Source organism: Gopherus flavomarginatus, chromosome 7, assembly GCF_025201925.1.
Source record: "Gopherus flavomarginatus isolate rGopFla2 chromosome 7, rGopFla2.mat.asm, whole genome shotgun sequence".
NCBI classification, from domain to species: domain Eukaryota; kingdom Metazoa; phylum Chordata; order Testudines; family Testudinidae; genus Gopherus; species Gopherus flavomarginatus.
Window position 1 is genome coordinate 12,264,952 of NC_066623.1, and position 60,590 is coordinate 12,325,541.

A 60,590-nucleotide genomic window follows, 5' to 3' on the forward strand; every position below is an offset into this window, starting at 1 on the left:
CCCATTTTACAGATGAGAAACTGAGGCAGTGGTTAAGTGACTTGCCCTAAGCAACAGAAGGCCTCTGTGTTAGAGCTAGGATTAGAATTCAGGTGTTCCTGATGCCTGCTTCTATGCTCAGACCATTACACCATGTCTCCTGGTGGAAAACAATAAAAAGCATAGCATAAAGCCAACTTCGGCATCAAGACAAAAATCTGTTATCTTGACAGTGACTTCATAAGAGCCATACTTTTTTTTTTATTTTAATATATACACTTGCAATGGGCTTTAAGAAGCTCAATGACTCCCCTCTACCACCATACTGACTTCCACAGGTGCGTATGACACTTTCCAAAATACAAAATATACATTAAAACCCAGCAATAAAGAGTTTATAAAAATTGTAGCAGATGTTGTACAGACAATTGAAGAATGTAGTCTAAGTGTCAGCACAGCACAGTCACTCAGCAATGTAAAGTAAAAGCACTGGGTTTGAGGAGAGATTTGAAGAATGACATCTGGAACACAGGAAGCAAGGGGTTATTTCAAGCAAAGGGAGCAGTGTAAAAGAAACATAGAATACAGAGTAAGTGAAGCAGACAGAAGGACCATTAAGAACCATACGCAACCTAGAAGGCATGGAAGGAAAGAAGCCAAGATGCAGTCAATTGTGGAGCTGCAGAGTGCTAAATGAGGACAATGACCTTTCATTTGGTGGGCAAAGAGAAAATGCAATAAAAGGATATTCCAGTCATGGGTATTAAACCAGAAAAAAAACCTTTAAGAGTAGTATTTTTCATAATCAAAATTTAGCTTATTAATTAGAATGATTTATGAAAGTCAGCAAAAGTTGGAGACAAATACAAACTGGATTGTTTAAGTGAAGCAAACTGCAATAAGAGCTCTTCAAGGCTCCCGCTAAAGTCCTAGGGTGGCAAAACAACAGGTGGAAAGGTTCCAAACAAGGACTGTGACTCTCTGCCTGTGCTGACACTTGGGCCGCATTCTTCAATTGTCTGTAAAACATCTGCTATCTTCTTTAATGTCAATGTCAAGAAGGGGTTACTCCTTATAAAAGGCAAAGGGAATAAAGAATACTGTTAAAATGAAAGCCTTACTTACAACTATACATTTCTAATGCTTTAACTGTTTTTGTTTTTCTGTGTCTTTAATAAAATATTAAAGAGATTGAGATGGTGGCTACTATAATGGGAATAAACCAGTGATAATTTCACACAAAACCCCAAACACAACATTAAACAGATTAAGTGTGAACAGTGAAGAAGAGTTTTATCAGCATTCCTTCGTTGGGCCCAAGGAGTCCCCTAATCAACACAACAGGACACAATCCTGCCTACTCCTGTACAAGCAGAAAAATCCATTAAAGTCAATGGCAATTCTGTGCATAGAGTGCTTGCAAGATCAGACCCTTCAATTGTAAATTATTTTTAGGTGGCAGGAGGAGGACACAGACACACACACACACACACATTATTTTATGTGTATACAGAGTTATATACATCTATGGTGCTTTATAGATAATAACAACCCTAATACACTAAAGGGCCATGAAAAGAAGTTTAATGTGATTCCAAATATAAGAAACACAGAAGAAAAGAATATGGCCACAAGCAGCAAATCTCAGTAACACAGTAAGTTGCAGGGTGCAGAAGTCCCTAAACTATTTTACAGAGGGCAGACAATGCCGAGGCCAGTGAAAAGATCTCCAGATACCATCCCTCACCCACTGAAGGAAATCACACAGGCATCTGCATGCCGCACTGAGGTGTGTTCCTGCACAGCAAAGTGGACTCCTCCAACCCCTGCAGTATTTACGGGTGCGAGTTAGCTAGTATCATGTAAAAGCATGGGCAGAAGAGGAGTGAGGATGTAACTGCCACAAAAATACCCCATCGCCGATAGCAGAGTCATGCTCCCACCCATCTTGGTGGGGAAGTGTTTTCCCTGCTCCCGGAAAGCAGGAAGATGCCATCACTATACAGCCCGGAGCCCCTCGCCCTGCCTAGAAGCAGGGTAACAAGAGCACGGCTGCTGTGTCATACACCCCCAAAGCTGAGGGGCTAGCCACTGCCCCGCCTGCCCCTTTAACGGGAGGCGTATCCCCAGCAACCTCCAGCCCAGACTGGCTCCCTTCAGTGGCAGCGGTCCCCCCAGCCCCTTCCTCAGTGTCTTCCTGGAGGCCGCAGCCCCTCACCGTTGGCCTCCTGCCGGGCTAGGGCACCCGCCCCCCAGTGCCTCCCCGCCTCTTACCCTTCACCCCGCCCGGCCGGTGGAAGCCCATGATGCGGTTGAGCCTCTCCTCCGAGTTCATCAGCAGCTTCCTCCGCCGGAGCTCGGCCCGGCGCTGCGACACTGAGAGCACTGGGGGGACGCCCACGGGGCCAGGAGCCGACCCGGCCCCGCCGCCATCCACCACGGCCAGCGCCTCCGGCTCCATCCGCAGCAGAACCAGCACAAGCGCCTCCGCCCCCCACAAAACAATGGGACCTGCCAGGCCTCTCCACCTCCCTCACGCCTAGTGCGCCGGCGTGACCCCCGCCGCCATCCTAGAACCGCCTCCAACTGCTGAAGCAATAAGCGCCATCTTGGATGAGGGCAGAGGCCAAGGGAACTGGGAGTGACGTCCCGCCCCTAAACCGCCCCAACTCCGCGCCTTTGCGGACTTGATGCCCATAGTAAAGATGGCGTCTCCGGCCTCGGGATTCCCACACAAAGAGGGAGCGTGAGGGGAGGCGTGTCGCAGCAGCTCTCACCAGCTAGGTGGCAGGAGGGCCGGGTGACGCTGCCCGAGTGCACCACGCGGCTGAGGGGAAGGCCCTGGGTGGTTAGAGCCGGAGCAGCCACCTGCCTGCCGCGGAGGAAACGGCTCCCCAGGGGGAGGGGTCAGACACCGCGAACGCCCCCCACCGGCCGGGGGGACAGGCGCTTTCATACCACAGGCCCGTTGCGCCCCGGTCAGCGAGCCAACAGCCTGGCCGCGCGACCTGCCGCGGGCTCTGCCTAGCGGTGCGCGGCGCGGCCAGCGGGGGGTGAAGGCAGAGCGGCCCGGCCTGGGCAAAGGCTCCCAGGATTGTCCCGCGGCTGAGGTGTCTGCCTAGGGGCCAAGGTCATCGCCACGGCCCGGTCTGTGTGCCTCGGAGGTGGCACCTGTAGAGTCCCCCCCCCCCCCCCCCGCCAGACACAGGGCGCCTGCAGGGCCGGCGTGAGGAAGTGCGGGGCGCAAGTCGAACATTTTCGGGGGGGCCCTGGCAGGGATGACTAAAAAAAAAAAGTGTAAAAAAAAGCGTTTCATTTCTTCCATGTAATATTCACTTTCCGTAACTATATAAATAATAACATTGTATATTATGTACATTGCATCATATGTGCTGTTGATTGGTTATTAAAGATTGCTATTTCACATGTAGGTCCCACCACTCCCTGGGGGCGTGCACATGTGTGGGTCCCCGCTGCCCCCTGCCCCCCTCATTGAAGCAGGTGTGCAGGTTACTGGCCTGGGAACTGCAGGGCAGCAGTGGACATGGGGCTGGCTGGAGGCAGGGCAGGCGCTGACTGGAGGTAGGGTCTGGCTGCAGGCAGGGAAAGGGGCGCGGGGCTGGCTGGAGACGCGGGTGTGGGGTGGGCTGGCTTCAGGCAGGGCCGCAGGGGGATGCAGCAGGGATTGGCAGGGCTGGAGACAGAGAAGTGCAGAACTGGCTGGCTTCAGGCAGGGGAGTGCAGCGGGGTTGGCTGGAGACAGGACAGGGGGTTTGGGGCTGGGTGTGGGCAGGGTGTGCAGGGCTGGTGCAGGCAGGGGTGTGTGGGGGCTGGCTGGCTGGCTTTGGGCAGGGCCACGAGTGTATGGCAGGGGGTGGCTGGAGACAGGGCAGGGGGTGTGGCAGGGGCTGGCTGGGGGCACGGAGTGAAGACCTGGCTGGGGGCAGGGCAGGGGGTGCCTCAGAGGCAGCTGGAGCCCCGGCCCTTTAAATAGCCCCCAAGCCTCCTGCTATCCCAGGGCTCTGGGGGTTATTTAAAGGGCCGGGACTCCCCTGCTTCTGCCCCACCCCGGACCTTTTAAATAGCGGCGAGAGCCCTGGAGAATACAAGGGGGTGGCGAGGCTCTGGCAGCTATTTAAAGGATGGGGTGGCAGAGGCAGCTGGAGCCCCGGCCCTTTAAATAGCCCCCGGAGCCCCCCTGCTATCCCAGGGCTTTGGGAGCTATTTAAAGGGCCCGGAGCTCCAGCAGGGAGAGCGGGGCTGCGGGGCAGCTTGCCGCGCTCCGGCCGCGGCTCCAGCTGGGAGAGTGGGGCTGCTTGCCGCGCTCCGGCCGCGGCTCCAGCGGGGAGAGTGGGGCTGCTTGCTGTGCTCCAGCCGTGGCTCCAGCCCAAGAGCGGGGCGGGTTGCCGCGTTCCGGCCGGGGCTCCAGCCGGGAGAGCGGGGCGGCTTGCCGCACTCCGGCTGGGAGAGCAGGGCTGTGGGGCGGCTTGCCGCTCTCCGGCCGGGGCTCCGGCTCTCAGCACGGGGCCCGATTCCTGGGAATCGGCTGAATCAGCCTAAAGCCGGCCCTGCCTACCTGTGCATGCCCCCCCCATCAGACACAGAGCACCTAGCTGTGCCCGCCCCCCCCAATCAGACACAGGGCACCTAGCTGTGCCCGCTCCCGCCTCGGTCAGACACAGGGCACCTAGCTGTGCCCGCTCCCCCCCAAATCAGACACAGGGCATCTAGCTGTACCCGCTCCCCCCCCCAGTCAGACACAGGGCACCTAGCTGTGCCTGACCCCTGCCCCCCAAATCAGACACAGGGCACCTAGCTGTGCCCACTCCCCCCTCATCAGACACGGGGCACCTAGCTGTGCCTGGTCCCCATATAAGAAAAAGCCCCCAAAAGCAAGACTGGCCCTATACAATCAGGACAACTGGTCACCCTACCCTCATCAGACACTAGGCACAGCTGGCTGCCTTGTCCCAGCACTCCCCCCCTCATCAGACACAGGGCAGTTAGCTGTGCTTGGTCTGCTCCCCTCATCAGACACAGGGCAGCTCTCTCATTTGACCACCACCAATTCTTTACAAACGGGATCTCACACGCACTCCCATCCTTAATTGTTTGAGGCTCCAGCAGCAATAGCAAGTGACTATCACTATGATAACAAGTACAGAATTGACTTGCACAGGGGAAATCCTCAGACAAGGTTCATTGTTACAAAAACCAAAAGTCAATCGTTCCTGATCTGTCACTGTAAGTCCATGGCTACACTGGCGCTTTGCAGCGCTGCAACTTTCTCCCTCAGGGATGTGAAAAAAACACCCCCCTGAGCGCTGCAAGATACAGCGCTGTAAAGCGTCAGCCTAAACAGTGCCACAGCGCTGGGAGCGCGGCTCCCAGCGCTACAAGCTAAACCCCATCAGGATATGGAGTACGTGCAGCGCTGGGAGAGCAGCGCTGGCGCTGCGACCACTCCCGCGGCAGCGCTTTGAAGTTTCGAGTGTAGCCATACCCACTGTGTGTGCTCGCCTCTGTCCTTCGGGTATGCAATAATTACTGCCCAGGGGCTGGAAAATTACTGAAAAAAGCAAATATCTCTGACTAATAGCTTTCTCTTGTTAATATACCTCACTATATTCTCAGCATCCAACCATAAAGGGCTGATTGTAGCCCAGGGACCTTTGTGTAGGATAGAGGTACTAAATGGCAAAATGCCAATTTAGGTAATTCCACACGGTTTAATTTTCTCCTGTAGATTCAGCTGAAGCAAGCGTTTGTTTGGATTTACTACCCAAAACTCTTGCACAGGGCTACTGTTGAACAATTGCTGTTTCATGCAGATACATCATCAGTTGTTTAGATCATGAAGCACTTTTAGATCCTTTGGCAATAAAAGGCAAGCTACTATTTTACAGTGTTCTGAAAAATGTATTTTTAAAGGAATAGTAAACAAATAAGGAAAATATTGTATGTACCACAGCTTACATTTGAGACATTTCAATTTAACTTGTGTGTGGTTGAGACTTCCGTAATGGAGAATAGTTCTTCCAAGGGTTCATTTCTAACTTCACCATCCAGCAGAAACATTTGCATCCCACTAAAACATGACTATGGGAATCTTACATCTGACTTTAGGATGCACATTCAGAGAGGAACATCTATTTATGGCAATAGTGTAAAGATGGCATACAAAGAAAAATGGTCTTTTACTTACTTGTGTATAGATATCCAGAACACAGCTCCGTGCAGTCTTAGAGCAAATGACCTTGGTAAGTATCTTAAGTATTTCTGGCCAGAAGAAAAAAAAAAACAAACTTAAAATCCAGAGTTAAAATGAGACTGCTGCTGGAAATTGTTGATCATACAAAATCCTAAACCTCCAGAATTTAGCCCGCTGAAATGTCTCAATTAGCTCATTGCTATTCCTATTTTTGGGTCATTTTCTATGGAAAATAGCTACAGCTATTGATAATTTCTATCTGTTAATGTACTTCCCCATTGTACCTTCATATTCAGAAATGAGTTTTTCCTAAGTGCCCCCTATAGGAAGGAGAATGAGATGCTGTTCATTAGAGAGATGACAAAATGAACTTTTTAAAAGTGTAGTAAAATCTAGTCTGGTAAACTATGTATAGCCAGGTGTCCCAAAGTATATTGCAAGAGAGTGAGTTTGTATACAGTTACTGCACTGCTGGTGTTCATACAGACCTCAAAAGGCTGAGTACTTAGAAAACAGCTCTTAGAGAAAAATGCTGACAAGAATTCCAGAGTTACAGCTCTTCTCAAAGTGCCATGGGAGCTTTAGTTCCACCACAGATGTTCAGTATCTCCTGTGAAAGATTGTATCTTATTGCTGTGGCAATTTCCTGTGTTTGCAAAAAGCAGTGGGAACATTAAATATGACCAAGTCCCAGGAAAGAGCTGAAAATCCACCCTACTTTTAACCCCAAAGCAAGAGGGCTAACTAGACCATAGTATTTACACAGTACACTTGACCTAGTTCAAAACTCACACACGTACACGTGGAGATGGGCTTGAAAACTCATGCAGCTAACTCACTAGAGACGGGCCTGAATTGCAAACCTCTCAACTCCCCAGAACTTTAAAAAAAGTCACATCTAGACTTCACAGTGCAGTCCTATCTCTAGTAAATACCTAGCTGAAATACTGCTTTAACCTCATGTTAATGCCCCAAGATGAGAATCTTAATACCAGACTAGGGCATTAGTTGAAGGAAAGAGATCCACATGCAGCTAAAGATTTCATGCAGCAGATAGGAGTAAAATACAGGTCCTGACCATTCTGGAACATGGCAATTCCCATACCAGATCAACCATCTATTTAGTCCAGTATCTTCTCCCTCAGACAGTGACCGGTACCAGATACCTCAGAGGAAGATGTAGTAGATTATGGAATAGACTAGCTTATAGGCAACATTTTTTCCTACTCCTTTGTCGGTTGTAATTATTTCCTTTCGTTACTTTTAAATCTGTTGCCTTTCACACTGAGCATTCCTTTTTCTTCTATTATGAGACAGGAAGATCAGTAGTGTCCCATTTATCTTCTCTACCACCCAAACAGCTGTGTATGTTCTATTTGTGCTATTTTTTTCTCAATAGCCTGACCACATTTGAATACAGCATTCCAAGTGAGAATACCTTTGATTTATATTATGGCTTACTTTCAATGTTACTTTCTACCCTGTTCTTTATACATCCTAAAAGTGGAAACAGCTGCTCAATCCACAGTGAATTGAGTTGTCCAGGACTTGCAACTATTTTTTCTGAATGGTTACAAGTAACTAAGAACTCAGCTGTGTGTATGAGCAATTAAATTTATCCCTTCCTATGTATGTTATCTTTGCATTTGTAAATACTTAAATTTTTCTGCCACCATGCTGCACACTGGAGATGGAGCTACTAATTATGTCCCAAAAACACCTGATTGTCACTCAAATTTTTCTTTGAGTAAAGCATCAAATGCCTGGGTGCAGAAGCCTGTACATCTGATTTTAACTTGTTTGAAGTTTATTATAAATACTGTGCAGTACCAAAGTGGAATTTTGTCAGTGATCACAATTACATAACAGAAATGCTTCCATTTTTTCCTCTTGAAATATGAAGTCTCCCAGTCTTTGTACCATTTACAGATTGACAATTTTAGCAAGTTACAATTTTTTCCTTTAGCTATGCAATTACTGTTACTGAAGTTATTAATGCAACCAATGGAAAAGAAATCACTCAGTGATTGGTCAAATACAGAATCCCACTTCTGTTTATTAAAGGACTGATGGACTTTTGTGAGCACTTTCAATTAGTTTTATTGAGTAGCCAAATCTTTTAAATTAGCACAGATAAAATAAGCATTTGCATGTGTTACAAATGACTTTTTACAGGAATAAAACAGTGAAAATTACAAACTGTAAAAAGAAGGACAAGTAAATCCTGTCTCATATTCAGAAGGGGCAAGATTTATAACTTCATGCTGAAGATCTGTGTCCGAGTTTCAGAAAACAAGGATTTAATATTACAATATTATACACTACTTTACAAAATTAAATTCATAAGGATTACATCCCTAATAGTGAACAAAAGCTTAAAATCACATTTGATGGTCCCTTATATAACAGCCATTCTGCATCTTTGATTATAAATTGTTAAGAAATTAACTCTGAATAAAAGAAATGTAAATCTTATTCTAGTTATTGCAAAATAGTCTATTTAGACTGAGACTCAAATATATTAAATTATAAAAGAAAATGTATACAAATTAAAATGGATGGTACTGATGTTGACTGAATTAAAAAAATTAATGTGTCAAACAAATAGTTAAACCTCAGAAACTAGAAAAAATAGAGTATATGCGCTGTGGTAGGGTTGTCGCACTAAGACAGAACAACCAGGACCACCCTTGCCTGTTTAAGATCTTTAAACAAACAAGTTATCCTTGACATTTCTAATACAGTGAGAAGTGTGGCATAGGCAGTTTACACACTGGTGTGCTCTGCAATGATGTAAGAGTAATACAAATTGAAGCAGCATGTTTTGTTCACCCCTGCATGGAATTAAACTACACATTCAATATTGCAGAATATTTCTTAAATACAATCTGGACATTCCAAAAGCATTCTACTTCAAATGGGTTCATTTGCTCGCTCGTTCATAAGTTTTCACAGAGAAAACTATTAGAGATCCTAACTTGAAATGTTGTTAGTTACTGTATTGGCATGTAGACTGACATTCATAACTGTTATCCTGGTGTACATAAAGCAAGTGATGCTCTCTCTGAAACAAACACTATATTTAAAAATGTAAGTTTATGGAATATAAATGGTGAAGTATACGGTAATAGTAAGAAAAAACAAAGGCTTTGGGTCTGTTGTGAGATGCATGGATGATTTCCAACATCCTAGTGGGTACATTTTATCATCACGTGCCTGGAGTGAGATACTGATTGACTGATTCTCATTTAAGAAATAAAAAAAATTAGGATTTAAATGTGAGTGAAGCCAGAAATAAAGTAATTGAGTAAATTTTAAAACATAATTTTTCCCTCTGTGCTTACTATATTTTCATGTTGACTGAAGATAATGCACAATCTTATAAAAAAACTTTTGGGAAATAGATTTCCACTAGTTATAGAGACACAGCAGGGAGGGTGTTTAAATAATCTTTGGGAGAAGTAAATCTGTTCCAAAATGCTCCTTTGAAAAAATCACAAAAATCAGCACAAATGTTACTGGCTTTTTTGTGCTCAAATTGCACAAGATGTTTCTATGAAGAAACAGCTGCTTCTCCCCTGCATTGAGGTAACTCCTGTCCGTCAATTATACTGTAACTGGAGCAGGAGCAGAAGCAGACAAATGGCTGCAGAAACTGTGATCCTACCGGATCCTGTTAAACCTTCTTTGCAAAACCTTCACAAGTTTACTAGTCTAGGCACAATATCTACTTGCCTACCTTTATAGTAAACATTTCACTCAATGAAAAGTTACTTGACCCCAACAAGGAGATTTTTGCAAGTCTGCTATAAATGTATGAGCATTAATATGAACTAAAAGCAGAATAAAAGTAGAAAACATTTTTTCCACATCACACTTCTTCCATGAGCATATAAGGGGCAGAAATTGACTAGTAACATAAAGAGAAACAGCCTGTCATCTACTGATTGTTCCCAACTGAGGTACTTTAATTCCTATGTACTTCACACATCTTACACTTAAGAATACCAGCTTTCTAGAAATCCAATTTCCATGTTTCATTTGTAGCACTTGCAGGTCTGTCAGTTAAATTAAAACATGTATATTGTGTGCACACATGGCCCTGGAATTAGGCTTGTTACATAGCTTCAATAAAAACGGTTTAGGAGAACTTTAAATATATTCACTGAACTATAAAACACTTCCTACCAATACGTTTTTTCTATTTATTTCAAGAGCAAAATTATTACTTCTGCTTGGATTCAGTTTTAGATGTCAAACAAAATATTCAGCGCTGTCTCAAAAATATATTGATAAATTAAGGATGAAATGCTACCACAGCCTCATTTCACAAAAAATTTTTTTATGGGCCTAACATTTAGTTAACCTATATTAGAGCAGAAATCTATCTAATGTAACGCACAGAAAGGATCAGGTGGTTTTATGCTTTGCCTTCTTCTCCCCACTTTCCTGCCATTTAATGAACTATTAAGACAAGATCAACTCATTATTTTTAACTACAAACACAAGGCTCAGTGTCAGTCTTAGCCCATTTTTGCTGCCAGACCACTTGATTATAGTTTTCAGTTTACACAGTATGCTATGCCAACCTTGTCTTTCAGGTACAAGAATATTGATACATTTAAAAGCTTTTTAACAAATTACTTCAGTCTATCTCAATCTAGCTAGGCCAGTTTAAGCTACCTTTAGACCTATCCAACATAACCATTTCTAGAACATTACATCCTAAAATTTTCATAATTTTTTTTTCAAAATATTTGTTCATTTCACAATGAATTATTTCATTGCTACTTTAAGTGTACCAGATAGCTCTCTTTTTAAAAGAAATGTTCAATCTTTAATCAGTGGATATACTGTATCATAAGGACAATATAATTTCCCTGCAACTCAATCATATTGAGGTTTTAAATCTAGCAGCAACCCTCACCTCCCCCAAAAAGCAAAACTAAAAGTTACAGAAATATACATTTTGAACAAAACTCCATTTTACAAAATGTATTTCACCCCTTCAATATTGCCTTTGCAAATGTACTTCATGCTGCAACTGCTTGCAGTAAAAGCATAATTTGCAGCAAATTAAAGATCCCCAACCTCTTCAAATATATTTTGATTTTAAAAGTACAATATTATGTTGTTGCACATATGATTCTCAGTTGTGGTCCTTTATTTGCTTTACACTTTGTTGAAATCACAGTGAGAACTTCTCATCAACTGCACCAGGCCACAAACTTAACAAAAGATATTACAAGCACAAGTGTTCTTTACTGCAGAAATTTTCGCTAAGCAAGCGAGCCATACAACCCAGTGGTTCATTTATTCACGTGCTGCTGTATATGCAGGAGGAACTCATAGTATGATAAAGCAGATTCTGTTCTGTCTTCTATCATGTTCTGTAGGAAACTTGATTTCAGTGGACTTTCATCCCTTAGAAACAGAAATAGAAATAAAATGACTGAGTGAAATGAAATATTCACTAACCTCTACAGTACAGTATTTTTAAAGTTATAGAATGAACTAGCGTTTTGAAAGCTATTTAAAAATAAGTCCATCAACTGGTGAAGTGTAAATGAAAAGCCAGTACTGTAGGCCTCACAATCATTCATACCACAATATTGCTGGATAACGTTCACATTTAGTTCACTAAAATGAATGATGTTAAACACGGTCAAGCTGGTTACATTTATAATGTAAGAGCCCCTCAATATCAACTGGCACAGGGCTTACTCTTCTGTAAACTCCCATCAGGTCTGACACTTTATACATTATTATCATAGTATTTATCTGTAAACGGTGTCATGTGTAGTATCAAATGAGAGTTGGTGACATGGTAGTCAATCTCACTGTGATGTTTGTACAGATGGTGTGTAAAGAGTCGTGTGCTGGAAATACGATCCTAAAATGTTTTGGGGCAGACTTGACAAACAAATTGTCCTAGACAAAGGCAGAGGAAGTTACTTGTCTGTAATTGGAGGTTCTTCGAGCTGTGTGGTCCCTATCTGTATTGCACACATGGGTAGGCAGGTGTGCAATGCACCTGAATCCTGCAGTGTTTCTTAGCAGTGTCCACTGACCAGCACGTGTATGGTGCATCCCCATATGCACCCAGCAGAAGGTATAATAGGCAGTGCCTCTCCAGTCTTCCTCTTATTGTCTTGGAATGTAGTCCGAAGCAGAGGGGAGAGAGGGCAGGTAGTGGAATACAAATAGGGACCATATATCTTGAAGAAGTTACAGGCAAGTAACCTCTCTTCTTCGAGTGATGGTCCCTATGTATATTCCACACATGGGTAACTCGCGAGCGGTGATCAGTGCAGAGGTGGGTGAGAGGATGCCAATGGAAACGTGGTCTGCATTACAGCCTAGCCCGCTGCCACTTGTACAGTAGTGTATTGTATAGTGAATGTGTGGACAGAGCGCCAGGCAGCTGCATGACTTAGGTCTTGCCAGGTCACATCCACCAGTGAAGCCAACGTGGTGGCTTCCACTCACGTAGAGTGAGCTGTGACTCCATCAGGCGGGGGTACACCAGATTGTTTGTAGCATTCACAGATCCTTCCTGAGACCCGTTTGGAGGAGAGGGCTTGACCCTTGGACTGTTCAGCAATGTGAGAAAGAACTGAGTCCTGTGAAGGTAGAAAACCAGTGCATAGTAGACATCAAGGGATTGTAGGACCCTGTTAGTCGGGGAGGTGTGCGGTTTGCGGCAGAAAACAGATAGGTAGATGCACTGGTTTAGGTGGAATTCTGACACTACCTTTGGGAGGAATTTAGGGTGGAGCCATAGGGACACATTGTCCTTGTGGAATATAGTATGAGAAGGAGGATGATCTGTCATCATGGCTCCTAGTTCACTGACCTACCTGGCTGAGGTTCTGGCTACCATGAATGTCACTTTCATCAAAAGATGGCAGAGTAAACATGTTGCAAGTAGTTCATAGGATGGCTTTGGGAGGGCAGAAAAGATGAGATTAAGGTCCCATGGGGGTGTGGGCTTCAGAACTGGTGGAAAAAAGTGTTAAGTAAACCCTTAATGAAGTGGACAGTGGTGGGGTACGTAAACACTAAGGTGCAGTCCAGTTGGTGGGGGGGGGGAAGGGTAGAAAAAGACACTGACTGCTGCCAGGTGCAGCCCTATAGAGTTGATGACTAGACCAGACGTTTGAGGGCGAGAAGGTAGCCTAGGTCGACTGGTATAGATACCACACTCAGTGAGTGACTGTCACATTGAGCCCATACTGTGAAGAATCTCCATTTTGCTCAGTAGCATGCCCTGGTGGATTCTCTCAGGCACTCTGGGTAAAGATTTGCCACACTGAGGTGGAGCATGCCTGGTCTACCCTCGACCCTCATCCAAATACCAGGCTGTGAGGTGAATCAGGCCGGGATTGGGATGACAGATTCTCCCAATTTTATGAGACTAGATCCAGGGGTGTGAAGGCGGAGCAGCGTTCAGGTGGAGAATCTGAGGAGATCCGTGAACCAGAACTGACTGAGCCAGAATGGGGCTACGAGCATCACAGTGGCTCTGTCTCAACAAATCTTGCGTAGTACTTGCAGCAGGAGGGGAATGGGAGGAAAGGAGCAACAGAGATGGTCTTCCAGGGGAGAAGGAGCACCGCCCCGCAAATTCTTCCCTATTTCTCCTATGGAGCAACAGAGGGACAGCTTCTGGTTCTTCAGGGTGGCAAATACGTCCCATTGAGGGGTGCCCTGGTTCTCGAAGAGGTACTGTAGCATGTTGTCATGTAGTTCTCACTCGTGATTTGAAGTAGAGAGTCCTGTTCAGCGCATTAGCCAGGGAATTCTGGGCGCATAGGAAGTATGTGGCTTGAAGCATTACGTTGTTTTTGATGCACCTGTTACAAAGGCGGACGGGCTTGGGGCAGAGGGAGGAAGACTTGATGCTGCCCCGCTTGTTTCTACACACCACTGCTGCAATGTTGTTTGAGAGCAGTTGAACGTGGAAGGGCTGAATGAGCAGGAGAATGGTCTGACACACTGAACAGACTGCATGGAGCTTTAGAACGTTTATATAAATCCTGCAAGGCAAAGTTTGGAGTGGCAGAGTCCTGAGGAGTCTGTTTGGCTAGCTAGCAGACAGGGGTGGCAGGAAGCTGTCACACAGAATAGCATTAATAAATCTCTTGCTGAGACAGAAGTGTAACAAGGTGACTTACAGTTCTGGATGCCCTGAGAAAGCACTAAACCTCCACAAATTAAAATATGACAAAACATGAAAAGTTAAAATCACATGCCAGGTTTTCAAGCATTTAAAATTCACACTATGCACACAACTCTTACAAATCTTGTGAGAGGGCAATGCAGTACAAAATATGTCACTACAGTGGCTGACATGACTATGTATGCATGTATACAAGTATGATCATGCATACTTGTGTATTAGAGTTGTCAAAAAGAACTTACCTTATTATATGCAGTATAGGGAAGAATGGCCTTTGCTCTCTCAGCCAAGAGATAAAAGCTATTGTTCTGGTAGATTCAGCTGTTTCAAGTTCTGGAAGATGCGTCTATTAGACAAAAGTTACCATTAACACATAATATAACACACTGTCTTTAGGAAACAGAGTTAATTTAGTGTTAATGAAAAGGGCCAAGAATCGTAATCGAGCATAAAGCAGGCTCAGTTAGTATGAAGCTGTTCCACATACCACTGCAATTTCAGTCTCAGATCATCCTTGAACAAATTACACTGCTCTACAGCCAAAATGCTTCTGAAATAAATGTAGTCCAACTTCACTAATTCTGGGTCACTGAGAACGAAAATGATGCTTAAAATTGTTGACTGGCTCTAGTTTTCAAGATATGCAATTGGGTCAGTATATACGACCCTTGACTTGGGAATGGCAGAGGATAAGTGAGTTATAAAGGGAAGGGATCTCAATTTAAACCAGAAATGACTAAAATACATCTTTGACTGGATCTATGAATAAATCTGACTGGGTTTGGACAGTACTTGCTTTTTAGGCAAAACAATGAATGATGCAATCTGAAGCTGGTATTGTGTCATACATGATATGAATTGCATCATGTTATTCCTAGAAGTCATGGATGATGCAATCATAACGAAGCTTACATCACTCTGCTGAACAAATTGCCCAAATCAGCTCTAGAAATCATACAGTGTCGTGCTCTCTTCTTTGTCAGTGTTTGATTTTGCAAAGGGACACATTTGTGTTCAGCCAAAGTGAGCAGAGATGCCTCGTACTTGTGTGAACAGTGCAGATAACTTCTGCTATGTTTGTGGTAAAGTGACTTTTGCATCACAAAAGCGCAGTATAACCACTATGGTTAAGAAAGCCTATCACCTTTATTTTGGCTGCAAAATTGGAGATCAGGACAAGAGGTGGGCCCCACACATAGGCTGCAACACTTGTGCAACAAATCTTCGCCAGTGGTTGAACAGGAAAAGGAAATCTATGCCTTTTGCAGTGCCAATGATTTGGAGAGAGCCAACAGATCATACCAGCAATTGTTACTTCTGCATGGTGCCTCCAGTTGGGAAAGGTGTGTCAAAGAAGAAAAAGTGGACTGTGCATTATCCAAACATTCCATCAGCTATATGCCCAGTACCCCATGGAGAAGGACTGCCAGTTCCTGATGCACCAGAATAACTCTCACTTGAGTCAGACGAGGAAGAGGATGAAACTTCTGGTCCTGAACCATCAGTGTCACAGGACCCACATTTTCTCCCATCCTCCTCCTCTGAACCACACCTCATAACACAAGGTGAACTGAATGACCTTGTCAGGGATTTGGAACTACCTAAGAGTAAGGCAGAGCTGCTGGGCTGCAGACTACAGCAGTGGAATCTCCTGGCAGGCTATCAGGGCAAATGGAGCCTATCAATGCTTGCAGACTATTGCTGGACAGTGACAAGAGATGCTCTGTTTAATGAATACAAGAGACAAGCCAAGAAGCGCCGAGTAGACACTGAATAGGACTAAACTATGTACATAATGGATTTTGCCTTTTGTTTCATAATAAATTTTATTTATATAACCCTTTTGCTGATTTTTAAAGTGTTACATAAACAGGACAGGTGAAATATTATCATGTAAAGCAACCATAAACACATGAAAAGACCTAGGTTTACAATTTATGATTAAAACTCTATCATCTACACAATATACATAGACATAAAATGTAAAAACTTAAATATCTTAGAAACAGTAGCCAATCAGTTGTTTTAATTGTCATATTTGAATTCAGCAACATCAAAATACATAATAAATATCACATTTTATCTCTGAAGCAGACGACTTCTCAAAAATTGTAGACCAGTGTTATCAATTGTGCCAAACTGAATAGTGGCTTTTGGCTGTCATAACTGGGACTACATTAACAGATTCATTTTCACTTGTGACCTAAACTAGGATTTGAATTTTCCAGCAACTGAGGGCTGGTGAACTAACGCACTCTCCTTTCTGGTCCCAATGTTCTCAATCTGCCCAGACTTTTACTGGATTTAACTGATGGTTATCAAATTCTACTCATTGTGGTTTCATGGTGCGAGAGCTTGATTAAGATTATTTTAAGTGGGGAACCTAAGGAAGAGTGGCATATGATGGGAGAAGTGAGCTTTTCCTGAAACAGGAATTAATTACAGTCAGCTACAATTCTACAAGGCTCTTTAGCTTATACAGGTCACATATTATATTTTAAAAAGTTATTTCTCTTATTTAAGACCAAAGCAAGCACTTACCATATTCTGTGGTATTGATACATAACTTGGGACTCCAAGGACTTGGCTGATAAAATTCTGTCCACAGTTCTTTCCAACCCACATAAACATTACCTAAAAGACAGTCCGATAATGACAGCATTAATCTATGCAATACATACACCCTTCTACTCATCTGTATATCTGAAGTGCTCAGCAGTCTTCAGAAAAACCCACAAGTTCATATAAAATTTTAACTTACAGAGCCAGCATCCATAAGATAAGCACCATCCCTACTCAACTTCTCCACAGACAGCTGGAGAATGGGTGGCTGAGGTATTGTTCTATCATTGATGTTGAGGGCTCCCTAAAGAGAAAAATTGCTACAATGTAAGTATGCCTCTAGATATATACAGAAAAAAGGCAGACAGGAATGAAAAAATATTTGAGTGGACTACATTTTTATTAGTAAAAACAATTAAGGACAAATTATACCCCCTGCACCCAAGTGCATCATCATCGTCGTCGTCATCTGTTGAGGTCTGACTTTTATATTCTTAAAATTCAGATAACATACTTATTATAAAAAAATCAGTCTTTATTTTGTCTTATTGAAATTGATTCTCTTCTGAAAACTTCATGCAGTTATGTTAGCTTCAAAAATCTGCAGGCTTTGAAGTCTGAATGTTCAGATTTAGTCTACCTGCACTTAGTAATTCCTGCACATACTTGTTCACGAAACTAATGACAGGACTTATTTTAAAAAGGAAGTTGTACAACAGTATGAGAAACATCATTCCTGCTGCAGCATATCTCCTTTTAAGGGGATGTGCTTTGGAGCGTAATAGACTGTTTTCAAATCAGAATGCTAGCTATATTTTTCAAAATGATTGTCTAAAGAATTCAATCCACATTGTGTCTGGAGTGGGTTGTTAGCCACATGTTCCCTCCAGAGCCCATCTATACTACCCCTAACAGACAACCTGGAAAATAATGGAGCTACATCTTATATGTACATATGGTTTACAGTATTTGTAAATTTCTACACATTTCAGCTTGGTCTGAAATGCAATCCAAAACTGGAACTACGTGGAGTGGCAATTTAGTGCAGCCATCTTCATGATAATTTCTTAATAGTCACACACACATGCATGATTCATGTCATATGACAATTAAAATGCCATGGAATTGTCCTATCAGTTTGCCTTTAATGGATAAGTTGCTTTGATCTATCTTTAAAACTTTTAACCTTGCGACTGCCTGTGAGCTCTCAGACTACATACCTTGAAGAATACAGTTCTTATTTAAAGGGTTTTCTATGCAATACATATTCGTCACTACAAATAAAGGTGTTTGGAACCAAGAAACCATAGAACAAGTGTAATAAATAAAAAAAATCATACCTCATCTGTGAGATTGTCAACTCTGTACAGATTGGGATGGGTCATAAGCATGAGGAAAATTAGGGGCTGGTTTTTCACTTGACACATAGTAAAAATACGCTCATCTAAACGGATATTTGTCCCAGTCTGGAATGCTTTCTGTGAATAAAACCAATATTTGTTATTAATTCAAAGTCAACAAGTGAAAAGCACTAGACTACATTAAGAAATATTCTGAGTTCCACATAAAATTTAGCCTTAAGTATTATGATCTCAAAATATAATAAAAAAAGTCTTCATTACTACAGTGACCTCCCCTACTTAATTTATCATCATTTCTTAATTGATTATCTGTACTCAAAGCAAGTTTTGTATATTACTTCTATGCAAACAACTTTGTGACTAATCACTCAAGCAGTGTATCTTTGGACTCTGGAACCGCTGATATAACACACTGTAATGTATGTTGGTCCTATGTCTGTAGAACACTTTCTGAAAAGGGGAGCTGGAATGATGACATATTAAGCATAATTTTATTAAAAATCCATCTTACTACTTTGTCTCAAGAAGCTACATAACAATACTTTAAAATCGCAATCCAAAAACATGTTAAGCTTAATCCTTCGGCTCTAATGCACATCTCTGTCAGAGGTGTTCTGACTTAATGGTAAATGCACTCCATTGGCTTACAGACACAAAGCAGCTGATCTGCTGCTGAAGCAGTATCCCATCCCAAACAAGTACTGAAAACCATTCAAGTGTTGACTTTGTCTATATTAAAGAGATCAGATCTCCTCCAGCATAAACACAGCCATAGTATAGACATGACAAGGGTTTTTAGTACCATCTGAGAAAGTGTGAACAAGATGATTCCACCAGGTCTTGATCATGCTGCATTCTGAAAGAGTAAACCATCTAAGGCTAACCATTTTCTATACTAGTTCACGGGGGACCCACAGCTGAAAGACATTTTCAGAAATTGTTCGGTTTTATAGTGTTGACAGGACTCAGGAATGCTGCAAACCCCTTTGTTAGAAAAGGGAAAGAAGAGTTATTTAAAGTTAGAAAAGGGAAAGATGAGCACTTAGCTCTTGCCCTACACCCAGTGGTGAGCTGGAGCCGGTTCGCAGGAACCGGTTGTTAAATTTAGAAGCCCTTTTAGAACCGGTTGTCCTGCGTGGGACAACCATTTCTAAAAGGGCTTCTAAATTTAACAACCAGTAAGTTGAAGTGACCCAGGAGGCCGCCCTTCCCCCCGAGCACGTTATCCAAAAGTGGTGCCTTAGGTGCCAACCCTATAGGTGCTCCAGCTCACCTCCGCTCTGCCTCCACCTCCTCCCCTGAATGCTCCGCCCCGCTTCTCTTCCTTCCCCACCGCTTCCCGTGAATCAGCTGTTCGCACAGGAAGCCTGGGAGGGCAGAGAAGCAGAGCAGAGGCTTCGCACTCAGGCCCAGTGAGGCGGAGATGGAGCAGAGGTGAGCTGGGGAAGGCACGCAGGGGAACCACTCCCCACCCCAGCTCACCTCCACTCCACTCCGCCTCCCTGGGCCTCAGTGCGAAGCCACTGCTTGCTTCTCATCCCTCCCTGGCTTCCTGTGCGAACAGCTGATTTGCGGGAAGCTCAGCCTGACCCGGTGCTCCAGGCGCTACGCAGTGGCATCATGGTCCGGCTCCAGCTGAGCGACACAGCTGTAGCACTGCCAGCCACCTCCAGGCAGTGTGGTAATGAGGTGGGGGAGGGTTGGATAGGGGTTGGGGCAGTCAGAGGGCAGGGAATGGGGGTTGAATGGGGGCAAGGGTCCCGGGGGAGCAGTCAGGAAGGAGTAGGGGTTGGATGGGGTGGTGGGAGGCAGTCAGGGGCAGATGTTCCAGGTGCGGTCAGGGGATAGGGAAAAGGGGTGGTTGGATGGGGCAGGAGTCCCGGGGGGCCACCAGGAATGAGAGAAGGAGTTGGATGGGGTGGCAGGGGGCAGTCAGGGGCAGGGGTTCCAGGGGCAGTCAGGGGACAGGGCAAGGGGATGGATGGGGTAGGGGGCACATCAAGGAATGTAGGGGGTTGGATGGGGCAGGAGTCCCAGGGGATGGGGGCAGGCCACAATCCCCTTGTGGGGTGAGGAGGGAACTGGTTGTTAAGATTTTGGCAGCTCATCACTGCCTACACACCACATTAAGCTGGTGTATAGATTTGCCGTGTCAGCAGCACACAGAGCGAAGCTCCTCAAAGCCACACTGAACAGTAATGGCTGCACGTTCCCCAGGTTAGAAGTCAGGAGTACCAGGCCATCATGGCAAGTCTCCTCATATTACTCCCTGCTCCCACTTTCCTTTGCTTCCTCTCTTGGCTGCCCACTTCTGCCTCAATACCAATGCACTCTCAGGCACTCAAACTTCTTGCCCTCTAGCTCCACCTCCCTGGTGCTATTCTTCACCATGCTCCCCATCCTACACTGCTGCAGCTCTATACATGGAACAGAGGGCCCTTCGTTCTGCCATGACACACTCCATGCCACAACTATACCACCTCCCTACATTATTCATAAAAATTTAAGCTTTATGAGAAATGCATCTGACATAAGCTCCAGATGCAGTACATAAACACAGCCTATACATATGTAACTTGTCACATTCAGATATTATGATAACTTTAAAAAAAAACCCTTGTTGGTGGCTGATATAGACACCCAAGCCATCTTCTACTACAGTTGGCCCCAATAAAGCCTAGGTGAACAAGCAAGTCTTGCTTTGCAGTGGTAAGGGGGTGGGGGGGCATGAGAAAAAAAAAATCACCAAATCCAGGGCCTGGAGAAGTGAGACAAGAAGTTGGTTCCATTTATACCAGAGGAGGCTATTATCTTAAATGCCGAACAACCTCAATTACTGTGATAGTATATGGAGAGAAGGCTGGTTTTAATTAAACTGGATCTAAACCAAAGAAATCACCCCCCTTCAAATGCTGGCAAAACCCTACCTATATAATATCTCACTGAAATGTTTACTTATGCATCATTCAGACTGACATACTGAATATAAAAATAACATTCTCTGGAAAGATTTTATTTTCATTCTTACTTGTTTTAAGAGAGCCAGTACATGAAGTGGAAAGAGTCGTAGGGAATAGGGAGCCATCAGACCAGGCTGCTGAATGCTTAGGACTGAAGAGCGGTAAGCTGATAGTGAATCAATTACAGCATTCACCAAGGCATCACGAGCATCACTCAAACTAGCAGAAACTGACCGGTCCACAGCTAAAGAGCCACAGAGAGAGAAGTTTAACAGCTAATTATACCCTATTTCTTTTCTAGGAATTACTGACACATATTATTTTGTACTTCTATAGCTCCTCATCTCAGGATCTTAAGATGGTTACAAGCACACATTAATGGAGCTTTACTGTGCCATGAAGAGGCTTAGAGGGATGGAAACATTAATGGTATAGCCTAGAATAAAAATAATCCAGGAGTCCTAATTGCTGCTCTAACTTCTGATGTGCAGAATTCTAAAGCTATATCAAACAAGGTGACAACATACAGTTGTACTGATATCCTCACATCAGAGGAGCTGTAAGTCATATGGTGAAGTGTCTTCAACCATTCAAAAGGTAGGATACTACCCTTGTAATCTTGCTTCCTGAAGGATTATTCCTCAAAAGTTTTAGATATTTTACACATGTACATCAAAGAGCATCATGCTTACCCATATTGGCTAATAACCCTGTAATAGCTTGTACGTCAGCCCCCAGATACACGTCATTCAGTGTTGTAACAACAGGTAAACACATAGTGTGGACTCGAATCCTTCTTTCGCCTATAGGGAGAAAATAAATCTGTATATTCGTCAAATGGCATTTTCCACACCATTATCTAAGCTGTGTTTCGGGGAAATGGGGGGAAATCACAAATGTAGCAAAAATGAAGTCTGTACACTAAAATTTGCAGTAACTAACTTTTTTAAGTCAATTTATTTAAGAGTATTTTTTTGTTCAATTTACCAAAAGCAATTAGTCTATATTTCAGATAAATAACTTATAAAACAGATTTAATACACCATTAACTTGTCACACAAGTATCTTAAATTAACACCTGTTAAGCAGCCAATTTAATATCTTTGGCCAATTTATTTCTGAGCTAAAATTGCCCATTTCAGATTAGAGCAAGTTTTGCGGCCAATCTGTAAGACCCTGAAATGCAGCTGCTGAATAAAGAATAACCACCATCACCAACAGCAGCTGAGGAACGAGTGTGCTAGCATGTTAGACTCTCCCTTCTCTTACTGGGGACATGAAGATGCAGTTGAAGTTATTTACTTACTACAAACAAACTAGATTATAAATTTAAGAATTTACACACTATGGCAGCTAACATAGTATATCACTGTAGCAGCCAATGTTGTTTACATTTCTTACCTTTGCTGGATGTGTACAGTAGTGCTGACTGAAAAGAAACAACTGGCATGTCAGTGAGACTTTCCTCTACTGACATTTGTACAGCATATCCTGCATCCGGGTTTACATTGGGTAAAGACAACAAGTCTGTTGATCGCACAAAGAAGTTCCCATGGAAGGTATGAATGGAAAGACCTACGAAAGGAAAAATCATGTAATCTGTTTTATTAATGTTACTTTTGCCATTTAATGTAAACTATGAACTGATAACATAGTTGCCCTGATTATTAGACTGTGCTCTACTCTAGATTATGGACAAACCCTTTTCGAAATACAGTTCCTTTAGTAAATGTAAATATCTCAAGTTGCATATTAGTTTGTAGCATGCACTAAAGCCAATGGTTACCAAGCACTCAGAATACAAGTCAGCTCAAAGATTAACAATGTTCCAAATTTCTTTGACTCTTTGAGGCTGAAAGTCACAATGTGCTGAGATTTCTAGTACAGAATATATGATAGGATCAGTCATTTAAGGGAAAATACTATATACAGCGCAGTAAAGTACTCTTTTTATACAAGTACTACTCTTAGGAACCAGTAATTTAGTTATAAAAGGGTTAGAAATTAGGGTTGTCAAGCAATTAAAAAAATTGATCACGATTATTGCTTAACAGCACGATTAATAGAATACCATTTATTTAAATATTTCTGGATGTGGTGGTTGAAGAATGATGGGGCATATGAATGTTTTATGAATGCGCTTGCAATGCCAGCTACAAAAGTGCCATGCGAACGCCAGTTTTCACTTTCTGGTGACATTGTAAATGAGGAGTCGACAGCATTATCTCCCGTAAATGTAAACAAACTTGTTTGTCTTAGCTATTAGCTGAACAAGAAGGAGGACTGAGTGGACTTGTAGGCTCTAAAGTTTTACATTGCACTCAAAAATACCAGTTATGAAACAAAAACAAAAAAAAAAATCTACAGTTGTAAGTTGCACTTTCATGATAAAGACATCACACTGCAGTATTTGTATGAGGAGAAATTAAAAATACTATTTCTTTTCTTTATCATTTTACAGTGCAAATATTCTGTGTTGTAATTGAAATCAATAGATTTGAAAAAGTAGAAAAACATCCCCAAATATTTAATAGACAATAGAATGCCAATTGAAATTTAACAGTGCAATTAGAACTGCGATTAATTGCGATTAATTTTTTTACTAACTTTTTTTGAGTTAATCGCATGAGTTAACTGTGATTAATCAACAGCGCTATTACAAATATATGACACTGAATTCAGTTAGACCCAAGGTACAGGAGCCTTGCTACAGTACACTGTTCAAATGCTTTTCTGTGGCACCTCCATCTAAAAACTATAAAGCAGCAAGACAGTAAAGAGTTCCCTTTATCCTCTCAGCTCATGAAAAAAAATTAAAAAAAAAAAAAAATCAGGCTTCTAGTTTAACCACAGGGCAAGACACAGTTTTGAAAGTAAACCGTGTAGCAGGAATATTAAATTGTGAATTCCTTATTTTTGCTTGAGGAACATGTGGAAGTACATAGTAATGAAGCACCTATTTCTAGCCTTGGCAAGCCACAGATACTGATCCTCAACACCACTGCACCTTGATAGATGAACTCTTTTGTGCCATTCTACAAATTGTGCTCTCTTTTCTACAGTTGGATTTATAATGCCTGATTTTACAGTATGTACATATTTGCCAACTATTCATTCAGGATTATATAAAAACAAAATACCAATAAATAATGTTTAAATAATAAACTATACAAAAAAGATTCTATTCAGACCTTTGGTGCATCTTATCCTCATGACGGCCTCAAAGCCAATCTTTCTAGTTAAGTATCGTTTCAGCTCTTTCTGTAATTTCTCCACCTGGACAGGGTTGTGCTGATGATGGTAAGATTGATAGTAATACACACTTCCTGCTGAATACCTTGATATACAGCCTAGAACAGAAAATGTGCATTGGTGGAGTTCAGACCAACAGTTGCTGCTGCGGTCTTCAAATATCAGTGCAGATTAACCTAATTCTCCTTGTAATTTTATTTGCAAGCATGAACAGTTTAACATTAACAACCTTATTCTACAAAGGTATAGGCCTAGATATGATGTGTAGATGTGACCAATAACTTGCATGTTCGCTTGATTATGAAGGTTATAAAGTATGAAATGGATTTAAAATTGGTCTAAAGGAAAGATGATACCACGCCATTCAGGAACAAAAATCAGAGGATACGTTAGGGGTGAGAAAGTAAATAAAATGTTTATTGGAGCAGCTTTGTTACCATGTTTACTCCATCATGCATTGAGAGATAAGAATGAAAACAAATTCCTTCAGATGACTCGCATCTTATTCCAGAATCAAAATAATTCTTTGAAATACTCCTACAAGTCAAGGGGGAAGAGCGTCTTGGAAACTATCATGCTAACCAGAAGGACGCTGTAATACGTCTCACTACCAATGTCATTATGCATTAAGGGTGAAGTCATCTCAACGTGAAATTCCATCCTAGCCAGCAGGGGTGGGGAACCTACAGCCTGCTACTTCATTTCATGTGGCCCACGGCAAGTCTCCACACTGTGGGCAGGAAGCACCAAGCCCCGGCACTCTGAAGCAGCGAGCGCTGGCTCACCCTGCTGCGCGGAGAAGCTAGGGTTACCAGGCCGTTAAAAGTGCCGTTGGCTCCGTGCAGCTCCCAGAAGCGACTGGCATGTCCCTGCGGCCTCTAGGATCAGGGGCAAACAGGGAAGCTCCACATGATGCCCCTGATCCCAGTACCAGTGCTGCAGCTCACATCGGCCAGGAACCATGACCAATTAGAGCAATGGGGGCAGCGACTGTGGGCTAGGGGCAGGACATGCCAGCTGCTTCCAGGAGCTGTGAGGAGCCGAGGCAGGCAGGGAGCCTTAGCTCCACTGCAATGCTGACCAGGAGCCACCTGAGGTAGGTGCCGCTCAGCTGGAGCCCAGACCCCAAATCCCCTGCCCTAGGTCAGAATCCCCCACACACACACCTTAACTCCCTCCCAGACCCCACACTCCAACCTCCTGCCCCAGCCCTGAGCCCCCTCCTGCACTCAAACCTCCCTCCTGCACCTCAACTCCCTACCCCAGCCTTGAGCCCACTCCCACACTCCCAACCCCTTGGCCCCAGCCCACACCCCCCGACTGCACTCCAAACCCCTCACCCCAGCCTGATCCCAGAGCCTGCACCCATAGACGGAGCCCTCATCCCCATCCCACACCCCAACCCCCTGCCTGGAGCCCCACCCCCCTTCACCCTGTATCCATCATTTCTGGCCCAACCCCAGAGCTTAGCAGAAGCCCCGAGCCTCCGCAGCTCACCCCGCTGCAAGGGGAAGCCCCGAGCCTGTGCCCAGCCCACGACTGATTTTTTCTGTGGGTCAATAGCTCCTGATAAGAAAAAGGTTCCTCACCCCTGCTATTCACCCTATTCAGGTTCTTATACTGTGTTTATCACCATGGTATAACACGTTTATGTCCAGAACAAAGGGAAATCCTTTTTACAAATTTAGGACACGATCTAGGGGAAAAAGAGTCAAGTTTTGTAAACAGAACTCTGTCATTGAGCAGCCAACAGACACAATCAGATACTGAGCTATGAACTGCTTTGACATACAAGGATATAGCTACCAATATTTAATTTTTTTAAGTCGCCGTCTCAAGGCCCACACTAGTAAGGCTTTTCAGAATCTGGAAATGATGAGCTTATACCCAGATAGTTTAAACATATTTCTATTTGTTAAACAGGACTTTGTTGAAATATTTCAACAAACTGATTTTTGTCTAGTAATATTAGGGAACAAGTCCTGACAATGTTCTAAGAGATGAGAAAATCTCAACCCTCAGGCAAGAAGAGGGGGAAGGATAGCTCAGTGGTTTGAGCATTGGCCTACTAAACCCAGGGTTGAGTGTTCAATCCTTGAGAGGACATTTAGGGAACTGGGGTAAAAATCTGTCTGGGGATTGGTCCTGCTTTGAGCAGGGGATTGGACTAGATGGCCTCCTGAGGTCCCTTCCAACCCTAATATTCTATTATTCTATTCTACGATTCTAAGAAAACAGGTTAGTTAGCTTGTCCTCAAACTCCTAAAATGAAATACCATAATCTCTACCCATAGAGGATAGGGGAACACACAATCTCATAGGTAGCCCTCTTGGGCATGGTTGCCAATACCAACCATGGTAGAATATGCACAAGTGAAAGAGCAAAATCCATTTTTTTTTTTTTTTAGCATTATATAGTGTTCCCTAGAACACTGAAGCTACAATCTTAAACAGTAGTTTATAATGACTTACCTAATGAAGCCAAGTCAGAATACTGCCCACTAAGAAGGAACAAGTCAACTGCAACCTGCTGCCCTGAACAGTCCAAGGCTAACTTCTTATAGAAGTCAGTGGATGGTGTAAGATGAATGTCCTGTTAATACAAGGAAATAGGAAAGAGGATTCCAAAAGGCACACACTCCTGTGACCTAATTTCAGGGATGCTCACAGCATCTCTCACGCTGACTTCAATGGCTGTTCTGAGCGCTCAGTATCTTTCAAAATCAGAGCATTACTCTGTGTTTATAGTTTCCTTGTTAGTAACATTTGATTAATACAGTATAAGAATGTCAGCTCTCACAACAGAACTACAATAAAACTAAGATAATCCAAACCATGCAATTCAAAATTTATATAAACTCATGCAATAAGATTGTACATTTTCATAATCTGTGTTTAAGAGTGTTTTTGTAACCTTTGCAGATGCTCTTTGGTTAGGTTCTTCTCGGGATTTCAGTGATCCCACTCCTACAGATGGAAGCTGTGTCTGGAAGACAGAAATTCGTCCACCAGTGGGAGACATCAGTTTGAAGGCGGCCTGCAGCGCAGGTCCTAGAGCACTCTGTGTTTCCAGGGACTTGGTAAACATCTGTGGCAAGGTCCTCAGTAAATCTTGAATTAGCTGGTATAAAGTAAAAAGTTACTCAGAATTAAAATGTTTCAGAAGAGATTTCTCCTCCGTTGCACAGGCTACTTATTATGCATGTAACTGAGTACTGCAGGTATTATAGAGATAAATTAAAAACATACACAAAAAAGTAACATTTAATACCTTAAAACAAGATGTGAGGGTAGTTTGCTGTTTTACAGCACTCAGCCAGCACTGAGATCTCTTAAAATCTGGCTATCTGACCTCTACTTTTTCACTTGAAATTTAGCATTTCCAAAACTGTAGGAACTAATTAAGCGTTATTTTGAACATTTTGCCTCAGATGACCAAAACAACTTTTCAAAGTTAAATAATTCACTTTTTCCTAGTCTGTCATTTACTACTCACATTCAGTGTTGATACACACATGTTCCTCTTTGAGCAGAGTGGATGTATTACTCTCATCCAACAATGCCTAGGAAGAAAGTCCCAGATTTGCTCCAAACCAACTGGAGGTATGTGAACTGCCACCATAACCAAGTGTCCATGTGTAAGTACTCAGGTTTTACCTAGAGTGACATTCTACAGTATTCCATAACCTACCGCTTCTAATAAAACAAGATCCCTAGCACAAAAAACTAAGAATTCAATAAGACAAAGCTTGCCAACATTTTAAGCAGGGCTGTCAAGTGATTAAAAAAATTGTGATTAAATCGTGCTGTTAAACAATAATAAAAGACTATTTAAATATTTTTGGATTTTTTTCACATTTTCATATATATAGATTTTAATTACACCACAGAATACAAAGTATATAGTGCTCACTTTATATTTATCTTTTATTGCAAATATTTGCATTGTAAAAAACAAAAAAATAGTATTGTTCAATTCACCTAATACAAGTACTGTAGTGCAATTACTTTATCATGAAAGTTGAAATTATAAATGTAGTCCTACTTCTTGTTCAGCCAATCGCTCAGACAAACAAGTGTGTTCACATTTGCAGGACATAATGCTGCCCACTTCTTGTTACAATGTCGCCTGAAAATGAGAATAGGAGGTCGCATGGCACCCGGCATTGCAAGGTATTTACATGCCAGATGCGCTACAGATTCTTATTCTCTTCACACTTCAACTACCATTCCAGAGGACATGCATCCATGCTGATGACAGGTTCTGCTCAATAACAATCCAAAGCAGTGCAGACCGACGGATATTCATTTTCATCATCTGAGAGAGGCCACCAGCAGAAAGCTGATTTTCTTTTTTGGTGGTTTGGGTTCTGTAGTTTCAGCATTGTAGTTCTGCTCTTTTAAGACTTCTGAAAGCATGCTCCACATCTCACCCCTCTCAGATTTTGGAAGGAGATTCTTAAACCTTGGGTCGAGTGCTGTACCTATCTTTAGAAATCTCACATTGGTACCTTCTTTGCATTTTGTCAAATCTGTAGTGAAAGTGCTCTTACAATGAACATGTGCTGGGGCATCATCCGAGACTGGTATAACATGAAATACATGGCAGAATGCGGGTAAAACAGAGCAGGAGACATACAATTCTCCCCCAAGGAGTTCAGTCCCAAATTTAATTAATGCATTTTTTTTTTTTAAAACAAGCATCATCAGCATGGAATCACGTCCTCTGGAATGGTGGCCAAAGCATGAAAGGGCATATGAATGTTTTGTATGTCTGGCGCATTAAATTCTTTGCAATGCTGGTTACGAAAGTGCCAAGTGAACTCCTATTCTCACTTTCTGGTGTCGTTGTAAATAAGAAGTGGGCAGTATTATCTCTCGTAACAATAAGCAAACTTGTTTGTCTTAGCGATTGGCCGAACAAGAAGTAGGACTGAGTGGGCTTGCAGGTTCTAAAGTTTTACTTTTTTTTTGTAAGTGCAGTTATGTAACAAAAAAAATCTACATTTGTAAGTTGCACTTTCATGAAAAAGACTGCACTACAATAAAAATGAATGAAAAATACCATTTTTTATCATTTTTACAATGCAAGTATTTGTAATAAATATGAAATGAGCACTGTAACTTTGTATACTGTGTTGTAATTGAAATCAACATATGTGAAAATGTAGAAAACATCCAAAAATATTTAATAAATGTCAATTGGTATTCTATTGTTTAACCATGTGACTAAAACTGCGATTAATCACGAATAATTTTGAGTTAATCGCATGAGTTAGCTGCAATTAATCGACAGCCCTTGTTTTAAGTTATTTCACCTAGTAAGAGAGACACATTGGATTCCTTATCTTTAAATAAAGAGACCTAAGATATTTAAAGGCCACCATTAACTTGAAATGTAACCAATTAAAAGTGATTTGGCAATTCTCTGCTTGCATATTTCTTTTTCTAAAGAAAGATGAGTCTCCAAAGAGAAACCAGCTGACTACACAGGGGAAACAGCAACACTAATTACATACAACACAATTAAATGCACAAAGTAAAACTGAACAAAATATTTCCATTTAATTCAGTTACAGTAATTTTTGTAATAAAAGTAGACAAGAAATTCAGACAAGTGTGATAAGTACATTATTTCATTAAGTACTGTACAAGTTATCAATGCACTTCATATTGCCTGAATGTCACCTAAGCAGTTTAAGACAGGTCTTACCTCTTTGTTTTCATTTAAGTTTACTAATAAGTTCTCTGGCATTGGTATAAAGACATCTGGAAGAGCAGAAAAATGAACTGATTAAAGCTATCTGAAAACATTTCAGCTAGTTTTCAGATCAGTCTGGGTCTTATTCTGCCCTCAGTTATACCTGTGCAATCCCTTGCATTTCAATTTGAGATACTGATTATTTAGCATGAAAAGAGTAAACGAGGATAAGAACACGGCCTGTAAAATATAAGTATTGTGAAAAACTATCAGGTGCTCATGTTTGTATTATTTACCCTATCCAACACTATGCAATGAAAGGACATTTTAAATTAAATGGCAATACAATTAAGAGTAAAAGAAAAAAAACTTTTAAGCCTTATACAGCCACTTAGGAATTATATTGAGATCAACAGTTTAAACAGGATTGTAATACAAAGCTTAGAAAACTTTAGGAGTTAAACTAGAATGCCAGGAAAGTTGACTTCATGTTTCATGTCATGAACAGATCACCTATTAAGGCCACTAAAGAAGCCCTACTACAGCATTGTACAATTAAAACTTTAATGGCCCTTAGCTGAGACCCTAGATACATTAAATAGATTTCACTACTCTTTGAAGCACCTGGTGCTGGCCACTGCTAGATGAATTAGTGATCTGATCTGGCAACTCCCAGAATACGTGAACATAAGAACAACTATACTAGCTCAATATCCTGTGTCTGACCATGGACAGTACAGGGCAATCATCAAGTGATCCATACCCAGTTGTCCAGTCCCGGCGGCAGTCAGGGTACGTTTCCAGAGCCCAGGCTCAAGCCTGAGCTTAAATGTCTACACATCAATTTCTAGCCCTGCAGCCCAAGTCAGCTGACCCATGCTAGCCACAGCCTTTTTATTCCAGTGTAGATGCACCCTCAGAGGCACAGGGACACAGAACTTGGGGTTGCTTCCCTGACCATCTTGGCTAATAGCCATTGATGGACCTATCCTCCGTTAATTTATTTAATTATTTTTTAAACCTAGTTACACTTTTGGCCTTCACAGCATGCCCTGTGGTAACAAGTTCCACAAGCTGACTGTGCATTTGTGAAGCAGCACTTCCTTTTGTTTATTTGAAACCTGCTGCCTATTAATTTCACCATTAATTTACTTTGTGGGCTATGTGAAGGAGTAAACACTTCCCTATTCACTTTCTTCACACCGTTCACGATTTTATAGATCTCTACCATATCCCTCCTTCATCATCTCTTTTCTAAACTGAATAGTCCCAGTCTTTTTAATCTCTTCTCAATTGAAGCTGTTCTAACACCCTTAATCATTTGTCTTGCCCTTCTCCAATTTTAATATCTCTTTACTGAGATAGAGTGACCAGAACTGCATGCAGTATTCAAGGTGTGGACATACCATGGATTTATACAGTAGCATTATGATTTTTTTTTTTTGTTTAATTTTCTATCCCTTTCCTAAGGGTTCCTAACATTGTTAGCTTTTTTGACTGCTGCTACACATCAAGCTGATGTTTTCAGAGAACTATCCATGACGGTTCCAAGATCTCTCTCTTGAATGGTAACAGCTAATTTAGACCACGTCATTTTGTATGTACAGTTGGGATTATGTTTTCCAGTGAGCACTGTTCTGCACTTATCAACACTGAATTCCATCTGCCATTTTGTCACCCAATTTAGTAACTCTTTGCAGTCAGTTCTGGATTTAACTATCTTCATTTTGTATCCTCTGTAAATTTTGCCATCTCATTGTTCACTCGCTTTCCTAGACCACCTATAAATATGTTGAACAGCACAGGTCCCAATTCAGATCCTTGGGGGACACCCCCTATTTACCTCTCTTCATTGTGAAAATTGAGCGTTTACTCCTACCCTTTGTTTTCTCTGTCTTTTAACCCATGAGAGGACATTCCCTCTTATCCCACGGCTGCTTAGTTTGCTTAAGAGCCATTGGTGAGAGACTTTGACAAAGGTTTTCTGAAAATCTAAATGCATTATATTGACTGGACAACACTCGTCCACATGCTTATTGGTTCCCTCAGAGAATGTAATAGATTGGTGAGGCATGATTTTCCTTCACACACGCTGTGCTGAGTCTTCACCAACTTATTGTGTTTATCTAATTGTCTGATAATTCTGTTCTTTGGCATAGTTTCAACCAATTTGCCTGGTACTGAAGCTAGACTTACCAGCCTGTAATTGCCTTTTTAAAAATTATTAGCTACATTAGCTACCCTCCAGACATCTGGTACAGAGACTGATTTACATGGTAGTTTCATACCACAGTTAGTACACCTGCAATTTCATTTTTGAATTCCTTCCAAAACTCTTGGGTGAATACCATCTGGTCCCAGCGATTTATTGCTTTTTATGGTTTGGGTGTAGGAATCTCCCCCATATCCTCTGCACTGAAGACCAATGGAAAGAATTTGTTTAGCTCCTTCATGATGGCCTTATCTTCCTTGAGTGCTCTTTTAGCATCTCCATCATCCAGAAGCCCTACTGACTGTTTTACAGAATTCCTGCTGCTGATGTACTTAAAAACTAATGGCAAAAAAAGCGTGTCCCCCCTTACCTAGTTGCTCTTCAAATTTTCTTGGCCTGCCTTATTATAACTTTACAATTGACTTACCAGAGTTTATGCTCCTTTCTAATTTCCTCAGAAGAATCTGACTTCCAACTTTTAAAAGATGCTTTTTGGCTCTAACTGCCTCTTTCACTCTACTTTTTAGTCATGGTGGCATGTTTTGGGGTTTTTTATGTGGAGTATACATATAGTCAGACTTTTGCATTGGTGAACCCTTTCATATAGCAAGCTTCTGAGTGTGACGCTCCTCCCATATATTAAAAAGTGTTTTAAATGTATTTAATACCATTACAAATGCTGGAGGCAAAGCGGGGTGTGGGGTAGAGGCTGACAGCTCGCAACCCCCCCATGTAATAATCTCACAACCCCCTGAGGGGTCCCGACTCCCAGTTTGAGATCCCCTGATATAGTCTGAGCCTCTATTATGGTGTTTTTAAATAGTCTCCATGGAGTTTGCAGGCATTTCACCCTTGTGATTGTTCGTGTTAATTTCTGTTTAACCAGCTTACTCATTTTTGTGTAGTTCCCCTATTTTAAGTTAAATGCTACTATAGTGAATTTCTTTGACATGTTTCCCCCCTAGAAAGATGTTAAATTTAATTACATTATGGTTATTACCAAGTGGTCCAGCTATATTCACCTCTCAAACCTGATCCTGTACTCCACTTAGGACTGAATCAAAAATTGCCTCTCCCCTTTTAAGTTCCAGGACAAGATGTTTCAAGAAGCAGTCTTTTATGGTATCCAAAATTTTTCATCTCTGCATTTCTTCCTGAAGTGAAATGTTTCTAGTCAATATGAGGATAGCTGAAATCCCCATTATTGAGTTTTCTACTTCACAGCCTCTCTAATCTCCCTGAGCATTTCACAGTGACTGTCACCATTCTGCTTGGCTGGTTGGTAATATATTACTATATTCTTATTGTCCAAGCATGGAATTTCTATTCTTAGAGATTTTATGGTACAGTTCAATTTAAGATTTTTACTATATTTGACTATTCTTTCTTTCACATAGTGCCATTCCCCCAAAAGTGTGACCTACAATCACTTCTATAAATTTTGTACCCTGATATTATCATGTTCCATTGATTATCCTTATTCCAGCAAGCTTCTGCAATCTTAATTATGTCAATATCCTAATTTAATGCAAGGCACTCTAGTTCACCCATCTTAGTATTTAGAGTTCTAGACTGTGCCAAAATAGTATGTCAAAATCATTAGGTGGTTTTTTATAAAAATTCAATTTAGATGTTATTCTTACATACCTTCAATATCTGAAACTATTAGCATCTGAGGCTGAGACACACCTTCCTGGAGACTGTAGAAATGGATTGTGCTGTCAAATGTTATAAAGCCTATTTTTGTTCTAGTGTTCCCAGGAAGCCTAAAAATCAAAACACAGTGTTCAGCAAGTAGATTTTAGTTAGCCTACACTGTTCAAGTGCAAATACGTTCTCTCAGAGCTATTACAATGAATAAGGTAGAGGGACATTTTATTCCTGCTGGGAAATATATCTTCTGCAATATCCATTGCATCATTCTCAGGCTAATGCTTACACTCCCCCACCACAGTAGTTAGAACAACTGCAGTACTGAAATTCGTTTATGGCTTGGCTTTGAGCTATTTTATAGCAATAAAACACCACCTGTGGTGAGATTTACTCTAAATCAATGTTTTTTCAACCTTTTTTCATTTGTGGACCCCTAAAAATTTTTGAATGGAGTTGTGGACCCCTACGGAAATTCAACCTGCTGTCTGCTTGGGGGAAGCTCCTTAACAATCCCTCCCCGCCTCCCCACCAAAGGACCTGTTCCATACTCTTCCCATCCCTACCTAACAACCATCCAAGTTCACACCCAGGCTCCTTTCCAGAAATTTATTTCCCTCTCCCTCAGCTCTTCTGTTACTCCTGACTCCCCCAAGCCTTTGCACTGCTTCTGAGGGGTGTGGGAAATACGGTTCTGTATTGTAGTTTAAATGAATTATTACTCAGAGTTCTGTATTAATATGCCTAGTAAGGAATCTATTTGTCAAAAAACATTTCCTGAATCTTTTTTGTTGTCTGTTTTGTTACAGACATACTTGCTGATAGGTATTTTGAAATAAATCACCAAAAAAATAATTGAAACTTGTGTGATTATATTGTGTTATTTTGAAAAATAAAATATGCAGAATAAAATACTCTGCACACAATTATTAATTTTAATTTTTGGTGCTGAATTCCCCTAAGAGTAAAAGATGTAAATCATTACACAAGTTCATAGTGCGAATAGCTACAAACTGTTACCTGTGTGCATGTATGTATAGACACATTTCCCAGACCTGAGGAGGATCATTGTGTAAGCCTAAAAGCTTGTCTCTCTCACCAACAGAAGTTGGTCCAATAAAAGATATTACCTCACCCAACTTGTGTCTCATGCAAAGCTTTACAGACATGCATGTGCATTTGTTGCAAGGAGTGAACACTGAATTACTGTTTCTAAAGCCATAGTTCCAAATCTTTGTTCAATGCAAACCTATGATATTCTTATGCATTTTTTGCATTATTAAAGCAAAACCAAGAAGTTGTATACTCAGACTGACAGCTACATTTTAAAATTAGGGGTTATATCATTGCAACTGTAATTGATAAGAATTGAATTTAAGGCTAATTTCTATGCAGTACTTTGAAAATTTTCCTCTCTGGGTCATAAATGGACTGAATTAAAATCCTGTTCATACAACATTAAACTAGTTTCACAGATCACAAAAAACATTTCCACAAAGAAAATACTGAAAATATAAGGAAAAAAGATCAAATTCTGAGACAAGAACCAAAACTTACAAGTCAAGATTGTCTAATAAGGTCTTGCAGACTGTATTCAAGTATCCTGTTTCTATTGCATTGTGGGAGACGTCAAACACAAAGAGATACACAGGAGGTTGAGGTGGACGTAGCTAAAAAAACCAAGAGATTTTTAATGTCCGGTGTGACTGAAATTGTCAGTCTCAGTTTATTGGTGATGTTGTAGGTTTATATTGCATCATTCAGAACACATCCCCAAAACAGAAATCTCTCTCATTTGTGTAATAGCAGACAAATAAGCAACGATAGTACAGTAGGAAATATGGAGGAAAAAAACATATGGATAAATTCTAGTCCTTGCTAAAGTGAAACTGAGATCAAATTTGACCTGAAACTGATGTTTGTAAAAATAAGATTTTACAAAATCTAGAGTCAACAAGAATATTCCCATGTAATTTAAAGATTACCAAGGGATTTTTTATGACCGCTTCACAGCAATATTTGTAACCCAAAACAGTGGAGCATCCTGATAGCGTACGAGAGTCTGATATTAATCCAGAAGTGACTAGTTATCATCCAAATTGAGATAATGCAAGGAAAAAAATATATAAGTAACTATGTTAGCTTTCTAAAGTATTAATTTAAAAAAACCTAAGATATTTTGAACAAATTAATTTGTACTTCAATGTATTCGATTTGATGTTGTCCCTTTAACAAGCTGTCTTCCCCAAGTTCTCAGAACTGGTATTTTCCTATTTAGATGACATATAAGTTACTTTAGAAAAGTGCAGACACAATGATATATTTCATCACCATTAGTTTAGTTTAGCTGGTAATGCTTAAGGCGCAGATTCTGCAACCTTTATCCACTCACTGAAATCAATAGGAGAACTCAGGTGAGCAAAGGTTGCAGGACTGGACTCTTGGTCTATTACCAAGTGGTTTTCGTACACGTATATCATCTTAAGCCACAATAATGACAAAATTTTCCACTATTTTTCATTACAACAATATTAAGAGCTAATATGAACCAGAAATAAAGATTAACATTTAGAAGATGGAACCACGATTTTTTATATATACACTTCTACCTCAATATAACGCTGCCCTCGGGAGCCAAAAAAATCTTACCGTGTTATATCGAACTTGCTTTGATCCACCAGAGTGCGCAGCCCCGCCCACCGAGAGCACTGCTTTACCACGTTATATCCAAATTCATGTTATATTAGGTCGCGTTACATCGGGGTAGAGGTGCATTATTTAAGAGTCTGCCTTAACATATCAGGCATGTTAACAGAATCTAGATCATGGCATCATATGCCAGAGGTTTTCAACTTAGGGGTCCTGAATACATCTGGGTTTTGTGAGAGTATGAAAGAGACAACAACCATTTCTTTATATTAGAGGGGTGAGGTCCAAAAGCTTGTCACAATTCAAGGTCAATACAAAAAAGGTTCAGAACCACTGCCACCTAGAGCTATAACTCCAGAAGATGACAAAATTGATCAATCTCAGATGCGCTGTTGATGAGCACAATCAAACGTGCTCATCTACCAAAAACAGAAGTGAAAGCAATGACTGTGTGCAATTTTTCTCGATATTAAGTCAAGAAAACATTGTGCTGAAGTTGCAGTACATTAGTATAAAAAACCCTGGGTGTGAACACATGCAGACACCATGAAGGTTAAAAAAAATAGGGATCTTTCTGACTGAAGCCCCTAGACATTAAAGCAAAAATATAAAAGTTTAAGAAGAGGAAACAAAACCTCACCATGTATTCGGAGGGAGCCATGAACTCAATAGTAGCATTTTGAACTTCAGGTCTTTTATGAGGTTCTCCATATACTCTTGTCACAGGATTGTACATGAATTCTTCAGGAACTACATAAAATGAAAATTATATTATTACTACAATTCACACTAACATACACTAACATTAACTGTGCTAGGATTTAGCACAGACATGTCTGAGTAACCATGCTATATCTGCAGTGAGATACTGTGTAAGAGGAAATATATAGGGGGTACTAAGTAGGGCAGCAAGTTAGTACAATAATATTTCACATTTGGAGATTGTTTCAAACTCAATTAAGCTCTTTAGTGATTACGTCTTGGTCCGTAGTGGAAGAGTTCCTACATCACACACTCCTGATCTGGGAAGGACCAGACGTATAGCAGCAGACCTCAGATGTCAGGATAAAAATGTATTGATGGAATACTGGTAGAAGTCAAATTCAAAAGTTGACATGAATGTTTAAGTGGGCTCACTGGGTTAAAACCTACCATCGTTCACTCTATAACACAAGTTGCACTTCCATCTCCTTTGGTCTAGAAAGCTGACAAAAGGGTTAATGTATGTCCTGCAGGACCGACATCTCACAATTGTACTGGAGGTGACCACAGGTAATTGCTGGAAAAGAGGAACTTCTGCTTTAAAACCTCACAGCAAGATGCTTGACATATTTACAATAGTAATACTATCTTCTCTGTGCTCTCAGGTTAGCCAGCCTAAATGCAACTCTCACTTAGAAGCAGAATAGAGGAAGAAAATACCTCTAATCCTCATGGTGGTTAAAGGCTGGTTAAATTCAGGGTCTAACCTACTTAGCTATGAGCTTCTTTTTCAAAAAAGATGATAAACCTCTCAATCACGTCTAATTTTGTATTTTCATTTTATTTTAAAAAGAGAGAACACTGTCCCCCAACTCAGCACTGCAGAAACAGACATTATATAAAGATGTATGTTAGAAATTGAAGTCAACTGTGGAAGTAACAGGCTGTGGGACCCATATGAATTTATAGTAATTGAATCCACATTGCCTTCCTTATGACTCTAGTGATCACTTCACCATCACCCAAAAAAAAATAAAAAATCACACTTATCTGGAACAGCAGCAATAATAGCAGATTAAATCCAAGTAATAATGGCTTAAAGGGGGTCTGAGACCATCTGAGTCTCAGTTTTTGACTTAGTTAAGAGTTAGTGCTCAGGGAACTGGAGTATAGGAAGAAATCAATGGCTACAGCTGGTGATTAGGTGACAAGATAAAACTACACAAGCTATACCAATATTAAAATATATTAACTCATTTCATTATAGTTTGAGTGGTGTACTGGACCTCAGCTTCCAAAATAACTGAAGACGAGGCTAAGGACTATAACAGTGGGGGCAGATATTTAAAAAGATGACACTGGTTTTCATGGAGCAGAAGCAAGATGACTAAACAGGTTTTTTCCTGGGCCAAGATTAGCTGAGACATTTGCCTCTTATAGAGTTAGTTATCGTTACTGAACTCTAGTACAGGTATAGCTGACACTACAGTATTTAAAGCTTTGAATATTTCATCATACCGATAAGTCTTTGAAAGGATGAAGCAGGAGGCCCAAAGGAAGTTTGGCTTTATTCAATAAGGCCTGAGTTTGAGGAATGTTAGTCAGGGTACATCGGAACAACCTACATGAATGATAAAGAGTTATTTTCAGACTTTCAGAGAATAACATTGTTATTTAGGTATTACATAGCATCCTTTACATTTTCTTTTCACAGCTGATAGCAGTAAATTACTATTTCCTGACAGAATACTCTCTCCAGCATTATGCCAAATCCCCTGCAACTTCAACCTGAACTGTTTGAATCCAACGCATAACCATCACACGTACCTTGTTTTTCCTAAATTGTCACCATATTTTGTATACATTTGGTTGAGTGGAATAAGCATATTGTCCCCTAACACATTCTGCTACAAACAAATACAAAACTTACATACAGGTTACTTAACCCCAAGTTAGACTTCTCAGATAGACATCAAAAAGGTATCTTTGGTTATATGTAAATTGATAATATTGCCAAAGTTTTCTCAGTTAGATTATAGTAGACGCTATATTGCTGGCCTTATGTTTAGCCTCTCATTTACTTCATTATTTAAAACTTTTCACTGGTTACCTCTGGCACAGAGTTCAAAATTCAAGGTTCTACATTCAAGATTATTTTTTACTTTGCCTTATTTAAATGACTTAATTTCTATTTCTATAACTGCCCAGAATCCATTCTGGTTTTGACTTTTGTTTCTTGCCGGTTGTAACTCTCGGGTTCTATCATACCTATCCAAGTGCCTTGAAAGTACCAGGCCTTTGACCAGGTTCCCACAAGGTGGATCATAACCCACTCTGGAGATGCACACTACAGACTCATTTTATCAGATGGCTTAAACACAGTTTTGTATTTATTGTGTTTATATTGCTATAGATAGCGTCACAAAAATCACTTTAGTTACATATTGTAGCAGGAGAAGGCCTAGTCATTAGCCTTAGAACTGGAGATCCAAAGCACTGATCTTTGTCTAATGGATATGATGGAGTTAGACATGCCTATCTCAAAATATGATACACTTCTACCCTGACATAACGTGACCCAATATAATATGAATTCGGATATAACGCAGTAAAGCAGCGCTCCGGGGAGGGCAGGGCTGCACACTCCAGTGGATCAAATCAAGTTTGATATAATGCAGTTTCACCTATAACACAGTAAGGTTTTTGGGCTCCCGAGGACAGCGTTATATGAAGGTAGAGGTGCATATACGCTGAGGTGAATGGAGAAATAATTTCAACTGGTTAGATAACTAACCAGATCTATATACTGGAAAAAAGGATTACACTCAAGGAATCCCCTGTTTATAAGAGAAGATGAGGTCACTGATGGGATTTATCCAACTAATCTCATCAAACCTACTTGTAGGTCTCTGACAGAGCAAGGGCAAAAGGAGGGATATCGTCTACCAGAACTGTTCTAAAAACAGGGTTTAGAAGAAGACTTACTAACTGATATGATCTTATATAAACTACAATATACTTTCATACAAACTTCTAACACATTACAATGTTCTCAGAGAAATTTTTCCAGCAAGAACATATGAACCTTCCTTCTCGCTTGAGGGAGAGAGGTAACTGACTGACAGTAATAAAAGCTGCTGTGGTACCTGGAATGTGTCCAGAACAGTGTTTGCACTCTGGTCTGTACTTTACTCATCTTTTTAAAAGTAAAAATATCAAGCCACTTTTCTTCTTTCATTATTTTAATAAAAATTAAACTGCTTTCCAAACAATTACTGGCAGTATCCAAAAATACTAAGCAAATATTTCAGGAATGCAAGAATTTTATATGCTGATTTTTAGATCCTAAGGATTTTTTTAAATTGAGGAATAGTTCTTATTTCCATTTCTTCTGATAAATTATAGCTAATGGGAAACCTTACTCTGGATTACAATTGAGCTTCTGGATTTCTTCATGCAAGTTTGGGACAGGAGCCTGCAAAGGTGTTGTAGGAAGAATATTTCTTTCTTGAAGAAGGTTGATAGATCTTAATCCTTCTGGTTGCAGACTCAGGCCACTCATAGACCCAGTTATGTGATTAGTGCCCAACGCAGGCTAAGTAAAAAAAAAAAAAAAAAAAATGTTAATTTACCTTATCTGGATGATACATCAATTTAAAAAATAAGCAGATTATTTCCCTTTCAGAATTTTGTAGTTCAAGTATTATTTGGAATTCTGTTGCAATATATTGGGGCATTAGTTACAAAACAAACAATCTTGTCAACTATCAAGAAACAAGCAGCTTATGTATTATAGCAAAGATATGTACCACCATTCATTTGTTCTAAGACTTCCAAGTTTACTGAATTCCTTTGGCAGTCAACAGGACCCTGGTGTATGTTATTATCCAGGCACACAAATAATCCTATTTTATCTGTGTATGTATGCATTTGCTGCATCAATTTGATTTCAAAGGGAGTTTGATGCCTAAACACCTTTGAGGATCTGGACCAGTGTGGCCAGCTCAAGTGGGAGTACATGCAGCAGCATGAGATCTACAATTATTATCTGGGATGGAGCAAGGGGGAGACTTGCCATATCTGTTCTTCTAAACCACACAGACATGAAGTTACTGGGCAGATGCCTTCCCTGGGTGTACAACTCCTAAGACTCAGGGTTGTGGAGCTCTGCACTTCTGAGAGTCTAGGAATCCCGGCATCCACATCCTCCAAGCCCCACTGACAGTGCTTCAGCCCTTCTACCACTGTCTCTCAGCCTATCAAGTTATGTGGTGATTAACACTGCAGTATAATGCTGCATAATTCAATGTAGCCACGCCACATAAATCAGGGGACCCTTGCTGCAGTCTATAATTATTTTAAACATGGACAAATCTGTGTATTGCATTCTAAAATAGGGAAAGTGAGCCAAGCAGTTTACAGGACTGAGGCTTTAGTGATAGACAAAATCAACATTTACCTGAGGGAATGGTTGTGGTCCAGCTGGATACTGCAGAGGTGAGGACTGCATTCCCGGTGCTCCAGGTGAAGATGCATTCTGGTAGCCTGGTGGTAAGGTGGGATAAGAATACCCAACATTTCTACCCATTTTAACATTCTGGGGAGCAGGAGACGGATATGTGGTTGCTAGAGTGGACAAAGAGGATTTACATATTAAAATAAGTTATCCAAGAAACACAGTTAGGCTGACAGACAAAAAAAATCACTTCCATTGATATCATGCAATTATGTTGACATTCTGGCCAGGAATTTACTGACAGGTTTTGGCTGGATTGTTGTTTAAAAAACACTTGCATGGATAAGCATGATAAATGTTAAAACAAAGCTTCGAACACTACAGTCAATTTCCTTGAGATTAACTTACACTGAGCAAAGTAAACATATGTTAGAATAACACCTCCCACCTGAAATGGCTTTAAAAATTAAGTTCCTCAAAATTAAAAGTGTTTAATAAGAATATCCTACCCATGAAGCCTCCTCCTTCTATTGCATCGTAACTGTTTTGGACCAAAGATCCATCACTGGCAGTGGCTGTTGCATCACCTGCTAAAAACAATCCATTAAGAAACGAAGGCTTAAATTCAGAAACCGAGCTGCTTTTCCTCATTTGAAGTTCAATATCAGCAACTGATTTAATATGATAGTGACAAGCTGGAGAACATTTCAGTGTAAAAATCCTAATGCTTGATTCTAAAACATGAAGTGAAAAAGGATCACCTAATGGAAAAAGACACCGGGCTGGCCGGCGCAACCGTGGTCAGCGGCAGCAGTCCCCGGCCAGCTGGAGCAACCACGGTCTGCGGCAGCGGTCCCAGCCAGCCGCTGGCACCACTGGCCAAGGGCATCCCCCCAGACGGCACCCCCACCCCCAACACTCCTCCAGCGCCCTCCCCCAAGATTTAATCACAGGTATTTTTAGTATAAGTCACGGACAGGTTACAGGACATGAATTTTTGTTTGTTGCCTGTAACCTGTCCATGGCGTTTACTAAAAATACCTGTGACTAAATTGTAGGCTTAGGTACAGTTACTTTAAAAAACCTTTCACTATACTCAGTATCTGTTGTAAAACATAAATTGAAGAGAGATTATTAACATGTATCAAAATAAAAAGTGTTCCACATTGTGGATGGAGCTCAAGGTTAGCATGATTTTGCGCTTACTTTGCTTGTGCACCAGTGATTAAATAGAGATATACGAATACAGCTTACTTGTGCTCCCCCTGCTGACTCTGCTTGCGCCGAGCACATTAAATGTTATGAACCCTTCAAAAAAGTTATTTATCATTTGAATGAACTACTTCACCAGAGATGTAATTTTTAGTTAGGCTAGATAACAGGCTTTGCAAAGAGTCCAACTTGATCTGCGGTGTAGTAAGATTCCAAATTCCTCCCCTAGTTGCACATGTTGGGAAGTCATTTTCAAAAGCACCTCAAGGATTCAGATGCTCAATTCCCTTATGTATTTTTGAAAATTCCATCCTTAAATGATTACTTATGTCTGCTAAAAGAAGAAGAAACTAAACACTCTTCTCTTAAGAGCACCCATCCTGCGTCATCTACTGATTCTATCAATAGCAGCTTCTGGAAGTCACACACCCAATCAAGAGTACACTGTGGTAAGGAACCAAAAGAATTGTAAAGTGGTAAAAGAAGGAAGGGGATTGTTAATGAAGGGCTCCTGGGAACCATCAACTAATACATAAAGGGGTTATTTGGGTTAGTAAAAGGAAAAACATACCCAACACATCCCAATAGTAACCCAAATTAAAGAGACTTGTTACCCAGAAGTAAATAAGCTACTTTATAGTCTGTTAAAAATTCTAACTTATCTAGAAAGAACGTGTTACATGGCTTTTTTTAAAATGTGGAAAAAAATACCAGTTTGCTAATCAAAGGCAATTTCAAGTAAATTTCATATGCTCAAAAACTATAACAAACACTCTTCATTGTCCGTGCAAGTTTCCTTTTAAAATGGGTCTTCATACTACAATTTCACCAAGCTACCATAGGACAAAGCAATTATCAAATTTACTGCATGTGGGGAAACCAAGAACAATTTTGACTTGATATCCCACACTATTAGATTAAAACAAACAAACAAAAACAAGCAGTGACAATTACTTTATGGCCCTAAGATGAACACTAACTGTGAAACACTACAAGGTGGATAAAAATCAATGTTTTTAAATTGAAATCAGATTTTTTTTAATAAAATACTTTGAGGAAAAAACCTATCTAAAGATATCTCATCATGGAATAGAGATTATAAATTTTAATTCTTTAGTATGAGACAATCTATTCATGTAATATTTAAGAAAAGTTTTGTAACTGAGTTCCAGTATTTCATCGGTTAGGGATCCAATTTTATGGGATTCCAGGGACTTCTGTATAGATTATTTAGATTAAAATTTCTATCTACCCAATGGGACTCAGTGCTCAGTCTAGAAGACCCATCAGAGATGCTTAGTTTTGCAGTTCTCAAACTGTGGATTTGTGTCTCTGGATATAACATGCTTGTTAACAGCAAAAATGTTTTTAAATAAATAAATAAAATAAATATATAGAGGTGAGAAATAACAGACCTCAACCGTATTGTCCCTCTGCAAATTTGTGTACACAAAGTCAATCCCTTACCTATCTTTAGAAGTGCAAAGTTTCAAAAAGTTCAATGAATAGAAGATTGTTGGGGGAAGAATAGATCTGGACAAGGAGAAGAAGTCTAGAGATAAATATGAGGGAGGGACAGGAAGTAGAAACAAAAGTGAAACTGTTCGAACGGAATATTCCAGAAGTCTTGAGGTCTCTCTGAGTGTAGCCTTCATTGATTTGAGATCTATCATACCATACTCTCACAAGAAGGGAAAACCTACAATGGCAGCAGGCCATAAAAGAGACCCAGTTTGGGGATATTTTAATGAAGTTCCTCTACCTGTAGGTAAGACAGTCATGCATGCAAAATGCAAATAGTGAAACAAAGAAAAACTTGAATATTTAAATTCAAAAATTCATATGCTTGTTTCATTAAAATATTATATGTTTGCTGCTGAAGAAATAAATCCAGAAATACACAATGTTGTTGTTTTAGTTAAATAAAACAATTTAAGTGTCTGTCTGGTAATGTTCTCCTCTTAATACAGCATGGCAAGAAAATCCTCCAAATATTAATGATTAACCTGTTGAACTGGAGATAGTTCACTTCCCAATGACTTCATAAATATCTGCTTAAATTACCTTTGGTAAATGAATTAACCAAACAAATCATTTATTTTCTGATATAGCTGTAAAACTAATCTGAAAAGTTTTCAAAATAAATCACTTTAAAAATGTATAGTGTGTACCTTCTAAAAATGAAACCTACATTTATCTCTGAGTTGTGAAGAATATGTATTAAAGTTATAACAATCAAGAAGAATGCACTTCTATGTAGAAATCCATGATTAAATCTAGTCTTCCTGACTAGTGATTTAAATCAAATCTACCCTGGTTTGGTACAAAGCAGTGATGAGTGCTTAAACACAATGGCATACTTGTGCAGCAGCCATAGGAGTAAACCTCATGACTGCCATATTTTTTCTTAGATTAGTCCTGGACAGCTGGTACTGCGTAGGGCATTTATTAAGAGCAGGTGTCACTCTCCAACTACCTTAACACACTGCAAAGAAAGCACACAGTAAGTACGATTCAAAAGTTTCACTACAAAAAGTTAAATATAACATACAGCACTTACATCTGACACAGCATTGCAGAGCTCACATTTTATAAAATTTCCCCATGGGACAACCCTGTATATAGCAATCCCCATTCCACCCCAGGAGCAACGATACCAGAATTCAAATGATGCTAACTCCTGTTTTGATCCTGCTGAATAAAAGAAGAACTCCATGCAGGAATAACATTTTAATCCTCTGTAGTTGCTGCAGGATTGGTGGTAGAGAGATTTAAGTTTCCCACACAGTTTTGAAACAATGGGAAAAGAAAAAATCCCTCCTAAATACAAAAGTGAATATAAAAACCAAGGGCATAACATCACACACGTATCACTCTCAGATATTTCTTCTGAACACTCAGTTTTACACTTCTCTTCTGCATCTGTCAATGGAAAATAATATATCTTCTTTCTCCCATCAGTTTTACCTTGAAACTGTGAGGAAACTATGCTGCACTGATGTGAAATTCTCAACTTACGTCAATGCAATAAAATCGGTGCATTAATTGGTACAGTTTTTTCACAGACACATTGCAAGACAAATTTAACACACATGAAAGAAATTTGTTCTTCTGAAAATACAGCATCAGAAACTGATATTTGGGAAAACATTTCATTTCATATTTGAACTACCTCTAAGTTTAAGTTAAAGAAAAAAGTCTGAAGTTTAAGAAAAAAGATCCTCTAACACAGTCATTTGGGAAGTACTGGTGATGAAAACATTCATATATCAAAAAAAAATGGAAGAGTTCTGAAGCATAGTTACCACTGTGAAATCATGGGAAAGTTTTCCAGCAGCCAAAAGTTTCTGTTCGCTAAGTCATCTTGAGTTAAATTTCTGTATTTACAATTACCTATATCGATATGGAAAAACCAAATAAACAGAATTGATCAATCCCTTACCTTCTTGGTTTGCGGCTGAATTTAGCAGAGGCTGGGGTAGAGAGCTGTTAGGCGGTCCTACTGGGGTTGCTGATGGCCTAACTAAAGGTGGACCTCCAGCAGGAGGCGGTCCTAGAGGAGGTCTAGCAGGAGGGAATGCAGAAGCTAAAGGCCGATTCACTAGTGGAGGAACAAAGCCTGTAGAGATAATTCATTTTCAGAGCTTTAAACCGACTGAAGAGTTACAGATGGTTACTTACATACAGGTCAATCTGAACATGAATCTTATTTACTCAGTGGAAAGAGCAGCACAAGTTACAGAAACCCCAAAAGAAGCACTTGAAGTTTAACAGCTCTTAGACAGTTTTTCTTCTCATCCTTCAAACTACACAAACTTAACTGATCATTTTAAAAAGTATCTGCTTGATTACTTATGAAACAACATTCAATATTCCAGGTGTATCTGTAGTGGTGACATCAAACAAAAGTATCTCTTTATGATTACTTTGATTTTGTTCCTTTACCTGAGACTTTGCCAACAGAGACAGCTCTGGGTAAGGTACATTACCAACATGAGCAGAGACCTTTGCTCCCACTAAATACAAGGAGCATCTAGACAATAAGCTAAGTTACGCAATCTAATTTTAAAGACAGTATGTCACTAATTCTACAAATAACTACAACCGATTTAGTTCAGGAAGAATTTTTATTGTGTTACGGCTATGAGAGTCCTGCTATTACAGTCCTTCATGTTTATTCTGTAGACCAGTGGTCCACAACCTTTTCCATGGGGCGGGCGCCGGACAACTAGGCCCCAAGGACCATAGCCGCTGGACAAGCAGCTGCCGAAATGCCACTGTGAAGGAATGTCATCAAGAGGCGTCACCGCCAAAATCCAGCCAAAATTTGGCAGGATTTCAGTGGTAGCGCTTCTTCACGTTGCCACTTCTCGGCGGCATTTTGGCGGCTGCTTGTCTAGCAGTCAGTACGCGGGCGCACATGGATGCCCCAGTGGGTACCATGGCACCCACAGGCACCGTGTTGGGGACCCCTGCTATAGACCATTCTGAAAAACCAGTCTCACTAGGTCTGCCTTTTCTCCCAACAATCTACTCCTTAATTTCCCTCCACCTGTGGACTACAAGGGGTATCTTCAGGGACATTAATGGCTCACAGATCACAGTTTGAAAGCCACTGTGCAATTAATTTCCTTTTAATGTGCATGGTTAACATTGACACATCAGTCAACATGAGTTTAAAAGTCATTCGCAAGGGAAATATTTGCTTTAGCATTCCAGTTGCTTTGACTTGCAATAAATTTTATAGAAGGATAGCACACGACTCTCATTAACAGGAACGTGTGCTCAGTAGAAGAATAATTAGAAAAGAAACTGCTGTATGTGAATTGGATAATAGAAACCTAATGATAAAACTGTAGTGAACTGAAACTGCACAAGTGGTTTGCATCTGTATTGTGTTTCCAAAATGGTTAAAGTCTGCAGTTAGTGTTATGCAAATTTTTTGTCACCTGCATATCATAGGGCACAAAAAAAAAAGAGCTGATATATCTAATAATGTGCTGCTCTATCACTTTTATAGCCCATTTCACACTTCTTTTCTCATAAACTTTCTAAAGACAAACAACTTGGGATGGAGTTAAAACTAGATATTTAGAGTAAGGAAGCTTTCTATCAAATACACACTAAGCTTTCCATTTACCAATATTATGCATATCACTTTATTCATGTTTTCTTACTTCCCATAAAATGTTGAGGCCTACTATTCCAGATACTTGACTTGCTTTAATGAACGATGCTGAAGAAACTATTACAGCTTGTGACAAATTCATGCATTTAAAAAAATATTACCAAAAAATGTGAAATGTTTACCACTAACATAAGCCAGTGATAAGGTTGGAGACTGGCTGGTGCATATTACCAGGGAAGAAAGAAGCATTAGTGAGATTTTATTTGCTAATGTATGTTTTTATATCTGTGCTGTGCTCAATGAAGTCTCTGTGCCTGTGTTTTCCTGAACAAATCATCCTTGTCTAGAGTGAAGAAAGAAACTGAACTGTAGCATCACTGCTTTCTCTCAGCTTCTCCTTTCAAACACACATACATACCAGGCTTCTGTATTTCAGAACGACTGTTGTATGACTCAACAAACTATACTCAAGGAGTTCAAGTTACAACTTTCCAACAAAGGCCATGCTGAGAACTGCCAGCATTAAATGATTAACAAGAATCCTAAAAAACCTTCAACTTGCACACACACATCCCTACTGACAGAAAATCGCAAGAGGCCAAGATTTCATCCAAGTGTGCAAATGTTCAAATAGGCATTATTCAGAAGAGCACGAAAGGGCATATAGGTACCATATATGCTCACCCAACCTCTGTACTGTGTACCTGTTTCCTGACACATAAATATAATATATATATTTTTGCAAACCCTCCGTTCTCTATATTTCTAGTCCTTTTCTTCCTTTTTTAAAAGGCAGGTAGGTACCACAAAGAGGTGGTAAGTGGTGTAGAGAAAAGATCCTCTAGGTTTAGAGCTGTGAGAAAGAACCCCTAGAAAGCATGAAGACATGCCAACATTTGACCTAAATACGCAGTATTAAACATAAATTTAAACAAGACGATGAGTGAGAAAGGCCAATTCCCAGCAAATGCCTATTGCAGCATTCTTCAAAACACAAAATTAAGAGCCTGCTCCCTACATGGAACTTTCTTTGAAGTGAATAGAAGTTCTCCAAGCAGTTCTAAACTGCATATCATCAGAGCATCTAGTTCAACAATGCAGTTCCACAACCATTAGGAGTCACCGCAGAATCAGATCTTTCTTTATTTTTAACCACAACAGCTAAAGTGAGAATCAACTTTTGCAACCAGATGTAAAACTCAGTCCAAACATATGCCACTGTACAAAAGTCCTTATGTTTACTTTATCTTTCTTACCTGGTTTCATGTAGCTGTTTTGAAGTGGAGGACCTCCAGGGGAAACAGTATACTGATAGCTTGTTGCAGGATTTGTGCTCCCTGATGATGATAATGGCTGGGTTGGTAATGTTCCTGCTACATGAACAAAATGGTTTGTTTGAGACCCAGTTGGCTGACTCATAGGAGTCTGACCATATTGCCAGTTTGAAAGTGCTGGGGGATAAGCTCCAGGAACAAAGCTACTAGAAGATGATGGTATAGCAGCAGAGTTTTGTGATGGAGGGAGCATTTGGGGAACAGAACTTGTATGTTGCAAAGGTGCCACAGAAATAGGTCCCACAGGTGGTCTATTAAGAGTCTGCCCAGATCCCTGATTACTTAACAGAGAAACATTCTGAGAACCACCAAAGTTATATTGTCCAGAAGACGGATGCACAGGAACCTTTGTTGGTATCTGATGCGAGTATAATCCTGGAATTGTAGAGCCGAATCCTTGGCCATCTAATATCTGTGATGAATGCATCAGTGAGTTTTGCACAGGACCTACAAGAAAAAACCTTCCAAGAGTCAATGTTGTACCCAAGAAAAAACTTCCAGCTTCCCAATAACATCATTTATTTACAGCCCCTAGAAATTTACCACTAGTCCCTTAGTAATGAAATGCTTTTTAGTAACAAGCCAAGTATAAGGAGAGTGGTATAAGACACATGAACTTCATAATTAATAATTCTTTGCTGCTTTCATAATTAATTGCTCTTAATACACTAGTCCTTTAATTATTTTTCTGACAACCTAGTAGAACCCTGATATTCTCTAAAAGTTTCAGGTTTGAACATGGCCATCATCCCTGGCTGATGTTTGCACGCGAACATCCAGAAGCCAGACGTTCAATAAAAGCAAATCAAACATAACTTTGATGCTCTCGCATGCAGCTGGCTGGTGAACCAGAATGAAGCAATTAAATGTAGATGGCAGACAGGGAAAATATGCTTGGAGTCTGAAACAATTTAGAAATTTCCTTTGAACATGATGATTGACCCTACTGTTAATTTACTGGGGAACATACAAGTTAGTGGACATATCAGCATAGTTCTTAAGGTAATAAACCATGACTGATATTTCTCACAAGCTTAAGAATGAAAACTTCTAGTGGTCAGTTTTAGTAAAAGGAAAAACTCATCCCCATATTACTCATGTAGCATTTACTTTGGAAAAGGCAAGTTCTGGAAGCTAGTTAATAGAAAAGTTATTTTCTATTGCCCATTTAAAGCCAAGAGACAATCAGCTAAGCCAAATGCATTTGAGGGGAAAAATCATATTATTGGTATGATCATACGAACATGGCAGCAGGCGTTTGTGTTGATTCCCCAACTAACTGTTGTGCACACATGAAGGGTGGCGAACAGAGTATACATGCTGAAATGACCAAGAGTGAAAATGGTTTTTAAAAGCTGCTGTTTACACTAATTAGCAGCTACATTTTCCTTAGTACTTTTTTAAAGCATCTCTGTCAGGATCATGGGACAGAGATCAATTTTGCCATCAAATCTCAGATATTTTGCTCAGTGAAGTAAAAAAAGGTAACCTATGCATTTAATCTGCTTTTTAGATTTTTGCTGACTGGTACAGCTGAACTAAACTGAATTCGTTTGGAGAAGATATTCAGAAGCAAGCAGTTTATGAAACCATTAGCCATTTTTAGAATGATTTACATTCTTAGGTCACCATTCATTTTCCATATTTTAAAGATGACAACTAGATATGATAGGTGAAAACAGTACTACATTATTTTCACAATGCTGGGACTATAGCTGGTGGGGTTGTTTTTTTTTGTTTTTTTTTTTGTTTGTTTGTTTTTTTTTTAAACAAAATGGGTTTTTATTGGAAAATACTATTTTGTCAAAACCAAAATGTTTCACAGAACCCAACTCTTCCACAGAAACACAGGCAAGTTCACACTGTAAACCCTCCTGGTTTCCTGCCAGCTATCCTGGTGGGATGCTGAGGAGCCATGGGCATCCAGGGTTCACCGTTCCAGGGCAGCTCAACAATCAGATTGTTCCAGAACTAAGGACCCCAAACCACAGGTGGCAGCCAGAAATAAACGTTTGATTTTTGTGAAATGAAATATTTCGGAATCCCCACTCTGAAGTTTTTAGGTGAACTAAATATGCTTCCTATTGTATCCCAGTTGACATTACAACTCTCTTTCTGTCACAGGTTCTCTCTTGAACTGTTTTTTGCTATTCGAAGTCAATCTGTGTCTTTCTGAATTACTTCCCATTCCATCACCTCAAGTTTATAAAAATATTACGTGATTGTTGCATGCCCATTTAAGTGACTATAAAAGATGTCTGTTTTAAATGCTTAGGTTTTTAAGCAAGCAGTCCTTGATGTGCATACACAGTAGCAACCTTAAAGTTAACACAGTATTTTAACTGTTATACTGTATTAAAAATAAGGGAACAGTCATATTGGTTACCTCTGAGATTTTGAAAAAGGTGTTTCAAACAGTTTAGGTCAAATTGCATTAACTGGAATCTCACTGTTTCAGTCTTTAAGACAGATCCTAAGAAGGGAATATATCGATTATTTTGCTCAATGTGTCCTCACTTCTGTCTCTGAAGAACCACCTCTACCTTCTGTCCCTTCATTATAGACAGATAACTAAAATATCCTCAGTTCTCCCATGACTTCAGTGATAAGATCAACATTTACAATACATAATATATAGAGAACAGATGCATGAAAATCATTCCTGGATCACTGAACACCTGCTTTTCAAACAGAAATACAGTATTCAGATTCCCTGATAAGAATCAGATGTCACCAAATCTTCTTAACTGTTGATACAGTAGCTAGAAACATGACAGTGAACTGTTTTTGTTTAATGTACTACTGTATTTTTAAGAACAAGTTACAATTAAGATAACACTTTGAAAAAAGAAATCTGATGAGAAGTTTTTTGGGGGGGGTGTACACCACAGAATTCATGTGTGACTTTGTGCAAGTGACTTACTCTGTGCCTCAGTTCCCCATCTGTAAAAACAGGAATAATAGTACTTCTACTTAGCTACTATAGTAATGCAAGTCAAATACCCAAAATGGACATAGGGATTGGTGCAGCTGAATTTGGTCCCACCTCATCACAGAGCAGATGGGGCCCTGATCAAAACTTAAGTTTCTGAAACATCATGACATTATAGCACGAGATCATGTGATCCTAGCAAAAGACATTTAAAGACATCAAAAATATGTATTTACATTATAAATACTCAAGTTAGTCTATTTAAAATGCAGGACTATTAATATGCTTAGCACCAAAAGCAGATGAGTTTCCATCTTTTATGAGCCTAGTTCATTTTACTGTCAAAAAATGCTCAGTGCTACAGCTGTTGAAGTATTGGAGGGGATGATTACTGAAGCAACCCAATATACAACAGTCAGCAACTTAGACAGATAAACAACATAGTGCTGCCAGTAACAATTTAAGGTGATATGTGAATATGTGCGCTCAGGAGATAACCTGCTAAATACGTGATGAGCAAGAAGTTGCTGTGAAAAGCTGGAACAGCCTATATGAACATAAACAATGCCTACTTCCTACATACAAGCTACTCCAGCCATTATAAAAATTGTCACATAGTCACATCATGTTAAAAAAAAAAAGATATATTATTGCTCAGTCTGCACTTGACTTTTAATGCATCGCAACATGCAAGGTCTTTGGAGGCAGAACTTCTTCTCCATGCATGTTTTTAAACAGTGCTGATAACAATTTAACAGATTTCCTGCATTTAAAAGACTAGTGATAAAAAAGTGTTACATTTAATGTCACATCTGAAGATGACATTATCATCACAAACAAAAACTTGCATAATTCTCCTTTTAATTTCCTTTTCCCTATGCCAAACACCCCCAACTAGCCTGCCATGCATTCTCCTTCAACTCTCTCCTTAAGACATCTCTGATAACTCCAGTCCTTCCTACTCCAGGCAATATTAACTAAATCAATGGCTACAAAAAATTAAAACCAACGAGCTCTCAGATTATACAATTTATTGAATGAGAGAACACTGTTTTTGCATAAACTGCAAAGTAAAAATACATTATGTGCTTTACTCTAAAGTTACAGGATCCTCCCACTGCAAGTGATAACTGTGGTGCCACACGTACACTACACTGCAAGTGGACACAGATGCCCAGATTATGAATGACTTCTGAATTTAGAAAGTTGAATGCAATCTATAATTGGTGAGATACACTATAAAATAAATCTCTCTCTCACTCAACAACTTTATTTTATAAAATAGGGCTTTGAAAAGAAAAGAAAAGAAAAGAAAAGAAAAGAAAAGAAAAGAAAAGAAGCATGCTGTAGCAATCTGAGGACCATACACACATTATTAAAAACTTCTTTTATTATAATGTTAACAGAGGATGACAACTTATTTACCAAATAATGGGCTAAAACAGACTGACTTTTATAAAAATACTATTCTATTACGGCAAATTCAGACCACTGGCTCATTATCTCATGTAATACCCCATCTGTGCCATCACCTAATGTTTCCAGAGAACAAAGCCTCATGACCACCTACTGTACGTGCATTGGGGTTTGTGAGAGTGAGAACTCCATCCCCTCAGAGGGATCAGGTTATATCCTCTCCTGATATCATTGTTAAAAATAATCCATCCCCTTCTTAAAAGTCCAACTTATTTTCTTCTAACACCTTACTGATGGGCATAAAGAGAAACGGTATGCGCAAAGCTGTTTGAAATCAGATACTGAAATCTTTAAAGTTGCTATCAAACATCTTTTAACTCAAGATCTGGCCACTTTTTATGGCCAGGGTTCTCAAACTGGGGGTCAGAACACCTTAGGAGGTCATGAGGTTATTATGTGGGGAGTTGCGAGCTGTCATGCTCCATCTCAAAACCCACTTTCCTCCAGCATTTACAATGGTGTTAAATATATTTAAAGAGTGTTTTTAATTGGGGGGGGGGGGGTATCACACTCAGAGGCTTGCTATGTGAAAGGGGTTCCCAGTACAAAAGCTTGAGAATTACTGTTTTATGACTTGTTGCTAAATCAGAATAAAACAAAACAGGTTAACAAACATCCTGTGTGTATTCCAGTGATGAAACTAGTAGTCAATTTGAATGTGATTTGCTCAAAATTCCACAAGGAAGGTATTTGGAAAATGTTTTCTCAGCAATGCCCATCCACACACGTACAACCTCACAGACAGGAGCCACTCCTTCCCCACGGGTTTGTTTTTTTTAAAAGTTTTGTGTTAGTCTCCCACAGAAACCTGTCACTGGGTGTATCTGCGGGGGCACAGCTCGTGCCCTTCCCCACCCAGTTTGGGATGTGTATTCCGATACTGCAGTGATGAGCACAACGTAAGTGATCCAAAGTGATGATCCGCATCCTACGTGGCACACACCCCCCCACACACACTCAAACCCTGAAACTGAGCACAAGCGGACTTCCCGTGAGCCCTGGCCCTCTGACTGCCCGCTCGGCCCCACCAAGGGGCCAGTAGGAGGGAGCGCAGAGATCTCAAGGGAAAAATAAATACCGGGAAAACGCAGGCCTCGCCCACTGGAGACCCCCGTGTCCGACCATCCCCCCAGCACGGCTGCGCGACCCCTCAGTGTCCCGGTGGGGCGGCGAGAAGGGAGCTGGGGAGGATCAGTGAGTGCCCCCGCCGGGCCCCAGGAGCCCAGCCACCGCCCGGGGGCCTGCTCTCTGGGGGACCCCCGGACAAAGGGCTGGGCACGGAGGCTCCGCTAGGGACCGTGCTCCCCGTAAGGCGCCGCAGGCCCAGCGCTGGGTCTCCGGCCTGGCCTCGCCCGGGGAATTGCACCGATTCTCCTCGCCCTCCCCCGGGGAGCGGCCGAGTTTCCCCTCAGCCTGGAGCAGGGAGCGGCCAGACCCTCGGTCCCGGGCGGCCTGGCCTCACCGTTGCTGTAGCGCTCCTCTCCAGCCCCGTTCTGGCTGCTGTGCCCGGAGGCGGCGGGGGGTCTCCCGGGCTGGGCCATGGCGGGAGCGGACGCAACCCTGCCTGTGTTCGCCCAGCCCCAGCTCCGAGCCTGGGGGAGGACGGAGGGAGGGAACCACACACCGGAAACACCGACAGCGACGCCGCGCAGGCGCACTCCGTACACGTGGCATTTCCGGGCCCAAGCGTTCTGCGGCAGTGGGCGTGGCCAGAGCATGATGGGGCGGGGTCTGAAGTGGGTTTCGAAGGGGGAGTTCTCTCCCGTGATGTGCTGGTACTGTCGTGGGTGGAATTGATTCTTCTTTGGACAGCTGTAGCCTAGCACGATCCCTGTATCCCTCATTACATGCAGTGTTCCACTCCGGTATTAGAGCTTGGGTTTATTTTGTCTCCCACTGAGTAGTTAATTACAGCTTTTCATTTCTAAACCAATTTATTTCATGTCATTATAACAGTAGCTCACAGTAATATAATACTACCCGTCCACCCCTGTTTGAGCACCAACACAGTACCGTTTTTTCTTGAAAAATATTCAGGCTCAGTAGCTACTGCACAATAGTTTAGGTGAGAAAAAGAGGGCATCCAGCTGAAAAGGGGCTGGGAAGGGGGGTGAAGAGGAAGAAATATTAGGGATGCAGAATGTAATGACTCTTAGCATGACAGCAGAGTTCCCTTGTGTGTGATTCTGTTCAAGCTGAAGTCAATGGCAAAACTCCCAGTGACATCAACAGGATCTTCTCTTCTGCAAAGTGATCTACGGTTTATAAGCAACACAAGTCCGCTTCTGTTTTATATGCAAAAAGATTCCACTTAAGTTCCCACAACATAAATGCCATAAATTTTGGTGCAGCAATGAGGGGTGCTGGAACAATTTTTATAGTCAGGATGCTGAGAACCATTGAACCAAACTATAAACTCCGTATATAATGGAAATCCCTTCTAGCCATCTGGTGCTATAGCACCCCCCACACCTCTGGTTCCAGCACCTATGGCAGCTATTCTAACTCAGAAGGAAGAATACCACCACCTACCTATTAGAATCCTGGGGTGTGGGGGGAGGCAAGATTATTGAGAAAGTTTGTAAAGTAGAGTCCTGATCCTGCAAGGAGCAGCACACAAGTGGATCTCAAGAGGGCTCCATACAGGACCAACTGCATGGAGCTCCTTGCTGAATTGGGGTTTAGGGCCTGGGCATAACATCCTGATGTAAAAGTAAACAATGTAGAATGTTAGCCTGGAGGGGAACAATCTCTGAAATGTAATTAACCCAGTGGGAATAAGCAACAGGAGCAGAGGAATTTAGAAACGCTAAATACTAGATTTTCGGCCAAATGTTCTTCCTACTAATAATACAAATAGTGAAAAAAAGAAATATGAAATAATACTGACAGTAATGTTATAAAGAGAATATTTTTTAAAAATCCTTAAAATATTACCAGCTCTTTAAAGCACCTTTTAAAGGATTAAATTATGATTGTAGAAATCTGGTGTGTCAGTTTAGGTTCTGATCATGCAAGCACTTTCACACAAGCTTAACTTTCATTCCCATTTACTCTGGACCTTGGTACCTCATCTTTCACTCCTTTCAGACCAATGCATCATCTGGGTTGTGAATGAACAAAAAATACAAAATCTATCTTTCTTAGGGTGATTTCAATCATTCTAGTATCTAAGCACTTCCCAGGACTGTGTTTTCCATAACTCTTGTGCATAGCATGAGGCTGTGATATCTATGTTTAAAATACAAAATTAAGTTAACTGTTTATGCTTTATTTTACCTCCAACAGTGCTAATGACTTATGCGAAACAATTTGCTCCACCTTGCATTTAGCTGTGACAGTTGGAGTATTTTTCACAGACCTGAAGAAGAACTCTGTGTGGCTCGAAGGCCTGTCTCTCTCAACAACAGAAGTTGGTCCAGTAAAAGATATTACCTCTCCCACCTTGTCTCTCTAATATCCTGGGACCGACATGGATACAATTACACTGCATACCCCCAACAATAACATTCAAAATTAGCAATTTAAAATAAAAGTTTGCATAGTCAAAGTTCAGAGAAGTATCTCTGGTCCTGTTCTTGCAATTGGATTTATTAATGTGGTCCCATGCTTCCTTGCAAGTCCCTATTAATTTCAATGGCACTCTGACGCTAGGCTGATCAGACAGCAAATGTGAAAAATCGGGACAGAGGGTGGAGGGTAATAGAAGCCTATATAATAAAAAGACCCAAAAATCAGGACTGTCCCTATAAAATCAGGACATCTGGTCACCCTATCTGACGCAAATATTTATTAATAAAATTTTAAATATTTGAAAAGATAATTAGAGAATATTTCATCAATCTTTATTAATAACATAAAAATTAAAACACCAAATAGAGAAGAATAAAGAAACAAAATGTAAAAAGAGATAAACAAAGGACCAAAACAGCTGAACAAAAGAATCGCATGTACCCCAGGACTGAATTTGGCTTAATATTTCATACTCGCACAATTTGAAATATAAGATAAACTATTAACTAATGATATTTTTTAATGCTTGAGCTACTTCTATTCCAACCACCTTTCTAAAAAAAGGTGTCCAAATTAATTCAAATGTGTCAATTTTCTCTTATATGATTATCTTATCGTATTGTTTCAAATCCTGCCTCAAGTTACAAAATGAAGATACATTTTATTCTTAGTATTTTCTACTGCCATCAAATTACTCTTCAGACAGTCAAATTACTAACCTTGTTCCTTTTCAGATTTGCATAATGGAGTATATTCCAGTGATAAATTTATAAATGTTTGAAAGGATTGAATGGAAATTAGTAAATCAATATAGTATAGTCTCTGTGTCTGATTCAGGCCTTAACTGAGTCTCTCTCATGAGGCTAAGGCAGGGCTGCCCAGAGGATTCAGGGGGCCTGGGGAAAAGCAATTTCGGGGGCCCCTTCCATAAAAAAAAGTTTCAATACTATAGAATCCTATATTCTTGTGGGGGCCCCCGAGCAGTCCTGGGCTAAGGTGCCAACTGTGTTGGTGTTCTGTGGAATAGACATTTATTTACTGGCAGCTCATTTCTTACAGGTCACTGAACAGCCTTCAAATGCTGTAATGCTGGCTCAGAAAAGTCTACTCTTTCCAACCAGAGTACTTTGGTGCACATCTCTGTCACAGTTACCCAACTGGAATAAGAAGGGAGTTTAGGATTTCAGCATCCTTATTGTAGTCAACAAATAGTAAACTTTTTAATAGGAAATCTGATATTAACATTTATAAAGAGGCATATATAAGCAAGACAAGTATGTGATTATACAACGTGCACATCACATGACTTATTGGATTTATGCCATTTAAAAAAAAATGGAAATGCGTAACAAATCCTCACACACTAAAGGTGGAATTTCAAAAATTCCTCATTTGAACAGAAAAAAAAAAGTTTCTGTATAATCTAAAAAAATTGACAATTTATTTATTGGTTGTTCATTGTTAATACATTTTGTATAGCTGAGGGGATGGAATTCTACAAATAGTGGTATAAGAGTCCGATTCATTTCTAATTTAGATCAATGGGAGTCTTTCTGTTGACTACATGGGAACCAGATCAGGTCCTAAAGATGTAGCAATTCACACTGGATTTTCTTGTAGTAGATTTTTTTCATTGCACAGCAAGGCGTGATTATAGCTAGTTAGGTCCCAGCAGCAGTGATGCGAGAGGAAGAGACAGAGAGAGAGTTATTCACATGGAGGATATATTTTTATTAATTTGGAAAATTATGTGCTTTTATCAATTATTAGCCAGGCTTCTGAGGATTGTCCTTATTGTTTGTTTAATTTGAAAGGATATTTTGCAATGGTTCCTAAGTGAGATAGCAAGCTTTTATCTTGTCTTCGTAGCATCTGTTCCATCATTAGGATGTTGGCTATGTCTTTTTTGGATACTTTCTTTCTCACTTCCATTCGTGTGGGTGGATTAAGATTCTTCCAGTACCATAACAGTGTGTGTTACAAGATAGTAATTGATTTTATGGCTGAAAGCCTGAAGTATAGTAAAACTCCATTCTTTTCATCCAGCCATCACCTTGGATGTAACATAACTGACTTTGTAACTCAACACATTTGGGGAGATTTTATGATGTGGATCTATTGTGAATTAAAGAATGTCTATGTATGAGGATATTTTATATTCTGAAATGACCATTAGCAATTTTCTTGTGTGGCCTGATTTTGGCTGCAAGACATCCTAGTGCCAGGTTAAAAAGCAGAGACAATAGTGTTCTACCATACTGATTTCCTGGCTTCTGTACTAGCAGAGGCTGGTTGAATATGGTGGAAATCCCATTTATAGATCCTTCCCCAAATCAGATTATTTAAGGGTATTTATAATAGGTATAGTAATTCAAAGTTTCCTTGCCAGCTAGTGACAGAAGATAAGCATCATGGTGAGACAGTTTTGCTAAGTATAGCTGGAGCCGGACTTTACATAAATTGTATGATGCCAATCTGTCTTTCATTAAACTGACTTGGTCAGTGTGTCTGCGAATATATGTGGATTTATTTAACCTTTAGGTACCATATGGTCTTAGAGATGACTCTGAAGTCAATGTATCAGTAAAGCCATCTCCTGTCAGCCTTTTTAGATAAAGTCCTGTTTATCCTTTTGGGGTCACAGCTGTTGCAGTTGCTCTTTATATGTCATTTTATTTATTGTTCTGCGATAACTGTGATGAGACGGTTTTGTAATTTAGGGGAGAAATAATTTAAACCCTGGTATTGCCTATGTGCATTAATTTGATGGCTTGCATATTCCTAACTGAGAGTTCTTACTGTAGGGATATTTATGGACTGGTGACAGGCTAGAAAGAAGTACAATATTTCTGGGTTGTTCAGCATTTCTTTGTTTTTATGAGAGACACTATGTATGTGTAAAAAGGAAGAATGAAACGTAAAAGTTGCTGTAGTTTCTATGCATGCTGTTGCAGGTGACTTTTTTTGGCTCATGACTCTGCTTCAAGGATAATTTACTCAAACTTCTCTCAGAAGCAGGTGTAAAGTGCAATGTCACATACATGGAGGCCACATATAGGCAAGCTGTTCAGAATCATGTACTGTGCTGGGGCTTTAAAACCAATTGCTTTTGGTTTAG

At 40.5% G+C, this 60,590-nt stretch overlaps 2 protein-coding genes across 3 annotated transcripts in view; both read right to left on the reverse strand.

Moving 5' to 3' along the window:
- The window catches only part of CAMLG (calcium modulating ligand), an 8,898-nt gene extending 6,028 nt beyond the window's left edge, over nucleotides 1-2,870 (reverse strand). The window contains exon 1 of the mRNA XM_050960907.1: nucleotides 2,254-2,870. Within this exon, the coding sequence (XP_050816864.1) occupies nucleotides 2,254-2,440 (187 nt within the window). The 5' untranslated portion in view covers nucleotides 2,441-2,870. The remainder of the gene's footprint in view (nucleotides 1-2,253) is intronic.
- Nucleotides 2,871-8,217: 5,347 nt separating this feature from the next.
- SEC24A (SEC24 homolog A, COPII coat complex component) lies at nucleotides 8,218-55,588 on the reverse strand. 2 transcript variants are annotated; one of them, XM_050963642.1, is made up of 23 exons: nucleotides 55,422-55,588; nucleotides 49,474-49,998; nucleotides 46,532-46,708; nucleotides 42,387-42,464; nucleotides 41,881-42,047; nucleotides 40,844-41,016; nucleotides 38,940-39,042; nucleotides 37,872-37,998; nucleotides 37,360-37,469; nucleotides 35,628-35,740; nucleotides 34,068-34,186; nucleotides 30,221-30,276; nucleotides 27,422-27,628; nucleotides 26,980-27,100; nucleotides 24,447-24,605; nucleotides 22,657-22,830; nucleotides 21,948-22,058; nucleotides 21,324-21,499; nucleotides 18,275-18,412; nucleotides 17,134-17,238; nucleotides 16,914-17,006; nucleotides 14,615-14,718; nucleotides 8,218-11,614 (listed from the first exon to the last, which is right to left on the reverse strand). In XM_050963642.1, the coding sequence occupies exons 1-23, from the start codon at nucleotides 55,498-55,500 to the stop codon at nucleotides 11,500-11,502; spliced, it is 3,330 nt and encodes a 1,109-aa protein (XP_050819599.1). In that variant the 5' UTR covers nucleotides 55,501-55,588; the 3' UTR covers nucleotides 8,218-11,499. The 2 variants fall into 2 exon arrangements, with proteins under 2 accessions (XP_050819599.1, XP_050819598.1); XM_050963641.1 differs by having other exon boundaries at nucleotides 42,387-42,467.
- Nucleotides 55,589-60,590: the final 5,002 nt, after the last annotated feature.

Coding starts and splice junctions, on each gene's coding strand:
- SEC24A (XM_050963641.1), bottom strand. CDS start 55,500: ATGGCCCAGCCCGGGAGACCCCCCGCCGCCTCCGGGCACAGCAGCCAG. Junction 42,468..46,531: donor TTCAGCCGCAAACCAAGAAG/GTAAGGGATTGA, acceptor GATTGTTTTTAG/CAGGTGATGCAACAGCCACT. Junction 17,007..17,133: donor ATCTTATGGATGCTGGCTCT/GTAAGTTAAAAT, acceptor ACTGTCTTTTAG/GTAATGTTTATGTGGGTTGG.